Below are 72,089 nucleotides of genomic sequence, written 5' to 3'. Positions count from 1 at the left end.
GATTTTTCATTTCATCAGTCAATAGGTGAAATTCTTCTATAGCGTATTCTGCAAATGATTCTAATTCCAAACTAATATTATCAATCAAATATGCGTTATGCACTGTTCCATACCATGGAAAAACTCCTTCCAGTGTTTTAACACCGGAGGAAATACGAAGATGAGGTTTATAATTTGCCTGCTTAACTCGTTTCTTTCCAGGTTTTTGTCCAACTAAAGCTTCTCCTGTTCTGGATATAAAAGTTAAGTGGGTTTTAAGGCTTGCAATATAGCAACATCCTGACCATCGCTTAGGCAGCCACTGGTAAGCATTGCTACCACAGATCCAGTATCTATATCATAATAATGCATATCTAGTTCCGGAGGTGGGAATTATAGTATCAGAATATACTTGGAAGACTTGTGGGTCTTTATCTGTATCTAATTTATATGGGGTAGTATTCATCATGGACCACATATTTCCGGAAGACATAGAAAACCCCCAGACTGATCCTAAGTTCATATATCTATGATCACAAACAGAATGTCCCACTCATTTTCCTTTGATTCCCACGTCTTGACAAATACACATTGGAGCCTTTTGTCCAGCTTTACCCTGAATCTGAATAGATGAGGGCATAGCCTCAGGTGAAGTTAATTTTTGATGAAGTACCCAAGATACTGAAGAAGGAGAATGCATAAGATCACATAGAAAAGAACATTCGACAGTCGCGCTATCTGAACGAGTAAACTATGAAGGACAGATATCCATACATCACATGAGGATGTAGGTACTTCAAGAAACATAGCCTGAAACCACATTATACATTTTGATTCTATCTCAGACATGGGCACGGGCTGTAATTGAAAAGGTTTATCAGTTGAATGTGGAGAGTTAGCACATACATAACAATCAGACAACCCTTCCGTCTTAGCTGAATACTCAAGAAACTTCCACCACAGATTATACTGATGGGCAGGACGCACACCCGCGAGAGGATACGAGTGCTCGAACACTTGTTTCAGTCCTGGATCCGTCGCCTGTCCTGTGAAGATGACCGATCGAAGGACGACGAAGATGACTGCAGCGATATAATAACTTTTCTTCTTCAATTAATGGGAAACAAGTACATAAAAGAGTATCTGAAAATATCATCTTCCTGTTTACAACGACAATGGGGGAAGTTGCGACAAAACCAATACCGACTGTGAAAGCTGGGAACAGGACTCTCAGGAGGGAGGAGGAACAATGTGACAGTAGAGTGCCCTCTTCCTGGTATGAAACACCGATGTCTGAAGTATCAGGCTCCCGCGGTTGCGGACGAGGAATCCGGTTCGATGTCCAACAGTGAAGGAGTCGGAATAGAGCTCGCTAAGAACACAGCGATCACTCCTGGGTCACTCTGCAACGTCTGATGAACCGAATTACCCCAGTAACTGCTCCAAGGAGTCACCTTAACTACCCGCCACGTGTGGTAGAGGTATTGCCCGTACTCTGGTGACAGCATGCACTCGAACCTATTAGAGATGCAGTAGTAGCAACAAGAGATTTACGAGGAAACACAGAGAACATAAAACACACATCAAGGGGATGGGGAAACAACACATACAACAACATTTATGTAAAACATCATTTTCTCTTCCTTTAGGCTAAAATATATCAGGTCTGGTTGGACACATCATCAGAGGCCTAGAGAAAGGAGAAAGAACATAGTTATTACTATGTGTGTTTCTTGCAGCCACTTTGGAGTTTCCCACGTGCTAACACCACCTGTGGAATTAATCCAGGTTGTTGGGGTTGTTAGTATTAGCAAGCAGCGATAGAGGTTTCACTTGGGCAAGATGCATCCATCGAGTCACGCCTGGCTCGACTTCAATGAGAACAGATGTTGGAGTGGTCAGCAATACAGGATAAGGGCCCTCATATCAAGAGGACATTGGTCCTAGATTCCCTATTTTTGGGATCATTACTTCGTCCCCCACTTGTATGGGATTTTCAGTCTTTAGATTAAATGCAGCATTTTTAAGATCGCCCGCATTTTGAGCGCTGATGGCACTGAAATGGGCATCTTTTATTGCACACATGAGTACCTTGAGATACTCTCGTATGGTGTCCTTCAAAGGCCCTGTAGGACCTGCCCACAGCAGCGGAGCATCATCAGTGCCATAGGCCGTCCCATACAAATCTCAAATGGAGCTAACCCAGTGGTACGATTCGGAGTGGCCCTCATAGCCATGAGGACTGCGGGTAGGTGGCGAAACCATTCACCATCATACTCACTCAATTTTGCTCGCAACGCCATTTTGATCGATTTGTTTTGTGATTCAATACTTCCGCTTGACTGAGGCCTGTAAGGAATATGGAATTTTTGTTTCACGCCCAAAAGTTTCATACAAAATTTTAAAACTTTCCCTTTGAAATGAGTACCTTGGTCACTGTCCAGTGACTCACAAATTCCCCATCTAGGAAAAACTTCCCTGATTAACACTTCAGCCACTTTCAGCCACACACAGTGGCGGTGTGCAGAGGAAAAGCCTCCACCCATCGTGAAAATTTACAAACAATCACGAGTACATTCTTATACTCGTGATCGGAAGGCAGAGAGATAAAGTCCAATTGTAAATGTGTAAAAGGTCCTCGAGGATGAGGGCTGTGTCCAGTTGGAATTTTACCTTTCCTGAATTGTGGTTTAGTCTGTAAACAGTGGATACATCTGGACAGTCTATCTTTCACTTTGTTTAGCATTTCTGGCCAGAACCAGGTTTGGCTTTACATAGCATGAGATTTCTGATCCCCCTGATGTGCAATGCTGTGATACAGATCAATCAATTCAGTTCGATAGCCACTAGGTGGGACAACCTTTCCTTTTATGGTATAAATCCCTTCTTCCTCTAATGTGGCTCCCATCTTTTGACACATGTCTCTGTCTTCATCAGTGTACAATTTAGATAAAGTTTCTGAACCTGTACAATCGGGATGAACCGGGAATGTGGCAGCCACTTCTTCAAGTGTTAGACTTTTAGCGGCTTCTTTTGCAGCCACGTCAGCCAGCGAATTTCCCTTGGCCAGCCAATCATTGAAAGTGCTGTGACTTTACATACAGCAACGCAGTTTGGCGAAATTTTCTCACAAACCTCGAGAATTTCTTTGATAACCTGTTGGTGACTTATTGGCGTGCCAGCTGTGGTCAAATACCCGCGATGCTTCCAGACAGGGCCATAACTTTGCCCTGTATTAAGTATTTTCACTAACAGTTATGCTTAAGGCGAAATTTAAGGCATGCAGTTCAGCTATCTGAGCACTTCCTCCCCGAAATTAACCTGCAGAGAGAACCTCGCCCGTCATCCCCTCGACCACTGCCCAGCCCATATAGCGAGTCTCTTCCTCATAAAAACTACTGCCGTCTACGAACAAGTCCATAGAGTCTGTGTATGGTTCATCTCGAATGAAATGTCCCTTGTTGTAGATAAGCACCTCGGCACAGTCGTGCGGGCTCCCTTCATTTTCCATTAGGGAAGCTGGATTTGTTCGGTTGTCGGCCACGACGGTGAGTTGTGGGCTCATCAGAGCTGTTTCCCACTTTGCACATCTTTGATTCGAAATAGATTTGATGTTTGTCTCAGCGAGCAGCCGCATGAAACGATGCGGGGTGTGTAAAACCATCTGGTTGTACCCCACGATAGGTTCCGTGACTTTCAATGCCCATTCGGCACAGTCCAATGCCAATAAACAAGGCAACTGTCCATTCATTGAAGAAGGAATCAACGTGGAGTAATTGCCGACAATACCATAGTTCTGGTCGCCCTTGTGTTGTCCCAACACACAGTTGTAGGCGCTTGGCCCAACATGCGTCCATATGTGGAAGGACTTTGTCATGTCAGGGTTTTGTAAGGCAGGAGAAGAGGCTAATGCAGATTTGATGAGATTAAAAGATTCAGTCACCTCTATAGTCCACTCTAGGGGAGACGCGCCTGGAAGGCCTCCTTTCAAAGCCTCTGTTAGAGGTTTGGCCAAATCAGAAAAATCTGCAATGTATACCCGATTGAAATTGAACAGCCCCATTAAGGATCTTAAGCCTGTCACTGTAGTGGGCTTGGTTAATTTAGTTATAGCCAGAACCCTGTCTGGAAGGGGTCGCTTCCCTTCGCGGCCTATGCATTTGGCCCAAAAAGGTAACCTCGCGCAGAAATAACTGGGCTTTTCGTTTGTTGAGCAGAAAGCCCGCCTCTTGAAGAGCTCTCAACAACCTTGTGAGCACACTGAAATGTTGCCCCTTTTCTGTGGATGCTAAGAGGATATCGTCGCAATATTGAACAATCACTGACGGCGCGCATGATTTTACGATTGGGGATATTGCGCTAGCCACGACCCCATGAAAAAGGGCGGGGCTATCACAATATCCTTGGGGAAATCTTTTCCACATTAGTTGCGTGCTGTTACACGTGAAAGCGAAACGATATTGATTTTCTTGCCTAATAGGGCACGACCAAAAGCCATTGGTTATGTCGACGGCGCTAAAATAGCAATGAATTGGAGAAATGTCATTCAGAATTGTCGACGGGTTGGCTACGATAGGCGTTATTTTTGTAGTCACAGCATTCAATGCGGTGTAGTCTATAGTCAGTCTATAGCTACCATCTGGTTTCTTGACTGGCCACATTGGAGAGTTCGTTGGGGAAGTGCACCTTACCACAATTCCAGCTTCTAGGAGTTGAGTCACAATTTCTTGTGCATCTTTCTCAGCCTCCCTCCGAAGTGGATATTGAAACACCGGCGGATGTACAGGTGTAACGGGTATATTATTTTGAAAGGAGTTTATTTTTGGGATACTTTTATTTTGGCGAGCGGTCCGCTTTTTGGACGTGCTGTGAGTGCAGCAGAGAGAGACGAAGAAGAGCGCGTTGTATGAGTGTGTCACACACAGAAGTGAGTGCAGTGTCGTGATCGAGAAGCTCGTTCGATAAAGTTGCTTCAACGGAAGATTATCGGGGCTTGAGTCGAATAAAGGACGACAGCACTAAGTGAGTATGTGTTGGCTGTTAGAGTGACGCAGTAACATATCGTGAAGGCCACGGAATCTGTGAGTATGTTTAAAGTGCAAACTCTGCTTTATTTTTGTCATCAAGATATTTTTTTTACACGTCTTTTTGCTGTATTTTGCACTTCTCATGTTTTGGTTGAAAAACATCGCCAAGAGCTAACAGTTTAACGGGACTGTTCACGTGTAATTAAGTTTCCCGCACGTTTCAGACCACGTGAGACCGAGATCGCTGGATAATGCAGTTAATGCAGAGACGTAACCTTTCCGCCGATTCAATTTTGAAGACTGTGTTACTACCCTGCCATCCAAGTGACATCTCAGTTTGATTCATCTTCAGTTTGGTCCTGGTTGAGACAGTTTATCTGTGGGACATTTTATACAAAATTGAGTGAATTTTTAACTTAAACTACGTGATCTCCAGTTTATTTCAACACACCCAACGTCCAGACAATGCACTCTAATTCATCGTCTACGAACTGGTACTTTCCTAATTTTTCAGTTTTCTTCAGTGACTGACGTGATAAACAGCGAACTGTGGTAATTCAAGTGAACTAAGGAACTTGAGTAACTGTGAGTAAACATTTGAAGGGACGTTTCATACAAGTGCTCATTCTGAAATTTAATTTTGTATGCTTTGTTTTTTTGGTTGTTGTTTTCAAATGTGATTGTTTGAAGGTGATCATTTGAAAAGGAGAGAATTGGTGGGTTTACAACTTGACAAATTGCACGTGATCTCATTTTGAAGCTTCTTAAGAGATTTGTTATACCACAAGTGAAAGGTCAACTGTTGTGTTGAAAGTGTTAGTGTGAATTCAAAAGATAACACAAATACTGTAAATTATTTTATTTTATTTTATTTAATCCTTTACTCAAACAGAAGAAATAATTAATCATAAGAACAAGGAATCTAAAATAATAAACTGTTTAATTCCTTTTTGCACTTATTTACAGTGTACCTTTTTGTTGAGAGCTGCTAGGGAGTGGGGGAGTCTCGCTTACTTTATTAGATCTGAGGAAGGAGGAGCATATCACACTGTGTTCTCACATATGTAGTTTCACTTCAAGAAGCCACCGTGTATTTTATACCGAGTAAGTAATGTTTCTTATTGGCATTCGATAATGTGTTGTTGTGACAAATTGAACGCATTTACTAGGTGAACTTTTCCCAAACTATAACTCCAGAATAAAATGTGTGAAATCGAGTGCAACATTTTGAAATATGATAGGCAAACTTTCATTGCATTTAAATGTTGCACGATGTGAGGATAGTTATATGTTCTATAAACAATGATATAAAAGTAATGTCTAAGAAAGTTTAGACCAATCTTTACGTGAAGTAGCCTACTCTGTTTGCAAATACCTGCTCAAACATGTTTATAATAAGCTTAACAATAATTTAGTTTCTCAGTTATAAAATGTTGTTTTTGTATTGCATGTGTGCATCTATGTTATAAAATCACGTGGACAATATTGGTGATTGCTAATGTAATAATATAGTTGCTCCTGATAAGCCTATGAACATGCTCACTAATTTATTTATTAATTTTATTGTGGGGGTGTGGGGGGTGCTTTATTTATTTTGAATAGTAACAATATGTAGGCCTATATATTATAATAAATATAATGTACTGTTTTTGCTGTACTTTGGATCAAATAAATGCAGGCTTGGTGAGCTGAAGACACTTCTTACAAAAAAACAAAAAAAACAAAAAAAAAAACATTACAAATCTTACTGTTTGAATAATTTGACTGGTAGTGTATGTATTGTCACCATGTTTGCTTTGTCTTTGTCCGTTCATTGTGTTGCTCACTTCTGTTTTGTTTTCTCATGCAATTTCTGCTGTCTCCCGTTTTCCTGGGTTCCAGTTTCCTGCCACTGTTTTGGATATTTTGGATATTGCACCCACGATGTCTCGACTCTTCTGTTGTTTATTTGTTTGTTTGTTCCTAATAAACTGTTTAACTGCACTCGCAAGTGAATCTCAAGTTATTTCATGTGATATTTATATGTATACACATTTCTTTTTTCCTCACATTCTTTCTTGTAACTCTTCTCTCACAGTCACATAACTGACTCAATGGCTCATTATGGAGCTCATTATGCGGGCCTTTGTCTTCTCAGATGTGAGCCACAGCATTATCCAGGATAGTTCACGCCCTCTCGCATAGACCCTTTCTACTCAAAAAGTGACTTAGAAAATTTAAATCAATATATTGTTTTCTCTGAATGAGTGAGTTAGATTATTTTCAGATCATTTTGAAGCAAATATTCTGTATGTGTTTTATGGCCTTATTTCAGTTACTTTAATTTTTTTGTTTTTTTCTAACCACACATAAACGTTGTTTTCTCAAAAACACAATCACGTACATACATGCTGCTCACATATTATTGTAGTCCAGTTTGTGCTGAATACAGTGTTTTTAGACTTTAGTCATTAAAATGTTTATAAGCAACTGAAAAAAGCACAAATGTCAGGACATGTCAAAACTTCTCCAGGGCCCCAAAAGACCCTCAGACCCCAGAGGGTTAAACTGGGAACTGGCAGAGAGGAACTAGTTAATTGGCTTTTTATCAACAAAATGTCAGCTTCAATTTTGCCCAGAATGTCCATTCCCAAAACCGTGCCAACTCTGCTCTCTCCAACCCAGAATCGTACCCAGAAGGGCTTTTCAATTGGATATATTAGCAATGGGATTAATTGAGATTGAGTGAAAAGACTGAAACCAGATATACCTTGCAAATTCATTTGGTTGTCTGTTAAGGGTAAATCAATGTCAGTAACTGATACGCAGGCCCCCGTGTCCACCAAAATGTAGCTATCCTGGCCTCCAAGGTTAACATATAAAAATGGACGAGGGTCTTCGTATTCATTTTCAATTGAGGCCATTTCCCGTCAATCTGTGCCCTCAAGGGCTTTGGCGAGTTGCTCTACTCTCTTCATCAGCTGTTTAATTTGAGTCTTCATCTCAGCTTCCTGTCTCACAACAGTCGAGTTATTTTCAGAGCGCATTCGAGGAGCAGGTTTTGGTGCTTGCTGAAAAGGGGAACTAGGTTTTTTAAACTTTTGTTCGGGGCACTTGTTTGCATAGAGTCCCTCCCCTTGGCAAGTAAAACATTGAAATGTTTGGGCAGCGGATGGGCCAACTGCAGCAACCAAGACCTTTTTAGGTTGTTCCAAAATATCTTGAGCTCTTGTTCCCCATTCAACAAATGACACCCAGTTAATTATAGTTGGCAGAGAAGATCGAAACAGCTGTGCAAATTTGGTATTCATGTTTGATTGCGCGGTGTGGAGCATTATAGGAGAGTCCAAGTCAGGACCTCCATGGGCGGCAACAAATTCTTTAAAAGCTTTTGCGAAATGCTCAGTATATTCAACAAAAGGTTCATTTGCACCTTGACGAATCATCGTTACATTTGTGAAGGTCTGAACACCTCATCCAATTATGCGTTGGACCTCTGTCCGCAACGCAGTATACTGGTTAGCAAATTCGTTTGCACTTGTGGGTGCCTGTGCGGGCGGATTGAGGTTCACAATTTGTCCCGTATAGGCAGACGGGCAGACCTGTTCACACACTGAATACAAATCTTTCACTGCAAGGCGGTTAACCCTAGCCAACACCCACAGACGATCCCAAAACTCAGAATTAGTACTGTTAGACTTCATGATCGGTAAAATATTCGCAATACTGGTCAGGTCTCTAACTCCTAGAGATCTATACACCCCCACTTGACCAGTCGCTGTTACTTCAGCATTCCTGGAATCAGCTGCCCAGGGAGTGGGATGGCAATGGGTGCCATCGGGGCGGAAGGCTCAGCTTTCTTTGCCTTATCAATTTCACTGTACTGTGGTAATTTTGGATATAACTGCACATATTCGCCCCATTCAGCCTCAGCTCTCTCCAAATCACCGGGAGAAACAGACGAAACATGGATACCACTATTAGAAGAAACGCTAGTTAAATCTCTTCCAGCTTTCCCAATTGCCTTTTTTAGTTTTGAAGCATACTCCTGCCATTTCAAAATATCTTCTACTCTAGGAGCTTTCCTTGCTTCAGATCTCGGCTCTTTGGTTACAATGTCTAGCAAATCCCACATATATTGGGTGGCATCTTGGGTAGCCTGTGCCAATTGGCTGGCATTCATCACCCTGCCATTTGCATCAGTCAGAATCCCTCTAGCCTGCGTAACCCACAAACAGTTCAGGACTCGAGCATATTTCTTCTGCTTTTTGCCCTCACTCACTTCCTGCATTAACCATTCGCTTTGTCTGCGTGGACCCCATACTTCTTTAAAGCCATCTTTTATCATCTTTTGGATGACTTTGTCTTTATCACCTAAACCAATTCTTGCCACTTGAACGGTTAAAGATTCATTTGTACCCCCTTTCATCAAAGTATAAGCCATTATTCAGTAATCCAACAACTCCAACAAAAGAAAGGGTTTTTATTCGTTTCAGATTTACCCTCTATATCTGTTATAAAGAGTACTTCAGCTTACTTATCCTTAAACAATTCCTTTATTTTCAGTCATCTGTCTGACAATTTACTTGGATTTTAAATTTAGTCGCAAGGTGGGTTTTCTGACAGAGCTGAAACAGTCGAGTCCAATTCCAGAGCCTATACCCAAAAATGAGAACGACATTCAGATTCGACCCGCACACTGTAATAATCCCAAAACAGCATAAACACATTTAAGGCAGCGAATCACCGTTCCCCACACAGAGCGCTCATTTACACGGTTAACCACCGTCTGTCCCAAATTCATTCTCTTGCTGCAGACAAGAATAGTGAATGAATTGGGCCCGCAAGATATAGCTCTTAGACTCGACAGGTCATACCGCAGAAGCCCACATAGAAAATAGAAGAGATACTCACCTCTATCTATTTTGCCTTGCGAAGCATCAACAATGATTCGATGGATCGTTTGAATCCCAGCGGTGCCTCCAAAACTGATGCGAAATCGAATCCAAGTCAGACGGTTAGGTTGAAGGAATATGTACATTTATTTTTAAAGTTTCAGAAATAATAACTGTCAAACATAACTTGAAAATGAAACATGAAATTTTAACAATCATATGCAAAACAGCATATGCACCTTTTAGTACATTTTAATACAAGTCACTCATAATTCAAACCATACATATTTAAAACCATTCAAAAAGATAATTAATCTTGAGTTAACAGTAAGTATTAATAAGGAATAATTTCCTCTTGAAAAGACTACAAATATCCTAAAAAGAGATACAATCTTCATAAAAAGGTAAATCAATCTGCAATGAATAAAAGCCGTCATAAAAGTTATAAAGGTGCACCCCAAGTATTGAAAAGCAAAACCTGAAGTATTGAAGAGGAGAGGAGAAGAAAGAAGGAGAGTGTGCTGTACAGGAGGAGTGCAGTTCATCTTTTATACTCTTACAAGATCTAAATATAAAAAGGAGCTTAACAATTAACATAAAGCTGCAGTTTGCCACGCATTAAAGAACATAAATCTATCAAGTCTAAAGTCTGTCTGCTGGCTCAACCCGAATATATTGGTACTTTCACATCCTCTCTCTGGATACCAAAACGGTCTTCCCTGTTTCTGCTATACACTGGCCGTTCAAGGTCAGACAGAAATATCAACTTGACTTTAGCTGCAGACAGAGGCTAAAAAGAGCATATACAGTGGGTACGGAAAGTATTCAGACCCCCTTAAATTTTTCACTCTTTGTTATATTGCAGCCATTTTCTAAAATCATTTAAGTTCTTTTTTTTTTTCCTCATTAATGTACCCACAGCACCCCATATTGACAGAAAAACACAGAATTGTTGACATTTTTGCAAAAAAGAAAAAAAAAGATTTATTAAAAAAGAAAAACTGAAAAAACACCTGAAGGACTCCAAGATGGTGAGAAATAAGATTGTCTGGTCTGATGAGACCAAGATAGAACTTTTTGGCCTTAATTCTAAGCGGTATGTGTGGAGAAAACCAGGCACTGCTCATCACCTGTCCAATACAGTCCCAACAGTGAAGCATGTTGGTGGCAGCATCATGCTGTGGGGGTGTTTTTCAGCTGCAGGGACAGGACGACTGGTTGCAATCGAGGGAAAGATGAATGCAGCCAAGTACAGGGATATCCTGGACGAAAACCTTCTCCAGAGTGCTCAGGACCTCAGACTGGGCCGAAGGTTTACCTTCCAACAAGACAATGACCCTAAGCACACAGCTAAAATAACGAAGGAGTGGCTTCACAACAACTCCGTGACTGTTCTTGAATGGCCCAGCCAGAGCCCTGACTTAAACCCAATTGAGTATCTCTGGAGAGACCTAAAAATGGCTGTCCACCAACGTTTACCATCCAACTTAACAGAACTGGAGAGGATCTGCAAGGAGGAATGGCAGAGGATCCCCAAATCCAGGTGTGAAAAACTTGTTGCATCTTTCCCAAAAAGACTCATGGCTGTATTAGATCAAAAGGGTGCTTCTACTAAATACTGAGCAAAGGGTCTGAATACTTAGGACCATGTGATATTTCAGTTTTTCTTTTTTAATAAATCTGCAAAAATGTCAACAATTCTGTGTTTTTCTGTCAACATGGGGTGCTGTGTGTACATTAATGAGGAAAAAAAATGAACTTAAATGATTTTAGCAAATGGCTGCAATATAAAAAAGAGTGAAAAATTTAAGGGGGTCTGAATACTTTCCGTACACACTGTATGTTCTCTGCAAAAGTCATCTCACAGCACAAAGGTCTCTTACAAAAGCCATTTCATAGAGCCAAAACCTCCAGACTTTCTGGATAATTAATAATTATAGTTGATTACATTTTGATTATAAGTGAAGGTAAATATAGGATATGTAAAAAATCTGACTACTTCAGTTATTTCAAAAACAACAAGTTATACACATAAGCATACAAAAATCATACACATAAGCATAAACCATATTTGTATACGTCACTTTTCCTTATCCAACACACCACTCATCTACTCTCGGAGCTTGGCCGAACATCGCCACCACGTTGCGGAGGTCCTCCAATGACTACGACAGCATCAACTCTTCCTCAAGGCCGAGAAATGTTCTTTCCACCAATCTACAGTTCAGTTATATATTCAGTTCCAGTTGGATACCATATTGACAGTAGTGGCATCCAGATGGACGAGGGGAAGGTGGAAGCTATCCGGACCTGGCCAATTCCCTCTACTATTAAAGAACTCCAACGATTCCTGGGATTCTCTAATTTCTACCGTCGTTTCATCCAGAACTACAGTTCCCTTACCAGTCCACTAACCAATCTTCTCTGCAACAAGCCCAAGTCTCTGTCCTGGTCCCCAGCAGCCAACGCTGCCTTTGAAGGTTTGAAAGAAGCCTTCACCCAAGCTCCCATCCTCGTACATCCTGATCCCCAGAAACCGTTCATCATGGAGGTGGATGCTTCAACCACTGGAGTAGGAGCCATCCTATCCCAGCAGCAGGGGAATCCCGAGAAACTCCATCCATGTGCCTTCTTCTCCCGAAAACTCAGCCTGGCTGAACATAACTATGACATCGGCAACTTCTTGCCTTTAAACTGGCCCTGGAAGAGTGGAGGCATTGGTTGGAAGGAGCCCAACACCCATTTACCATATTCACGGATCACAAGAACCTACAGTATAGAGGAAGCTAAAAGGCTCAATCCCCGGCAGGCGCGTTGGGCATTGTTCTTCACACCCAAGAACACCAAAGCGGATGCCCTGTCGCACCTGCATGGCCCTGAAGTAGGAGATGACCTACAAGAACCCATCATCCCTGACAAGGTGTTTGTCTGTCCTATCCAATGGAATCCCGAATCCGCTCCTTCCTCCAATGACTCCACGACCACTCCGCCGGGCTGTCCACCAGGTGTACAGTATGTCACACGGACCCAACGCACTCCTCTCATCCACTCTGTACACTCGTCACTGGGCACTGGCCACCCTGGGGCCAACGCTACCCTCTCGCTGCTGAAAGACCGCTACTGGTGGCCGAACATGGTAAGGGAGGTCAGAAGGTTCGTCCAGGGTTGTGAGGAGTGTGAAATCTCCAAAAGTCCTCGCCATCTTCCAGCCGGAAAACTCCTCCCGCTGCCCGTTCCCAACCGGCCATGGTCGCACCTAGGAGTAGATTTTGTCACAGACTTACCGATCTCCAATGGAAATACCTGTATTCTGGTTATTGTGGATCGATTCTCCAAGTCCTGCCGGTTAATTCCTCTCACCAACCTAGCCACGGCCATGGAATCAGCCGAGCGTATGTTTAACCATGTCTTCAGATATTTCGGTCTTCCAGAGGATATCGTTTCCGACCGGAGTCCTCAGTTTATCTCCCATGTCCGGAAAAACTTCTTCAAGCTCCTAGGTGTGACCGTAAGTCTGTTGTCTGGCTACCATCCTCAGACCAACGGGCAGACGGAGAGGAAAATCCAGGAAATAGGATGATTCCTACGAACCTTCTGTCACGGCCACCAGCACTCTTGAACCAGTTCCTAGGCTGGGCCGATACGCCCAGAACTCCCTTCGTCAGTCATCTACTGGACTCACTCCCTTCCAGTGCGTACTCGGTTTCCAGCCACCCATGTTCCCCTGGACCGGGGAACCGTCTGACATTCCTGCAGTGGATTACTGGTTCCAAGAGAGCAAGAGGGTCTGGGATGAAGCACATCACCATCTCTAACGAGCTATCCGCAGGCTCAAAATAACAGCAGACCTTCGAAGATCCGACGCCCCTACTTACCAACCGGGACAGAAGGTCTGGCTATCAACGAGGGACATCCGATTGCACCTGCCCTGCAGGAAGCTCTCTCCCAGATACGTTGGCCCCTTCACCATCCAGAAACAAATCAACCCGGTCACTTTCCAATTAAACCTCCCCCCACAATACAGGATTCACCCCACTTTCCATGTGTTCTTACTAAAACCTTACCACTCTCCTATTCCTCCCTCCACAGAGCCTGGCCCGAACACGGAACCCCCTCTCCCGCAGATTCTGGAGGATGGTACCATCTTTAAGGTTCACACGATCCTGGATTCCCGACGTCATGGTGGTCGTCTAGAGTACCTCGTAGATTGGGAGGATTACGGCCCCGAGGAGAGATCATGGGTTCCCAAGAATGACATTCTGGATCCAACGCTCATTGAGGAATTACATTCCAACTTTCCAGACCGACCAGCACCCAGAGCCAGAGGATACAAACCCGATTCCAAAAAAGTTGGGACACTGTACAAATTGTGAATAAAAACAGAATGCAATGATATGGAAGTTTCAAATTTCAATATTTTATTCAGAATACAACATAGATGACATATCAAATGTTTAAACTGAGAAAATGTATCATTTTAAGGGAAAAATAAGTTGATTTTAAATTTCATGGCATCAACACATCTCAAAAAAGTTGGGACAAGGCCATGTTTACCACTGTGTGGCATCCCCTCTTCTTTTATAACAGTCTGCAAACGTCTGGGGACTGAGGAGACAAGTTGCTCAAGTTTAGGAATAGGAATGTTGTCCCATTCTTGTCTAATACAGGCTTCTAGTTGCTCAACTGTCTTAGGTCTTCTTTGTCGCATCTTCCTCTTTATGATGCACCAAATGTTTTCTATGGGTGAAAGATCTGGACTGCAGGCTGGCCATTTCAGTACCCGGATCCTCCTTCTACACAACCATGATGTTGTAATTGATGCAGTATGTGGTCTGGCATTGTCATGTTGGAAAATGCAAGGTCTTCCCAGAAAGAGACGACGTCTGGATGGGAGCATATGTTGTTCTAGAATGTATCTTGGATATGTATCTAGAATGTATCTTGGATATACCTTTCAGCATTGATGGTGCCTTTCCAGATGTGTAAGCTGCCCATGCCACACGCACTCATGCAACCCCATACCATCAGAGATGCATGCTTCTGAACTGAGCGCTGATAACAACTTGGGTTGTCCTTGTCCTCTTTAGTCCGGATGACATGGCGTTCCAGTTTTCCAAAAAGAACTTCAAATTTTGATTCGTCTGACCACAGAACAGTTTTCCACTTTGCCACAGTCCATTTTAAATGAGCCTTGGCCCAGAGAAAACGCCTGCGCTTCTGGATCATGTTTAGATACGGCTTCTTTTTTGACCTATAGAGTTTTAGCCGGCAACGGTGAATTGTGGATTGTGTTCACCGGCAATGTTTTCTGGAAGTATTCCTGAGCCCATGTTGTGATTTCCATTACAGTGGCATTCCTGTATGTGATGCAGTGCCGTCTAAGTGCCCGAAGATCACGGGCATCCAGTATGGTTTTCCGGCCTTGACCCTTACGCACAGAGATTGTTCCAGATTCTCTGAATCTTTGGATGATATTATGCACTGTAGATGATGATAACTTCAAACTCTTTGCAATTTTTCTCTGACAACCTTTCTGATATTGCTCCACTATTTTTCGCCGCAGCATTGGGGGAATTGGTGATCCTCTTCCCATCTTGACTTCTGAGAGACACTGCCACTCTGAGAGGCTCTTTTTATACCCAATCATGTTGCCAATTGACCTAATAAGTTGCAAATTGGTCCTCCAACTGTTCCTTATATGTACATTTAACTTTTCTGGCCTCTTATTGCTACCTGTCCCAACTTTTTTGGAATGTGTAGCTCTCATGAAATCCAAAATGAGCCAATATTTGGCATGACATTTCAAAATGTCTCACTTTCAACATTTGATATGTTATCTATATTCTATTGTGAATAAAATATAAGTTTATGAGATTTGTAAATTATTGCATTCCTTTTTTATTCACAATTTGTACAGTGTCCCAACTTTTTTGGAATTGGGTTTGTAGACCACCACACCGTCGGGCCCCTCGGCCCTCAGGAGCGGGCCGTGGCGAGGGGGGTAATGTTACAGATCAGCCAGGCTCCATCACCAATCCATCACAGAGATCCAAATCACCTGAGTACTAATTCAGAGCACCTGCACCTCATTGGCATCCAATCACCCAGCACTATTTAAGCACACACCCAACTCCAGTCATTTGTCCAATCTTGTCAAGACGAAGTGGACTCTCTCTACTCTTCGCCTACTACTCTATTACTAACCTGTTTGTAAACTTACCTCCAGTTATCTCCACCGCTGTTTCCCTGGACCCCTCTCATCTGCTCCTCTCCATGGATCATCCTCTCTCTCGTCCTCTGGCATCTGGGGTGTGTGCTTCTCCTCCGCGTCCACGAGTTCCTGGCAAGATACTTACCAAGTCTGCTTACCCTTCCTCCATAACCGCCAGTATTCCTGAACGCCACTCAACTCCTTTCACTCCTTACCCTCTGCTGAATCTAATAAACATCACATTGTTTGCTAATCCTCTGTGTCCAGTCTACTTCCCTAACACAATAGAGAATGAGTGGAATTGTTCCTCAGGGGATCTATAGTGCACTATCTGATGCGATACTGTAGCTGATAGCTGCATGGTTACAATTTTATCTCTGATAGTATCGATCTTGGAAGTAAAGTAGTTCATAAAGTCATTACTGCTGTGCTCTTGGGAAATGCCAACACCTGCTGATGCTTTATTTTTTTGTTAATTTAGTCACTGTATTGAATAAATATGTTTGTTTTCTTCTAGAAGAGACGAAAAGTAATCAGATCTAGCTGTTTTTAATGCTTTTCTGTAGGATAGGGTACTTTCCCGCCAAGCTATACGAAATACCTCTTTCGTTTTCCTCCAGCTGCGCTCCATTTTCCGGGCTGCTCTCTTTAGGGCGCGAGTGTGCTCATTATACCATGGTGTTGGACTCTTATCCTTAATCTTCCTCAAGCGTAAAGGAGCAACCGTATCTAAAGTGCTAGAGAGGAGAGAGTCCATAGTTTCTGTTACATCATCAAGTTGTTCTGAGCTATTGGATATGCTGAGGAACTGAGAAAAGTCAGGAAGATTATTTATAAAGCAGTCTTTTGTGGTAGAAGTGATGGTTCTAACATATTTGTAACAAGGAGATGGCTTTACAGTTTTAGCTATATGGAATATACAGGAGACTAGATAATGATCTGAGATATCATCGCTCCGCTGCAAAATTTCAATGCCACTGACATCAATTCCATGTGACAGTATTAACTCTCTGGGGTCAACAGTATCGCCGGCGATACCAGATCGTTTTTTTTTTAAGATCAGTGCAAAAGACACTAGAAATACTCTGTTGATTTTGGTCTCACAAATAAGTGTTATACATCAATCAAAACTGTTAAGTGTCTACTTTTCTTTGTGTACACTCACAATAACAACAAAACTTTGTGCTTTTGGAAAAAAAAGAAAACAAACAGGGTGCGCTCTCTGTCTTCTCCGTCTCCCCGAACTGCTTTTAGAAACGTGTCACTAAAATGAACTGTAACTCAGCAAATACTCAACACAGAGACATGGGAGTTAGAGCTATAGAAAGCTTGAAGTGTCATTCTGTGATGATGTAATCCGTATGAAACCAACACGATGTTCAGTCTTTCCTGTCTAACTCATTATCTCTAATGAAATCCTGCCCCCGCACGGCTTGCTGCACACGCACGTGCCAATGCCCAACACAAACAAAGAGACGAGATCCTTATTGCGGCTACTGTTCATTTCGGGAAGAAGACGCGCTGTGTAAAGGCAGGATTTCCATCAAAAGAAGAACACGATTTCATCCAGTAGAGGAGATAAATATGATGAGTAAATAATGTTTATTTTTTGCATTAGTTAACGTTTTATTGTGACATAAACTTGAACAGATTTACTAACAGTTAGTTGGGTTTTTCCCAAACTGCAACATGATGAATGCTATGCATGTAAGAATGTTTAGACCACGTTTATTATTAATACTCTGTTCACAAATAGATTTTAATAGCATGCTAAACAATAATAATTAGTTTCTCAGATATAAAATATAATTTTTTTATAGTACAAAGTACATCCTTTTATTTTACAAAGCATGCTTGAGTCTGTGGCTACAGAATCATATCATAGGCTACTATAAAATCATACATACTAGTCTATATGACTCAGAGGTTGCGTTAGACTTTAATATTATCCATCATTTTGACGGACAGGGTCGTAAAAATTCCGTCATAATCTATTATTACCCGTCATTTTAATTTTCGTATTTTAATTATAATAACCCATTTAATTGCTTTTATTTTTGTTCACGTTTTCATTTTTAATAATGAACTTAAAGGACGAGCATATTGGCTTATGCATTTATTTATTTATGAAGAGAACAGATGAACAGAGACAGCGTATGACACTTAAAACAACAAAATTTGCTAGTGCTGGATAAAATAAAATAAAACCAATTTCTTTGTTTTAATAGATTCTTATTTTTATGAACCTTAACTCCCAATCGATGCTGTTTTCATCTTATGAATGCACAGTAACGTTAGACAATCGGCTAAACTTTGTTCGTTGTTACTTTTGATATGAAATGCAGTCTCAGGTTTCAAATTCTGTCCATTTTATTAGGAAATTCAAGCAATAAATACTGTTTTGGCGCTCTTTAATGTGGCGTGATAGATCGCTGTAGACACCTCAGATCAAGCGATTCGCTTTACTATACTCGCCTGTGAGTAATCAAAGACAGAAAAATACCTTTATTTTTGTTCTGGAGACTCTCACGCACTCTGCTGCCTCACTGGAGCACACTCGCCACCAACTGGACAGGGGTGGGAATTACAGTTATAAATTACAATAGATCACCCTCAGTGTGTGTAATCTGCCAAAGTGACGGACAGCCTTCAGATTTTTCCGTCACTGCTAAATAAATTCTGTCAATGACGGAGAATTTTTGGTTAACGCGACCTCTGATATGACTACAAAATCATAGTTGGGTTTTTTCCACACTATAATTCCTGACTACAATGTTTGAAATCGTGTAAAACATTTTGAATATGATAGGTAATTCATTGTATTTAAATTTCTTACGGTGCGATGATGTTTTCATGCTCTATATAAAACAATAAAAGTAATATGAGTGTACACTGTAACATGATGAATGCTACGAGTCTAAGTATGTTTAGTACATGTTTATTATTAATAGCCTACTCTGTTCAGAAATAGATTTTAATATCGTGCTAAACAATAATAATTAGTTTCTCAGATATAAGATTTCTTTCTCTTTTTTTTATGATAGTACAAAGCATGTGTGAGTCCATGGCTACAAAACCTATTTATATATACAGGTGCTGGTCATATAATTAGAATATCATCAAAAACTTGATTTATTTCACTAATTCCATTCAAAAAGTGAAACTTGTATATTATATTCATTCATTACACACAGACTGATATATTTCAAATGTTTATTTCTTTTAATTTTGATGATTAGAGCTTACAGCTCATGAATGTCAAAAATCAGTATCTCAAAATATTAGAATATTACTTAAGACCAATACAAAGAAAGGATTTTTAGAAATCTTGGCCAACTGAAAAGTATGAAAATAAAAAGTATGAGCATGTACAGCACTCAATACTTAGTTGGGGCTCCTTTTGCCTGAATTACTGCAGCAAGGGTTCAGGTCAGGCGAGTTTGCTGGCCAGTCAAGCACAGTAACACTATGGTCATTGAACCAGCTTTTGGTACCTTTGGCAGTGTGGGCAGGTGCCAAGTCCTGCTGCAAAATGAAATCTGCATCTCCATAAAGCTTGTCAACAGAAGGAAGCATGAAGTGCTCTAAAATTTCCTGGTAGATGGCTGCGTTGACTGTGGACTTCAGAAAACACAGTGGACCAACACCAGCAGATGACATGGCAGCCCAAATCATCACTGACTGTGGAAACTTAACACTGGACTTCAAGCAACATGGATTCTGTGCCTCTCCACTCTTCCTCCAGACTCTGGGACCTTGATTTTCAAATGAAATGTAAAATTTACTTTCATCTGAAAAGAGGACTTTGGACCACTGAGCAACAGTCCAGTTCTTTTTCTCCACAGCCCAGTTAAGATGCTTCTGACGTTGTCTCTGGTTCAGAAGTGGCTTGGTAGCCCTTTTCCTGAAGACGTCTGAGCGTGGTGACTCTTGATGCACTGACTCCAGCTTCAGTTCTCTCCTTGTGAAGCTCTCACAAGTGTTTGAATCGGCTTTGCTTGACTGTATTCTCAAGCTTGCGGTCATCCCTGTTGCTTGTGCACCTTTTCCTACCCAAATTCTTCCTTCCAGTCAACTTTGCATTTAATATGCTTTGATACAGCACTCTGTAAACAGCCACACCTTTCAGTAATGACCGTCTGTGACTTACCCTCTTTGTGGAGGGTGTCAATGTTCGTCTTCTGGATCATTGCCAAGTCAGCAGTCTTCTCCAGTATTGTGGTTTCAAAGAACAAGAGATACCCGGAATTTATACTGTAGGGATGGTCATTTATTCAAACTCAAATGTAAATATTCTAATATTTTGAGATACTGATTTTTGACTTTCATGAGCTGTAAGCTCTAATCATCAAAATTAAAAGAAATAAACATTTGAAATATATCAGTCTGTGTGTAATGAATGAATATGATATACAAGTTTCACCATTTGAATGGAATTAGTGAAATAAATCAAGTTTTTGATGATATTCTAATTATATGACCAGCACCTGTATATATATATGTGTATCTATATATATATATATATATATATATATATATATATATATATATACAGATGTTCCTGATATTAACATGCTCACAAATGTTTTTTTTTTTTTTTTTGGTTGTTTGTATTTTATTGAATCAGATACCTGCACCACAGATGTATCCTGATGTCTCTTCAAACTGTTTTCCTCTGAGTGCTCTGTGCCAACATCAGATGTTCAACTACACTGATATTCTATGTTAAAACAAGCTAATTTTCTACTGATTATGTTTTTTTCTTCTTGAATCCATGGAAAGAAGTAGAAACACTTAAATGACACACGTAAATATCAGGTATGATTTACTTGTTGAACAGAATCTGTTGCAGGAATGACTCAAAGTCTGTTCACATCTCTGTGGTTAGATCAGTGTGCACAATAATGTGTCTTTGACCTTCATTATGTATGTTTTGATTATACTGTGTTGTAAATAAAATACAAATAATTAAAAAAAAAAAAAAACTTTTTTTCAATCTCCTCACATTCTCTCTTACCTGCCTCAAAGTCACAGTCACACTGATGGGCCATCAGGGGCCATTAGGGGAGGGGCCTTTGTCTCTCAGGTGAGACTCACTTAATATTCAAGGCCATTGCCACTCCCTCGCATATAGACCCTTCATCACAAAACATGTCTTGAAAAATTTAAATCAATATATTGTTTTCTGTGAATGAGTAAGCAGAATGATTTTCACATAATTTTGAAGTAAATATTGTAGCCTACAAGACTGATTACTCAAAAGTCTTATTCAGAACTATTTAGTGTGGGTTTTAAGGCCTTATTTCAGCTACATTTTTTCTCCCAAAATTTACTAACCTCGCATATTTTTTTTCTAAAATATGCAAACATGTACATCCATCTTGGTCACATATTATTGTAGCACAGTTTGTGCTGAATACAAAAAAAAAAAAAATTACATGTTGATCAATAGTATGTTTTAAGTTGCTGAAATAAGCACAAATATCAGGGCATGTCAAAACATCTCAAGGGCCCCAAAATGACCTCAAACCCCAGAGGGTTAAATCTAGAGTATGATTTCGACAATGAGTAGGTCCTGACACGTGTTGTTTAACACCAATAGAGTTTAGAATGTCTATAAATGCTGATTCCAACAAATCTTTTTCATTATCAACATGGATGTTAAAATCACCAACAATTAGGACTTTATCTGCAGCCAGCACTAACTCCGATAGAAAATCAGTAAATTCTTTAATAAAGTCTGTATGGTGCCCTGGTGGCCTGTATAAAGTAGCCAGTACAAACATCACAGGGGATTTATCATTAACACTTGTTTCTTTGGATAACGTTATATGAAGCAATTCTGAGAAATACTGAAAATATTGCTATAAATTGTAGCAACACCTCCCCCTTTACCTTTTGGATGCAGTTCATGTTTGTAACAGTAATCTTGGGGTGTAGACTTGTTTAAAGTAATGTAATCATCTGGTTTTAGCCAGGTTTCTGTCAAACAAAGCACATCTAGTTTATGGTCAGTGAACACATCATTTACAAAAAGTGCTTTTGTAGAAAGGGATCTAATATTCAATAAGCCAAGCTTTATCATGTGTTTATCTGTATTATATCTGTTTTTTATTTGTTGAACATCAATTAAATTGTTACTATTACTTTGGTTTGGATGTTTTCTGTATTTTCTAGTACGGGGAACAGATACAGACTCTATAGTGTGATATCTAGGTGAAGGAGTCTCTATGTGCTGAGAATTAACTGACTTCTGTGGCGTGAGGCGGCTAGCAGACGGTCGGTTTAGCCAGTCTGTCTGCTTCCTGACCTGGGCCCCAGTTAGTCAAATACGAACTCTAAGACTATGTGCCATATTTCTAGAGAGAAGAGCGGCACCACCCCAGGAGGTGTGAATCCAGCCATTGAGTGACAACAGTCTGCTATGAATCTCATCGCCATGGTAAGCAGGGAGCGGACCAAAGCATATTACAGTGTCTGACATCGTACTTGCAAGTTCACACACCTCTTTAACATTATTTTTAGTGATCTCCGACTGTCGAAGTCAAACATCATTAGCACCGACGTGGATAACAATCTTAGTGAATTTACGTTTAGCATTAGCCAGCACTTTTAAATTTGTCAAGATGTCAGGCGTTCTGGCTCCCGGGAAACAATGGACTATGGTGGCTGGTGTCTCTATTTTCACATTCCGTACAATAGAATCGCCAATAACTAGAACACTGAGTGGGGAGAACTTGTTTGATGTTCTAATCGGAACAGAAGAGCGGTGTTTTGAGCCGCAACTAGGCCGCCTCACAGTCATCCAGTTGCCCTGCTGCACGGGCTCAACCGGAACCGAACAATGTTCAGGACTCCCTGAGCTAGTCGCATCCAAAGCAGTATCTACAGCCCTCACATTCTTACTATCCTCAACTAAAGTTTGGATGCGTGTCTCTAGTTCTAAAACCTTCGCTGTCAGCCTAACTATTTCCCTGCATTCATCACATGTGAATCCTCGCTGCTGACAGAGACAGATAAACTGTACATGTGGCAAAGAGTGCATACAACAGTAGCAGGAGAAGAAGCAATTACTCACCATGATTGATGAATGATACCAACTTACCACTTACCACTGTTGTTTGATGAACTCGTGAAAAACAGAGCGAGAGAGAAATGAAAACGGAGTGAGAAAAAAAAGAAAAGAAAACAAGAGTAGGCGCGAATAGAAATGCAAATGGAACCATGAGTGACAAGCTAACTGGCTAACGAATGCTAACATGCTGCACTTGCGGTTTTAAAAGTGAACGATCAAATTAGTTAGATTAGTTTGAAAGATAACACCAGAGATATGGAAATTAAGTTATATATTATCACTTTAAACAACAGGGAGTGAAAGTAAGGTAGAGATTCAATAAAAAGTGAAGCTACACGGAGCTACAATAGCAAACCTCTCAGCAGCACAACAGACAGGAACAGACTGAAGCAATCCTATTAAAGCAAATGTTCTACTAATGTTAAACAAATAGATCACCTATAAATGAAAATTACTGGCCCGAGCATCATTGCACTTTCAAGGTATGGACAAAAACAAATAAAGATACAAACAAAACATTTTGTTCTACAAAATCAAAAGTCATACAGGTTTGGAACACAGTGGTAAATGATGACAAAATTTTCCTTTTAGGGTAAACTATCATTTTAACATGATGATTCTCAGGTAACAATAAGCTATAGTGGATGTGTTTATTTCAGAAATATCTTACTGGGGCAAAGATGTTCATATGATTGTAGTTAATAAAGCACTAGATGATTAACAATCCAAAGGTTAGAAGATATAAAAGTGTTTATTGTTTTGTTTTTGTTTTTTTCTTCAAAAAATGAGCAAGTCTAATGAATAAGTTTGTACAATATGTGTTTATGGTTGGCCATGTCGTTTTCCTGTGGGTTTCTTGTGGAACTATACTTTGGGGGAAGTTTGCCGTTTTTAACATTCCTTATAGCTAGTATCTGCTTGGCTCATAACTCAACCCTGCAGTACAAAGTTAACCCATGCCAGATGAGGGAGTGTCTATAAGTTGACACTATTGATTTGCAGAGGGTAGTTTCATGTTTGTTCATTTTGAACAGGACGTTAAAACACCATAATTTATTAGATTTTGTCTTTGTATTCAGTTAACATTCCTTATTAGCCCTGTGTGTCTCATTGTAGCAGCATTGTTTTAATATTGCAGCTGTGCATAATGCAAAAGGGAAATTATGTGAACTCCTGCATAGATAGATAGATAGATAGAAAGAAACTCACCACATTTTATTTGAATATTAACTACTTAGTTCCACATACACAGAGTTTTCTAAATGGTCACATAAATCAAGTATTATGAAATAATGGTCGTGCTGAACTAATTTAGGCACTTCTTACTAAGTTTAACTGATTCTGAGTTGGTAACCTTTTCCATTTAAAATGATACTTCTCAGACACTCCCTTGAACTTAAGATAGCATTGCTGAAAGTTTGGAATTCAGCCCCGGCTGTCCATGAGTTACATAAGTGCCCTGGACCTCAGGAACTCATTACAGTAATGCCCAAAGCAGAGTAGATAGAAATATAGGGACACAGTTAGAAAAAGTCTGAGAGAGAACACTAAAAATCACAAGGATACTGATAATGAGAATGCTGAAAGTCTAGTAGCAAGAAACTTTGGAAAGCAAACAGAACCTGATAACACCTCAGGGAGGTTAAACAAACAACATCTAACTTTAAGACTGAAGTGGTAAAAGCTCAATTAAGAAAATTTATATAAGTGACATTTCAAAAGCAGAGCCTAATTATAAAGGAACAAGACAGGAACACACACTCAGTATCCTTTTAAGAATACTAAAAAGAAAGATTTCAACGAGTGAAAAGGGTGGAAAACCTAAGAAAGCAGGACTGAAAAGAATAAGAGGATATTCCAGAGGACGTTTGTGTGGTGATGGAAAAGGAACAGCTGAGCTATGAAGAAGCCATTTGGAGGGCAGGTGATGCTATTCATCGTTTTCCTCTAATAGATGTCCAGGGTGTCCCTCTCATGAGCACCATTGCTGAATACTGGAAATCAATTTCGGAATTCTGTCCTGACCCATCAGACCTACTCATCTCTACTTACCCCAAAGCAGGTAAAATACAGATAAAAATTTACTTGCTAATCAACCTAAAGTCAAGTGTTTTTTTTTTAATTTTTTTATGTGCAATTATTGTATGACCAGACTACAATGTATAATAAAATGTTTACTTTGCACTCCCTCTTGACAGTGTTTGAGCAATAGATTTAAAGGAACAGTCCAACCCAAATTAAAATTCTGTCATTATTTACACACTCTCATTGTAAATTACTATCATCTCTTATTGAAATACAAATGAAAGATTAAGACAAATTAAAGAATCTGTTTTAGATTGGCTGATTCTATGTCCTGACATAGCATCCCATAAAAAAAACTTTAAAAAAAACTAATGTGAAGTATGTTGTGTTGAGCATTTAATGTGAACTTGATGGCATTAATTTAATGATTAGAATAGTTTACAGTGAGGGGGTTCTGCCAGTCTCTGATCTTATGATCTTAATACTGAGGGTAAAACTATGTCTAACTATGTTAATGTTTAAACCATTTGGGGGTAATGTTATCTATAGGAACCAGGTCTGCTGGAGCTCTCAGATAGGGGTTATTCCCTGTGTCGTCTTTAGACGCTTTGGTTAAGCAGTCATCTCTGAGTCTGTGTGTAAGGGCAACACCTATAAGGACTTACCACTGAATGCCTAAAATTCTTTCATAGCAAAACTATTCTTTATTGGGCAGACAATTAGGTCACCTAAGCAAAATCATCTTTTATACTAAACATTACAGCGCTTCTAATATTGAATCACAGAGTCATCCAGGTCTGCATTTCCCAAAAGCATCGTAAGCTTAAGTACATCGTAGACCCATTGAAACTGGAACTACGATCAATTTAGGCTTACGATGCTTTTGGGAAATGCAGCCCTGAACAGTTCAACAAAATAAAAATTAAAAATTAAACTGAGATGGTTTGACAAAGAAGATGTGTCTTAACATGTTAATATGCGGTGGAGGCTGAAGCGTCTGTGACTTATTCCTGCATAAAGAAATAAGTCTTTTATTTAATCATAAATAAATCACATTTATTTATGTAGCACTATTTAGTTCAGATTGTCAACATTATTAAAAACATGTTAATATTGCACAATTAATCAGTTTCTCCCTTGTCAGGAAGGAGTGCATGCAATTTCACCACTTTTTTTAAATTTGAAATTTGAGCCAGGGTCTCAGAACAATATGAGAGTCTGCCGGACCAAACTCCAGGCATGCTTTCCTAACAAAGTGCTTCCCAGATCAGGCCCACACCTGACACTTTCATCTGGCCTACATACCGCGTGGAATGGCACTTGGGCAGTCCGCTCCTGTTTGCCAGATTTGGGCCACAAGCACAGCCATGAAAATAAATAAAATGATCCAGAACTGGCCCAATCTGGGCAACACTGATTTTAATTCTGGCCCAGATCCAACATCTTGCTTCGGCCCACATACTGTGTAGAATGATGGCAGTTGGGTGGACCACTCCTATTGGCCAGATTTGGACCACAAGCAAGCCATAGGAAGGCCGCATGTCAGCCATGAAAATAAAATAAATCAGAAATGGCCCAGTCTGGGCAATATTGATTTTTAATTCGTGCCCAGATCCAACACCTTGCTCCAACCCACATACCATGTGGAATAAAGGCATTTGGGCAGTCCTGTCCTGTTTGCCAGATTTGAGCCTCAAATAAGTCTTAGCATTGCAATACTCAACATAGCAATACTCAACTTAGCAATACTCAACTTAGCAATACTCAACATATTGTAAAGAGAAATTTCAAAATGTCAAAATGTTCAAATAAGTTCCAGAAATGTTTTCTAATTGGTAAAATCATCCCGACCCAAGTTTTGCACAAGCAGCAATTCAAATGTCATAGATAAATATTCATAGACACATTTCAAGACTTAAAAAAAAAAGTTCTTCACAAGTTTGAACCTAAATGTTTCTCACTCAGACTCTACCTACACAGAAAGTGTGTAAGTGTCACGGCTAACACTGTGTTAAAGAGCGCACGACAAAGATGGGAGGTTATATATCATAAGTCTTTAATCCAACAAGGGTAAAACCAAACACAATGTAGCACAGCAACATTAAATACATGCAGACATAAGACCAGGCAAACTCAAAGTGAACATACAGGAACTTAAGTACTCAGACCAAACAAGGATAATTAACTAGGCACACCTGAACAGAGTAATACAATCAACACAACAAGGGAACCTTGTTACAAAAGGAAAACAAAGCCCAAATTAACAGAAACCGTGACAGGAAGCGCTATCATTATAGTGTACTTTTGTTTTTATGCTGCACAGTACACACATAAAAAAAAAAAAAACGCCATTAAAAGCATGTTTCAAAAATAAATGGCTGAGTTTGTAGCCTCCTTAAGACTCATATCCAGATCACCCTGCATCAGTTAACTGTTGCATCCTACTAAAAGTAGCCAAATTCTATAAGGCCATATTTACAATTTCAAACTTCCATTTCAATTAGCCAGTGTCAAGTGCTACATCCAAACTAGAAGTGGCCCTCATCTCTTTTATAATTTATGGGGCATATTTGCCATGTCAAATGTGGGACAAGTTAGGCTTACACACTGATTAGCTAATGCTGACTGTGCTATATATTTGCCAAAAGTGGCCCAAATTGTTATGAAATATTTGAGCAATATTTTTCATTTTATATGCGAGCCACTTTAGGCTCACAGCCACATTAGCGAGTGCTTACTGTGCCATATCTTTGCCAAAAGTGGCCCAGATACGTTTTAGGATAACTGTGCCACATTTGTGGCATCATATGTGTTGCGTTTTCACTCTTTTAACAGAACACACTCCATTCGGTGTATAATTAACTCTTAATTCTTGTTCACTGCATCACTCAATGCAACCCAGTAATCGCATATAGAGCCCCTAGTGGTGCAGTTTTGCATTACATTTTTTTATAGTAAGCAAGTATTGTATACTTCTCAACACATTTTCCCCCTTACTCAAAGGAATTAAATCCCTTATAAGATCATTACCGTAGTCTGATTTACTCAAACAAAACTTCTCAAATAGCATATTCAAATGAACTCTTATGCATTCAAACAAGTCTATTTCAAATAGACATTTCAAAGGAGCATAATGAAATCTAGCACTTTTATCCTTTTTAACATAACACAGAATAACATTTATCAAACATTTCAGGATTCAGTGTACATTTAAGTTATTTTATTTTATTTTTTAATAACATGGTCAGGACTGCAGATTTCCAGGGTTTACGAGTCATCTCAGCTGCTTGAAGACATTCTTTAAGCACCCTGTTGAATCGTTCAATGGCCCCATTGGCCTGAGGGCGATAAAGACTTGTCTTTATGTGCTTTATTCCTATGGAATGACTTTCCGGACTATTTTCAAAAGCAATTGCAAATTGTATTTTCAATTGCATTTTCCACATGTGGGCGCATAAATTGTGACATAATCAAAAAAGGATTGGAAATCTTGCATTACCGTTTGCATTTTCACTTTCGCGAACGCACAGTGACTGCCACATTTCAAATGAAAAGGCAATGTCTTAAGAGTTATGAGCCTGTCATATTTAAATAGCAATATTAATTACCACATTTGGTTTTTCACTTTCTCTGCGTCGCGCAGGTAACCTGCCAAAACTCAAATGAAATCGCTATTCCTTTTGCATTTGAATTTCCGATGTCTACACGGAAAGCTGTCAATCAATGTGAGGGGGTGGGACTATACTAGGGGGCGTGTTTGTATTGGGAAGTGATGTCACTCACAGACGACCGTGCTGAACGTTTTGATTAATGGAGGTAATCGATGAAAGCTCCGCTAAAGCCAGCTGTCAATCAGGTTGTGCCTGTGTGAACAAACAGACAACCTTCTTGGCACAATACATAATTCTGTCTTTTTTACCCCAAATGCAGGGATTATACCCTGCTAACAGCGGGAGCCACAACGGTACACACAATAGGTCAATATTCACTATTAACAAAACACTTTTCACCTCTCTCAACATCTCTCACTGCTTCTCTCATTCCGATTGACGCAAATGAGTAAACAGACAGTGCAATTCTACACTTATTACAGTACATTTTATTCCTTTCTACACCTGCCTCAATAGTTTGAAAAAAAAAAAAAAAAAGTGCCAATCTATATTTATTTACCCATTTCCACCTATATATATATACTGTGTATATATATATATATATATTTCATATTTTAATCCGTTATGGAGCACATGTCCCGTGGCACCAAAGCGTCGTGCAAGTCTCAAGATCTCTCACTGTTTACAGCCACCCGACACTGCGATTGATGCACATGACTTTTAATATTAACTCACTTTGGCTGTGGCATGTTTTGTGTGAAGACTCATCTAGGGCAGGCAGAGCAGGAGTAGCAGCATTTTCTGTTTTGTTACGTGCATCAATTGGAGTGTAAACAGACTGAGAGATCTTGAGGCAGGTGCTCTATTATAAGATAGGAATAAGATATAGGTGGCAAATAGGTAAATATGTGCAGATTTGCACTGTCTGTTTGTTTATGTGCCTCGATCGGAGTGCAAACAGTAAAAAATCTTGAGGCAGGTGATGCGCTGTCTATTACTACGGAAGTTCTAAGCGGCCATGCATTTTTTTCCCCTTCTTGTTTTCTCCTGATCTCGACATAACAAAAGTTGTTTTCTAGTTATCACGACTTATTTTTCTCACGAACTCAACATAACAAAACTTGTTCTCTAAGTTACTCAACTGCACCAGCAGGCGGCAGTATAGAACTATGGGGAGTTGATACTATATCAACTAAATCTTACTGTACGCGTTTGGGAAAGAGGACCTTTGTGATCGCTATAATTTATGCAGTTCATTACTGACATTTAATTAAACTTATAAATGTTAAATGCTTGAATAAATATGATCATTTTGCTTGGAATTTTATATGTTTTTGTTACGTTATTACTGCTGCACGACTCATCACAGTTTCTCATTTGTGACCCTGGACCACAAAACCAGTCATAATTTTTTTTTTTAAATTGAGATTTATACATCATTGATGTATGGTTTGTTAGGATAGGACAATATTTGGCAGATATACAAAGTTTTGATGTATTTACAGTAGGAAATTTACAAAATATCTTCATGGAACATGATCTCTACTTAATGTCCTAATGATTTTTGGCATGAAATAAAAATCAATAATTTTGACCCATACAATGTATTTTTGGCTATTGCTATAAATATACCCCAGCAACTTAAGAGTGGTTTTGTGATCCAGGGTCACATTTACAACAACGTATTTGTAATGTGCATCTTTCTTATTTTTAATCTTTATTGTTAATAAATATATAAATAAGAAATGTGATTTGCACATGGGTATAATTTAGTTCAGTGATGTTGTAGCCTAATGTTTTGTATTTTCTACATGTGCAGGAAACCATAAGTCTAGAACTGTCTGTTTACTCATTTGTGTCAATCGGAGTGAGAGAAGCAGCGAGAGATGTTGAGACATGTGTAAAGCATTTCGTTAATAGTGAATATTGACCTATTGTGCGTACCGTTGTGGCTCCCACTGTTAGCAGGGGATAATCGCTGCATTTGGAGTAAAAAAGACAGAATTATGCATTGCCAAGAAGGTTGTCTGTTCGTTCACACAGGCACGAACTGATTGGCAGCTGCCTTTAGTGGAGCCTTCACCGATTACCTCCATTAGTGATGTTTTATTAACAAATTTCGGGAGGAGCACGCGCAGATAATTAACACAGCCAATTCATCATCAGCAATCACACCGTCTATCCAATCAGCTCGAGAGAGAACCCCTATAAATAATCAAAGCAGTCTTGCCTCCGTCAGTTCTAGTCTTTCAGCGTTTGGTTTGCTCCTTTGCCATTATATCACAGACCCAATTTTTTATTTTTTTCCTCATCCAAACAACGTGACCCATACTCTAGATTTTGGATCCTCTGCAGCAAATCCGCCGGCCCCAGGATCACTCCTCCTCCGCCAGTCATCGCCGCCGAGCCCCAGGCTCCATCGCAGCCGCCGCTCTGCTCGACCAGCCACAAGAGACAAACGCTGATGAATTCCGACGCTCCGTTCTCGCAGAGAATAAACAAACGGATGTGTACGATCTATTCGTCACCCCGCAAATCAGCCAACCTCACTCCTAAATCCACTCCAGCTGCCAAGTCGGCCAATAGATCGAGGAAAGCCCCGAACTCGTCTCGCTTGACACCACCATTGTCCTGCACAAGACCCGGTTCTCCGCGAGTGTCGGGTCGCAGAAGCAGGCCTTCAATGAGCCTGGGCCGCACCCAGTTCTTACCGCAGCAAAGCCTCACTCACTTCCCGCTCGGTTCTTCCGGCCGCAGCGCCGCATGCAGCTGGGCCCCTAACTTCTGTTTCCAGACGCAAGCGCGTGGCTGCCTCCGCTAGTGGCGCAGGCCACCAGTCTTGCCAAACAATTTTCAGGTAAAATCGCTAAAGGCAGATCATTTGTTGTTAAAGTTGTTAAATGATGTCGCAACATCATCGGATGTTGATGTCATTACGCAATCATGACGCAAGTGCTTAGAATACACACTGAAATTACTCTTATTTTACACCAGCATTTTACCTGTATTTAATTTATTCATTTCATTTTGATAAATGGATAGATAAGTCAGATAATCAACAGTGAAACTTCTCTTTCACTGTTGATCTTAACCAGAAACAAAATGAATCTCAGTGGACCAACAGTAATGATTAACAATCATAAGTACAAACGAAAAAATTAAGGCATACCATAAATAAACAATTATTGAACAATGCAACCTATATGAAGTGCATACTGCTAGGCACCTCCCTCAAAGTGTCTACGTTACCAGCCGATGTGCTGTTTGGCTGGCTAGCTGTTTTCCTTTTGTGTGGTTAAGAGAAAAACGCATGCCTTTTACCATTTTTAAAGGTTTCCAAATAAAAATTTTCAAAATGTATTTTCCTCCCGTTACTCCTAACCCCTTTCCTTTTCAGTTGCCTCCAGCTCTTTTAGCAGACGCTAGCGTGAGGCTGCCTCCGCTAGTGGTACAGACCACAGGCTCTTCAGGATGTCTCAAACTCCACTCCCTCCCCATGAGCTACAGCAGCCGAAGCAAGCGCGTGGCCGCCTCCGCTGGCAACTCAGGCCCACATATCTCACTATTTTCCTGCCACCACTAATAACCCCTTTTTCCTTTTCAGTGACCTCCAGCTTCCATAGCAGACGCTAGTGTGAGGCTGCCTCCGCTAGTGGTGAAGACCCATCCATATCAAAGAAGCTCACCAAACCCTCATCAGCAGGCCCCTTCAACGCCAGTCCATCCCTGTTCACTCGAACCTCGGACCCGCCATAGCCATCCTCTCTAACACCACCAAATCCACCCATAGTGGCTCATCTCCACTTCAACCATCCCAGCAACACCCCGCTCCTGCAGGAGACTTATCTGATTTTTCTCCACTGCAGCAGCAGTACTCGATTCCACAGAAGTCTTCTCTTTTCGGATGCTGTAGCAGTGACCGCTTCCACAGAAGCCTCCTTCTCTTTTCAGATGCCGTAGCAGTGACTGCTCCCGCAGGAGCCTTTTCTATATTCCTCCACTGCCGCAGCAGTGTCTGCTCTCACTGGAGCCCTGTCTGTATTTACCCACTGCTGCAGCAGTGACTGCTCCCACAGAAGCCTCCTTCTCTTTCCAGATGCCGTAGCAGTGACCGCTTCCTCAGAAGCCTCCTTCTCTTTTCAGATGCCGTAGCAGTGACCGCTTCCTCAGAAGCCTCCTTCTCTTTTCAGATGCCGTAGCAGTGACTGCTTCCGCAGGAGCCTTTTCTATATTCCTCCACTGCCGCAGCAGTGTCTGCTCTCACTGGAGCCCTGTCTGTATTTACCCACTGCCGCAGCAGTGACTGCTCCCACAGAAGCCTCCTTCTCTTTCCAGATGTCGCAGCAGTGACCGCTTCCTCAGGAGCCTCCTTCTCTTTTCAGATGTCGCAGCAGTGCTCACTCCCGCAGGACCCTCTATCCCTACTTCCCACTCATCTCTACTTCCCACTGCCGCAGCAGTGCCTGCTCCCGCAGGAGCCTGTATCTCTACTGCCCACTCATCTCTATTTCCCACTGCCGCAGCAGTGCCTGCTCCCGCCGGAGCCCGTATCTCTACTGCCCACTCATCTCTATTTCCCACTGCCGCAGCAGTGCTTGCTCCCGCTGGAGCCTGTATCTCTACTTCCCACTGCCACAGCAGTGCCCACTTCTGCAGAAGCCACATTCTCTTTTCAGATGTTGCAGCAGTGCCCGCTTCCACAGAAGCCACATTCTCTTTTCAGATGTCGCAGCAGTGCCCGCTTCCACAGAAGCCACATTCTCTTTTCAGATGTTGCAGCAGTGTCTGCTCCCGCAGTAGCTAAACTCTCTTCTCTAAAGGCCACAGCAGTGCTGTTACTCAAAGCGACGTCCAGCACCCCACCAACATTAAGCCCTGCCGATTTTGGGGTGTATCAACATGCCAGTTAAAACTGGCCCAGATACGTTTTAGGATAACTAGGCCACATTTGCTGAAACATATGTGGACCACATTTGGTTTACACCCTGATTAGCCTTTGTTGATTGTGCCACATTTTTTCCAAAGGTGGCCTACATTTGGTTGGCACTACTTGGACCATGTTCACTATTTACTACATGGGTCACTTTAGGGTCACATTCAGATTACACATTGCCGTGAACACCGCATCTTTGCCCACTTGGGATGGGAAGATTCCCCGATTCGCTCGGTGGATCGGCATAAAAATTAACAATGCGATGCATCGGTTTAAAAAGTGTTCATCGTTTACAAGTTGCCATTTATATCGCGATGCATCTTTTGAACATATTTGGTTATTATCGGTAAAAACTGATTTATTTATATATAATTACTAGTGGATGAACTATACTTCAGTTATTTAAAAAGTGACCAATAATCTGTGACCAATATTTTATATGCAGATGATTTATATGATTTCTCCTCTCTAAACTCTTTCTCAAGCACGTTCTTTCATCACCGCTGCTGCGTGACTATGACGCATCACAACACCATGGAGACCTGAGGAAAAACTGGGATTAATGTCCAAAACCTGACTTGAAATAACCAGACAAATCAATCGAGGCTAAAGCGGTTCCATAAACGACAAATTAAATTCAAACTAGCTCACTCATTTGTGCACGTTTATTCTAAAGCAGACCTTAATGTCGATCATGAATCAAATCGATCCACCATGGCAAACAGCGAATATATCTGTGCTGTTTAATGCGTTTGAGACGTTGTGTTTTCCTCAGTGCATAACTGACATGTCACAGGTATATTTTTCATCTGTAAATGTTAGAAAGTCATGCTAACATATCTATTTTACTGTCAGGAGTGGGCGAGGCACGCAAGTGAACAAGAGTGTAAAGATCTCATCTCTGCATTGCTGTTCCACTCCTGACCTGCAGGGATGCTCTCCTTAAGCTTATTGGTTATGCTCCCTCCAGACCTGCAGATGGCACTATTGTACCTAATCTTGCTCAGTACTCCCCTCATTCCCTTCACATGTGTTCTATCCTTTATAAGTGTGCTTGTTCCCTGCTATTGTGTTCAGTCTTGAGTCTACGTACTCCAGTCACCAGCTCTCAAGTTAAGTGAACTGTGGCCCTTTATCCGTTGTGATGGTGAAGGGGTCTCGAGCAAAGGTCGTGGTCAGAAATTTCAGGACAGTCTCTATTGTTACTGATGAAGCAAAACCAACTTCTGGCCATTTGCTGAAATAGTCAATCAGGGTTATTGCAAACTTACAGTCAGTAGCTCCCTTCTCGAATTGTCCTACTATATCAATAGCAACATGTTGAAATGGGCCTTTCAGAAACTCCACCAGCTGCATTGGAGCTTTGAACGTTTTGGCCGATTTATCACTGGCCTGGCAGGTCACACACTCAGAAAGGATTGTGTGAACAAGACCATCCATTCGAGGCCACCAATACAGCTCTCTCAGACACTGTTTGGTTTGCACCAGCCCCTGATGTCCCTTGTGTGCCAAGTGGATGAGACGTTCCCGCAGTGCAACAGGAACAATCAAACAATTTCCTCTGAAAATTAATGTAGATTCAACAGCCAGTTCATGTCTAACAGGAAAGTATAGACTTAAGTCACTGGAGACAGACTTTTGCAGTTTAGGAATCAACGGGGAAATCGCGTGGCGGTGGGACATGCTTTTACATCAATGAAAGGTGGTATACAGATGTAACAGTGTTAAAGAAGATGTGCTGTCCCAATCTAGAAGCGCTTTTCAGTAACTGTAAGCCTTTCTACTCGCCGCGGGAGTTTTGCTCGTTCATTCTCGTGAGTGTTTACACTCCACCGCAAGCTCACGTGAGCTCAGCTTTACAGAAACTCGCTGATCAGATCATAGAGACAGAACAACAACACCCAGACTCTGTTTTAATCATTCTCTGGGACTTTAATAAAGCAAATCTCTCCTGTGAACTGCCAAAATACAGACAGCATGTTACAGGTCCCACCAGAGAATGGCCTCATTTAGGACAGTGACGAGTCTGCTTACAGACTGGAGGTTGAGCAGCTGGCATCACATCCAGCACACTCCCTCTTTGAACTGTTGCTGTCTGCTTGACGCTACAGAGCTCTGAGTAGCAGAACGACCAGGCACAGGAACAGTTTCTTCCCTCAGGCAATCCATCTCATGGACACTTGACAATAATTGTGGAACACAGACTATTTATACACTTATACACTTATTTATCTAACACACATACTTAGTCTACATTTCAGTTTGCACATAATATACTTGTACATACAATTGTCAATTTGTATATTGTTATTCCCTATTTACTTGTTCTATTTTTAATTATTTTTATTATCTGTGTTTTTGTACGGTCACTGTCATTCTGTTGCACTGAGGAAGCTTCTGTCACGAAAACAAATTCCTCGTATGTGTAAACATACCTGGCAATAAAGCTCATTCTGATTCTGATTAATTGAACATCAAGTATTGTATACTTCTCAACACAAAAATATGCCAGCCACTTTTTGCTCTCAGCCACATTAGCTAGTGCTTACTGTGCCATATTTTTGTTAAAACTGGCCCAGATACGTTTTAGGATAACTAGGCCACATTTGCTGAAACATATGTGGACCACATTTGGTTTACACCCTGATTAGCCTTTGTCGATTGTGCCACATTTTTTCCAAAGGTGGCCTACATTTGGTTGGCACTACTTGGACCATGTTCACTATTTACTACATGGGTCACTTTAGGGTCACATTCAGATTACACATTGCCGTGAACACCGCATCTTTGCCCACTTGGGATGGGAAGATTCCCCGATTCGCTCGGTGGATCGGCATAAAAATTAACAATGCGATGCATCGGTTTAAAAAGTGTTCATCGTTTACAAGTTGCCATTTATATCGCGATGCATCTTTCGAACATATTTGGTTATTATCGGTAAAAACTGATTTATTTATATATAATTACTAGTGGATGAACTATACTTCAGTTATTTAAAAAGTGACCAATAATCTGTGACCAATATTTTATATGCAGATGATTTATATGATTTCTCCTCTCTAAACTCTTTCTCAAGCACGTTCTTTCATCACCGCTGCTGCGTGACTATGACGCATCACAACACCATGGAGACCTGAGGAAAAACTGGGATTAAAGTCCAAAACCTGACTTGAAATAACCAAACAAATCAATCGAGGCTAAAGCGGTTCCATAAACGACAAATTAAATTCAAACTAGCTCACTCATTTGTGCACGTTTATTCTAAAGCAGACCTTAATGTCGATCATGAATCAAATCGATCCACCATGGCAAACAGCGAATATATCTGTGCTGTTTAATGCGTTTGAGACGTTGTGTTTTCCTCAGTGCATAACTGACATGTCACAGGTATATTTTTCATCTGTAAATGTTAGAAAGTCATGCTAACATATCTATTTTACTGTCAGGAGTGGGCGAGGCACGCAAGTGAACAAGAGTGTAAAGATCTCATCTCTGCACTGCTGTTCCACTCCTGACCTGCAGGGGATGCTCTCCTTAAGCTTATTGGTTATGCTCCCTCCAGACCTGCAGATGGCACTATTGTACCTAATCTTGCTCAGTACTCTCCTCATTAGCCCTCATTCCCTTCACCTGTGTTCTATCCTTTATAAGTGTGCTTGTTCCCTGCTATTGTGTTCAGTCTTGAGTCTACGTACTCCAGTCACCAGCTCTCAAGTTAAGGCTGTGCCTTATTGTACCTTTTTGACCCATTTTTATTTCCCTGTTTGTGGAAGCTCGGCTATCCTGGTTTATTTGTACTTTGTTACCTTGGTTTCTCAAGTAAAGATTATATTTTTATTTTTGGAACACTCAAGTTTCCTGACTTGTTACTCTTCTGCTCTTGGGTTTCAATACTTGGAAGTTAGCTCAGTAGGAAACACAACCCACTTTGAACACCAGAGACCTGGGTTTGAGTCCCGCCTAAGGCAACCTCGTTACAGCAAGACTGAACCATGGAAGGAAACCCAGCAGAAGGAGCTTCACCACCTTCTAAAGTGGACCGTATTTTGGCAGCCTTCACGGATCAAGCAGTAACCATACAGAGTTGTCGGGAAAAGTCAACTCTCGTCCAGGAGGAGGGGGACCAGGGCGAGAATAGGAACCATCCCCTGCTCAGCAACCTCAGGTTTAACGATCCTAGCTACCATCGTCCAGGGCAACCAACTTCAAGTATTTGCCTTTGACTCTGGGAGTTTTATGGACTATGAGATGGCCAAGAAACTTGACATTCAGCCAGTTACCCTCCGGAAACCCCTAAATATCACGGCAGTTGATGGCAGGCCTCTGGGAACAGGAGAAGTCCATGTACTCCACCTTTCCAGCTACAGGTCGGGCAACACCAGGAACAGATACAGTTCTTTCTGATTCATTCTAAGCTTCCTCTAATCCTCGGCTTTCCTTGGCTGACTTTACACAACCCACATATTGATTGGTCCCGAGGGGTTGTTAGAACCTGGGGAACAAACTGCCAAGTTTCTGATAATACCTTCTGCCATTCTTCCAAGCTATTAGAGACTCTTCCAAAACCCTCAGTTGACATCTCCAGGTGGAGATCTGCATCTTTTTCTGAGACCCAATCCAGTCATGGCCATTCCTGAAATGGAGCCAGTCACAACCAAGTCTCTAGCTCATTGTCCCGAGTTATCCCGAGTTCCCCAGGAGTATGCGGACCTCCATGAAGTCTTTAGTAAAGCCCAAGCTGCCACATTACTACCTCATAGATCTTATGACTGTACTATTGAATTGGTTCCTGGTACTTACCCACCACGTGGAAAGCTCTATTCCCTCTCCGGCCCTGAGAGATTGGCAATGGATGAATATCTTAAAGAAGCCCTGTACAATGGATTCATACGTCCATCCACTTCACCTGCGGGGGTGGGTTTTTTCTTTGTTGAAAAGAAGGATGGGGGTCTCCGACCCTGCATGGACTATCGAGGTTTAAACCATATTACCATCAAGAACCGATACCCTCTCCTCGTATGACCACGGCTTTCGAGATCCTGCAAGGGGCTACTGTCTTCACTAAACTTGATTTGCGGAACACTTACTATTTAGTTAGAATCCGTGAGGGGGATGAGTAGAAAACGGCCTTCAACACCCCAACAGGCCACTATGAATACCAGGTAATGCCATTTGGCCTAGTCAATGCCCCAGCTTTCTTCCAAGCCTTTAGTAATGTTCTCAGAGAAATGTTAAATACATTTGTGTTTGTTTATCTGGACAACATTTTGATATTCTCTCGCAATTACCCAGAGCATGTTCAGCATGTCTGGCAGGTCCTGGCCCGGCTACTGAAACAGACTTTATGTGACGTTGGAAAAGAGCGAGTTTCATGTTCCAGAAGTTTCCTTCCTTGGTTTCAGTGAATCAAAGGGCAGCCTTCAGATGGATCCTGGCAAGATACAAGCAGTCTTGGACTGGCCTCGAACAACTTTAGTAAAACGGGTACAGTGCTTTCTGGGCTTTTCCAATTTTTATAGAAGATTCATAAGAAACTTCAGTTCTGTTGCCGAGTCTCTTTCTGCATTGACCAGGAAGTCAGCTAAGCCATTTGTGTGGACCTGCAGAGCAAGCCTTCAACAAACTAAAGTGACTCTTTACGTCTGCCCCAATCCTAAGCCTCCCTGATTCAGAGCTGCCTTTTGTGTTGGAGGTGGATGCCTCAGACGTGGGAGTGGGAGCTGTCTTGTCACAGAAGTAAGAGCAATAAGCTTCACCCATGTGCTTTCTTCTCCTGTCAGCTTACCCCAAAGCAGAGGAATTATGATATTGGAAACGGGAGCTGCTGGCTGTTAAGATGGCTTTGGAGGAGTGGAGGCACTGGCTGGAGGGGGCCAAACACCCATTCCTCATCTGGACAGACCGCAAGAATCTCACTTAGATCCAGGAGGCAAAGAGACTGAATGCCCGACAAGCCCTTTGGGCCCTCTTTATTTTATTTTTTTTAACCGGTTTAACTTTACTCTCTCCTATCGCCCAGGTTCTAAGAATCTCAAGTCAGATGCACTCTCGAGGCAGTTTGAGCCACCAGAAGTGGAGTCCTGTCCAGAACCCATTCTCTCCACTTCTAGAGTGGTTGTTCCCATTCAATGGGATGTTGAAACGGCTGTTAAGAGGGCCCAACTGCAGCAGCCAGGTCCAGGTAATGGCCCTCCAGGGCGCCTCTTCGTTCCTAACCCTCTATGTTCTGAGGTTTTGCAGTGTGCTCCTGCTTCTCTCCCTTCTGGACACCCTGGAACTACGAAAACATGCAAGCTCATCCAGAGGAAGTTCTGGTAGCCTAGATTGCAGAGGGACGTCCGGGACTTTGTTACCGCTTGCTCGGTCTGTGCCCAGAACAAGGAGCCAAGGACCCACCCTCATGGCCTGCTGCACCCGCTGCCCATTCCAAGACGCCCTTGGTCCCACATTTCCATGGACTTCATCACAGGCTTGCCACAGTCTCAAGGAAGTACAGTAATCCTAGTAGTGGTAGACAGATTTTCAAAGGCTTGTCACCTCCTACCTTTGTCCAAGCTCCCCACAGCCAGCCAAACTGCGGAACTATTGATGAGGCATGTGTTCAGGATCCATGGTTTTCCACCGGATATGGTTTCTGATCGGGGTCCACAGTTTACTTCCCGGTTCTGGAATGCATTTGGCAGACTCATTGGATCCTCCATCAGCCTGTCCTCCGGCTTCCACCCCCAGTTAAATGGCCAAACTGAGAGGGTAAATCAAGAGATTGAGAAGACGCTAAGGTGTCTGGTTGCAGACAACCAATCAACATGGAGCTCTCATTTAATATGGGCCGAATTTGCACGTAACACCCTTTACCATTCATCCATAGGCATGTCCCCTTTTGAATGTCAGTATGGTTTCCCTCCCCCTCTATTTCCTGGACAAGAGTCAGAGGTGGATGTTTCAGCTGCCACAAAGCTGTTCCAACAGTGCCGACGTTCCTGGCAAAGAGCTCGTGTTGCCTTGTTGAGGGCTGCCCGACAACAGCGAAGGCAGGCAAACCGTCACCCCCCCCCCACACACACACACACACACACACTACCTTGCATCGTTGATGGCCAGCCAGCTTACACTGTCCGAAGGCTGCTGGATTCTCGACGGGTCCGTGGCAGGGTTCAATATCTTGTGGATTGGGAGGGTTTTGGCCCAGAGGAGCAGTCCTGGGTTCCTGCTCGATATATTTTAGATCCAACTCTCATCTCAGTGTTTCACCGAGCCAAAGGGAACAGTCAGAAGAACGTCAGGGGCCGTTCCTAGGGGAGGGGCTCCTGTAAAGATCTCATCTCTGCACTGCTGTTCCACTCCTGACCTGCAGGGGACGCTCCCCTTAAGCTTATTATATACTGCCTCCAGACCTGCAGATGGCACTATTGTACCTAATCTTGCTCAGTACTCTCCTCATTAGCCCTGATTCCCTACACCAGTGTTCTATCCTTTTATAAGTGTGCTTGTTCCCTGCTTTTGTGTACAGTCTTGAGCCTATGTACTCCAGTCACCAGCTATTTGTACTTTGTTACTTTGGTTTCTCAAGTAAAGATTACAAGATTTGATCTGGGTTCAAGTACCGCCTAAAGGCGACCTCTTTACAGAGAGAGTGCAAACAGACAGTGCAATCGAATAGGAGCGCAATAATTGAGTAAAATACACATTTTGCTAAAATATTTGTTGTTGGACTTTAAATGTGTTAGCATTTTAAACCTACATAGAAGTTTATTTTTATGATAGCAGTGACTGTAAAGGGACTATTGTAATGGGTAAATCAAATGTAAGCTAATACAGTACTAATTACTAAGCTCAAATGAGTTATTTGTGTTTCTTATAGCAGTTAAAATAGTCATTTTCTTTATTTTCATCTTTAATTTAGTTATTTTAATGCTTTAAAGAGCAATTTTAGATTGTAATGTTCTGCAAACTATAAAATGTACAGCTGTCATAAAACCAGAGAGAAAGGCTGCATGGCAAGAAACTTAAAAAAAAAAAGTCAAATAATAGTATGTGAGACAGTGGTAATATCATTGTGTTCCTATTGGTCAGTGTTAGAGGAATTCAGCTTAGCCTGACAGTTAGCCTGCTTTAGACCAGGTTAGTTTCCCAGTAAAATTTGCCGCAGTGACTAAGCTTGATCTAGGCCTGTTTATTTTATTTTTTAACCGGTTTAACTTTACTCTCTCCTATCGCCCAGGTTCTAAGAATCTCAAGTCAGATGCACTCTCGAGGCAGTTTGAGCCACCAGAAGTGGAGTCCTGTCCAGAACCCATTCTCTCCACTTCTAGAGTGGTTGTTCCCATTCAATGGGATGTTGAAACGGCTGTTAAGAGGGCCCAACTGCAGCAGCCAGGTCCAGGTAATGGCCCTCCAGGGCGCCTCTTCGTTCCTAACCCTCTATGTTCTGAGGTTTTGCAGTGTGCTCCTGCTTCTCTCCCTTCTGGACACCCTGGAACTACGAAAACATGCAAGCTCATCCAGAGGAAGTTCTGGTAGCCTAGATTGCAGAGGGACGTCCGGGACTTTGTTACCGCTTGCTCGGTCTGTGCCCAGAACAAGGAGCCAAGGACCCACCCTCATGGCCTGCTGCACCCGCTGCCCATTCCAAGACGCCCTTGGTCCCACATTTCCATGGACTTCATCACAGGCTTGCCACAGTCTCAAGGAAGTACAGTAATCCTAGTAGTGGTAGACAGATTTTCAAAGGCTTGTCACCTCCTACCTTTGTCCAAGCTCCCCACAGCCAGCCAAACTGCGGAACTATTGATGAGGCATGTGTTCAGGATCCATGGTTTTCCACGGATATGGTTTCTGATCGGGGCCCACAGTTTACTTCCGGTTCTGGAATGCATTTGGCAGACTCATTGGATCCTCCATCAGCCTGTCCTCCGGCTTCCACCCCCAGTTAAATGGCCAAACTGAGAGGGTAAATCAAGAGATTGAGAAGACGCTAAGGTGTCTGGTTGCAGACAACCAATCAACATGGAGCTCTCATTTAATATGGGCCGAATTTGCACGTAACACCCTTTACCATTCATCCATAGGCATGTCCCCTTTTGAATGTCAGTATGGTTTCCCTCCCCCTCTATTTCCTGGACAAGAGTCAGAGGTGGATGTTTCAGCTGCCACAAAGCTGTTCCAACAGTGCCGACGTTCCTGGCAAAGAGCTCGTGTTGCCTTGTTGAGGGCTGCCCGACAACAGCGAAGGCAGGCAAACCGTCACCCCCCCCCCACACACACACACACACACACACACACACACTACCTTGCATCGTTGATGGCCAGCCAGCTTACACTGTCCGAAGGCTGCTGGATTCTCGACGGGTCCGTGGCAGGGTTCAATATCTTGTGGATTGGGAGGGTTTTGGCCCAGAGGAGCAGTCCTGGGTTCCTGCTCGATATATTTTAGATCCAACTCTCATCTCAGTGTTTCACCGAGCCAAAGGGAACAGTCAGAAGAACGTCAGGGGCCGTTCCTAGGGGAGGGGCTCCTGTAAAGATCTCATCTCTGCACTGCTGTTCCACTCCTGACCTGCAGGGGACGCTCCCCTTAAGCTTATTATATACTGCCTCCAGACCTGCAGATGGCACTATTGTACCTAATCTTGCTCAGTACTCTCCTCATTAGCCCTGATTCCCTACACCAGTGTTCTATCCTTTTATAAGTGTGCTTGTTCCCTGCTTTTGTGTACAGTCTTGAGCCTATGTACTCCAGTCACCAGCTATTTGTACTTTGTTACTTTGGTTTCTCAAGTAAAGATTACAAGATTTGATCTGGGTTCAAGTACCGCCTAAGGCGACCTCTTTACAGAGAGAGTGCAAACAGACAGTGCAATCGAATAGGAGCGCAATAATTGAGTAAAATACACATTTTGCTAAAATATTTGTTGTTGGACTTTAAATGTGTTAGCATTTTAAACCTACATAGAAGTTTATTTTTATGATAGCAGTGACTGTAAAGGGACTATTGTAATGGGTAAATCAAATGTAAGCTAATACAGTACTAATTACTAAGCTCAAATGAGTTATTTGTGTTTCTTATAGCAGTTAAAATAGTCATTTTCTTTATTTTCATCTTTAATTTAGTTATTTTAATGCTTTAAAGAGCAATTTTAGATTGTAATGTTCTGCAAACTATAAAATGTACAGCTGTCATAAAACCAGAGAGAAAGGCTGCATGGCAAGAAACTTAAAAAAAAAAAAAAGTCAAATAATAGTATGTGAGACAGTGGTAATATCATTGTGTTCCTATTGGTCAGTGTTAGAGGAATTCAGCTTAGCCTGACAGTTAGCCTGCTTTAGACCAGGTTAGTTTCCCAGTAAAATTTGCCGCAGTGACTAAGCTTGATCTAGGCCTGTGTTAAATTTGCTTTATTGCGTCGGTACTACCGAGTATCGATTCACATTAAATCTTTCGGTACCTGAGAACGCATTTGTGTGCATACGAGAGAGAGAGAGAGAGAGAGAGAGAGAGAGACCCTGTGACTTGTCACCCCTGCAACTCTTTAAAACACAACACACAGGGCAAACCGAAATGTCTTGAAGTGTGCTTACATTTCTAGGATCATATGGTTTCCGCGAAAATGCGGACAGGATGGCGGAGTCCATTCATAAAAACGGAATTTACTCTATAGCGCGGAATGCCACGGAATTCGTCAAGTTTTGGATGAATAAAAGAATGTCTGTTACTTAATTCGAATTGCGATATGAACTAGTGTATGTGAATATTAAAATGCAAAAAGACAGTTTAAATATGAATCCTGCATGCTCCTCTAGTTTCCAAGGTATAAGGGTCTCTTTGTGTCACCATTGACTTCCTTTAATAGACTTCCGGTATCATGGGGATCACCATTTAACAATGGAGGCAGAGAATAGGCAGTATTCCCAAAGAGAGTGAGAAAAAGTTTCGGGACCATGTTACTGAATATTTTGATCTGGGCAGAGCCAAAAGTGATGTGGAAGACCAGATTAAATGCGCTCAAGTTTTCTGAGATTCTTTCCATGTCATTTGTGATTTTGTGGAACTATGAGCCGAGAGGCCATATATTCCTTAACTTAAAACTTAAACTTTAAACTTGAAGATAACAACAGGGACAAACTCCCCGAGTACTGACCTGCCACTGATACTGTATCATGTGATGCAGTCTTTGCGGAATCACCACTGAATCCGCAGCCATGAGACGTAACAAAGATAGGGAACATCCTTGCATTATGTGAAAGTGTGAAATGCCAAGACCAGGGCAAATGGAAGCACAAAATTGCTAAGCTTTGCCCCCAAAAGTAAATCAGAGGAACTTCCTGTGCTTTGAAAAGATCTGAATATGAAAATATGCTTACTTCAGATAACAGTATATAGAACATGTTAGTTCTTCATCATGGTACCAATGCAACTCGTTCCTATACATCTTTATAATTGTCTTGTACTGTATCTCTAGTTAATAATCATACTATGTGTGCCTCTGCTCTCCCTTAACAGCGCCCTACATTTTTCTAATGTAAATCAGTGGTGAAAATCGGCACACAAATCAAGAGTCATGCAGGAAGAAATTAATTTGCCCTGCTTGTTTTCGTTACTTTACCTAAACATTGTTTTGGGCCAAACATGCATAAGTTTAGCAAAGTTAGTCATATTGTGAATATGTCCTTTATTTTTTAACTAGGGCAGGGGATGTGTGGATTGGTGAACTTAATTTGAAACAGTTTATATTTTTCATTTTAAACATGAAAAGCTGTAAATAGTTCATTTTCTTTCTTTTTTTTTACTTTGAGAATCTACATGGCTTTTTTTCTCTCCTAAATTCCTTAACGACTCATAACTTTCTAAATGAACTCTGAGAATAAATATTAAGATACGCATTCTAAGATAACATTCTATGAATTGTTTGTCACTGGTGAGGCCAGAAATTGTACTGTAAGTGTAGTTACCCTTCGAGGGGACTCGCACTGCTTCGGTAACAACATTTTGGGGAACCCCCTCAGCGTAGTGCGTCAGAGAGATCATAGTGTGCTATGTGTCCAAAATTTGATTTATTGCCATAAAATTCCATAGAGTTGACTTATCTTACCATCTTATAAAACAAAAAAGCATCAGAAGCGAACGTTAAGTAAGATACTTTACAACGTTCTAACATTACAAGTTAAAGAAAATAGAGCTGACTTATCTTACCGTGGTGTAAAAGAAAAAATATCAGACCCTTAAGTAAAAGTATAAGCTACTCGGCAAAATCTTGTAACATTACAATTTAAAAGCTAGCGTTTGTTACAAGTTAGAAAAGAAAAGAAGAGAAAAAAATCACTGTGATCTTAAATAAATAAAAAGAGCAGACTATCTTACACAACGTTATTTTTAATAAATCTTTTAGCATTACTTAATTAATTAACCAATTCAGCACTCATCCTAAAGCTTTTCACTTTAAAATTAGGTTAGCCTAGTTTTTCCTTTTAAACAATCACATCTAATCCGCAGGAAAAAATGTTGCTTATTTTATTTTATTTACTTTAGTTATTCACACTTAATTTAGTAATTCCTTTATTTACACTTCTATTTTTTGTCAATCTTAAAACTTGCGGTGGGGCATATCAGTTTGAAGACGTGTACACCATAGTTACAATATCAAGATGACTCAGAATGGTAACATCAAACCACACCTACAACCGCCCCTACACCGGAGGAGAGACCGCAAAGACTTATTTTTAATAAATCTTTTAAATTTCTTAATTAATGAAACCATTCAGCATTCATCCTAAAACTTTTCACTTTAGAAAATAGGTTATCCTATACAAATGTTCTTCTAAACAATCACATCTAAGGCACAGGCTAGTTATTCACACTTAATTTGCCTATTCCTTTAACCGGTCTTTGATTTTTGTCAAGTTTAAGACTTCTGGCGTGCTATACAACCCAGACTTTTTTTTCAATTTAAAAATTGTTACACATCTTTTTCTTATAAAAATCACCTCTAAGCCACAGGAAAATTTTTGTTTGTTTTGTTTTATTTAATTTTATTTAGTTATTCACACTTAATACGGTTATTCCTTTAATCGGTCTTTTGGTTTTTTATCAATCTTAAAACTTGTGATTTGGTATAACAGTTAAAATTCACGTATGCACGTACAAATATCTAACAGGAATGAAATCAAATGTTTTTGTTTCATACCGCGTAATAAAATCAACACAGTATTCCTCTTTGATTTCTCTTCGTAACACTTGTGGTGTGTTATCTATAAGTTGAAACAGACTCACAACGTCTAAACTTTTACAACATACTACGAAATGCAAATATCTCATCTCTCGCGCAGTGCAATGAAACGAGAACACGATGGGTGTCTGGGATGAATGATTATGCGTTCATACCGCCGTACTGTTTTTCAAAAGATTGTAAAAATATTTAAAGATGTTTTATGGGGTTGTTTTATAATTGTAATCTAGTGAGTTTGGAGGGATCTGGCGATTGGAACGGTGGTGTCCCAGATAGCACACGTACGTCTGCAAGATGTCTGTTTAAGATCTCTTGATCTGGAAAGCATCTGCTGTCTATAAACGTCTGACAGATGTCTGTAATATGTCAGTTTTACATACATTCTAAATCATAAACATCTTAAAGACATCTAATAGACATCTATTTGACATCTAAAAGGAGACGTCCTATAGACGTATTGCAGATGAGCAAACAACCTAAAAAATACGTCTTGCAGATGTAAATGCAGACGTCAAATAGACATCTCCTAGATGTACGTGTGCTATCAGGGGTTGTGTCAGACAAAGTTCAGCGATCAAAACAGATATTTCTTCTAAGATGTTCAGTGATCAAAGTATGTCCATTGTACCCTTTTTTTACAACATGCACCTGCGAGTGTGGCGGGGTCTTCCGGGATCCTTCCGGTGAACTTTTTGCCTAAAGATCAGTGATCAAAGGACATCCATGTTAACCATTTTATGGCATGCACCTGCAAAGTTCAGAGACTGGTCAAAGGATGTGTGGCCTTTTGAACCCGTTTATGACACATATCTGGTGAAGTTAAAACAAGATGACGAAAAGCAGCATGAAGTTAAGTTTTGTAGATTTTAGATATTTCAAACCTAAAACCGTGATGCTCTAAAGTAAGGATTAGAAGTCAAATGATCCTCTGATGAACCCAAAGGCGGTTACAGAAATTTTTCTTTATGAAGTAGACCTAAATTAGACTAAAAATTAGATATTAGACATAAGGTTGTTTGCAACAAACGGACATCCTAAACAAGGTGCTACAAATGTCTCACAGAATCTTTACAGCAGATTAGACTTTCTTTCTCACTTTAAAAACGGTATTATTAAACGTGGGGGGGGGTTTAAATGCAGCATTTTTTTTTTTCACAGTATAATGTTTTATTTTATTAAAATAAAAACAGCTGTGTCTTTATAGGTTTATTTTACTTTTTTTACTTTATTTGATCAAATAGTTGACAGAGGAAATAATTCAAATAGTTGATAAGTCCAATTTATCAACCCGCCTGATGTGTCTGACGGTTTGTGACAAATATCTTACTGATACAGATGTGTTATGAGTTTAAGTATGTGTAAAACACATGTAAAGTTCAATATTACTGTTAAAAATGGTATAATAAAACAAACATACACACACACACACACACATGCACTAAAACAACGTCTATACAGTTAAACATTTAGACTTTTATGACGTCTCATACAAACCTTTTACAAATAAAAAACTTCTTAGAATCACACTGGGTATCTCTACAAGATGATGAAAAGCAGTATGATTAAATAACGATAGAACTTTTGTTTTAACAAATAAGTTTTTAGATCTTTCAAACCTAAAACCGTGATGCTCTAGAGTGAGGGCTAGAAGCAGTCAAACGATCCTCTGATGAATGCAAGACACTTACAGAGATTTTTCTTTATGAATTAGTTGTCATAAGGTTGTTTGCAACAAAAGTACTTCTTATTCAAGGCGCTATAAATGTCTCTCAGAATCTTTCCAACAGATTAGACTTTCTCACTTTTAAAAATGGTATCATTAACCATGCTGTTTAAATGCAATTTTTTTTCACACCATAATGTTTTATTTTATTAAAATAAAAACAACTGTGTCTATATAATAATTCAATAATTCCATCTAATCACCCCAAGCTGATATGTCTGACGGTTTAAGATGACATAAATATCTTACTGATACAGATGTGTTAAGATGTTAAGTATCTGTAAAAATACTTTAAAAAGTAATCTTTTTTAGCTTTCATGTAGGATTCGTGTCTACACTCAAGTGGTTTTTGTGTAACAGTCCTGAGACAAATGAAAATAAAATGCATGAAAGATGTGTATGCATTTCTCTTGAATATGTATACAGTAACCAGCGAGTACATGAACCAGTATAAATACATAACCTCATGAATTCAGCGTCATTCTATCATATTAATCAATAATAAAAAAAATAATAATAAAAATTATTTATATACCATATCTGACATTCTCTGCGAAACACAATAAACTTTCTTACGACTTTTTAAATATGTTGAACAGTCGGTTTTGGAGGGAAAACCATATAGTGTTGTGTTTCTAAGTTAGGATGCTTGTAGTTTGTAGTTATCACATCTTTAACCTAAAACATTTTTCATTCAAACTCTCTCACGCACGCACTCTGCTTTCTCAGACACCCCACAAATTGACAACAACATTCTTAAGTTTGTTTTATCATTCAGCTGTAGCTGAAACCCTATAATGGAGTTATGTTTTGCATTATTACAACTATAGATGCTGAAAGAGGTCATTAACCTGTTTAACCTGTTTAACTCTAAAAAAGTGAACAATATCACTTAAGACTAGTTTGACAAACAAGGGTACGATTTGAAGCATTCTAACAACAAATACAACCGTTGCAGAAAATGTATTTCCTATATTTGATAAGCCCGCAATAATCTCATTTCTAGAAGCATTAAGCCAACAGATAAAACTATACATAAGATTTCGTAACAGTATTTTAAAAGTGATTACTCTTGCACTCACAAACATTTCACTTGCACTATGACATCTAGGCCTCCGTAGTAAGATTCTCATTGCATCATTATAAGCTACTTGCAGCTTCTGTAAACTAGATGCTCTGTAGTTACACCGCAAATGAGTATAAAGTGTTGTACAGTATGCTTTGAAAAGTGACACCTTTACCTCATCTGAACAAAAACTAAACTTACGTAAAGTAAAGCATATTCGCCTGCATGTACATCATATGGCGTTGCCTTTCAATATCCTCATCATCTGTCACGTGTTCAGTGATAAAATGTCCATGGTATTTTACTTTCGCACACACAGTGAGACTCTTGTTAGACAACTTAAAAACTGCATTAAATAACGCAACAACGGGTGCTCAATTTCAACATATACACGTCAAGTCTGTTTTACCATAAGTATATCGTATTCTTCTTATATATATATTTGTTTAGGCTAAATACGTTTTAACAATTCTTTTTGTTTTTGTTTTTACAAAGATGTTAAATTGAACACGTGTAACTAATACCTCATTCAAATGTTGTGGTCTTTCAGGTCAACGAACTACAATACCCAGCATACACCTCAGACTACAAACATGGCCGTCGGGGATACATATTCCAAAATGGTCATACGTGACAGATCTCTAAATCGTCGGACTGCTGATTATACGCACGCTCAGATAACCTATATAAAAAGATTCGCATTTCCACACTTTTTGCGAAGTATAAGCTTCTTCCGCGTTGTGATGTTACAAACCCTTTTTGTGTTCTCTATTAGTGATGCAAAGCCCGATTCATTTCTGCTTTAAAATTTTAGTTTTTTTCTAACCACGCATAAACGTTGTTTTCTCAAAAACACAATCACGTACGTACATGCTGCTCACATATTAGTGTAGCCCAGTTTGTGCTGAATACAGTGTTTTTAGACTTTAGCCATTAAAATGTTTATAAGCAACTGAAAAAATCACAAATGTCAGGGCATGTCAAAACTTCTCCGGGGCCCCAAAACACCCTCAGACCCCAGAGGGTTAATATCTTCCTGGCCTGTTTTATACTTTTTAACATGTTTTCTCCTTCTTTTTTAAACATAGCTAACACTTCTGTTTCTTTTTCTCTTTTAGTTTCTCTTTTTTCCCTTTTTTTACTGACGCTTTTAGTTTTGTAGTTTTTTTATCAGAGTTTCCATTTCCTCACACAATGCCACATCAAATGTCCCTTCCTTTGGCCATTTTGTCACTTTTTTCTTTGTTCTCTTTTGTCATTTGTCTGAGATTTTGTTTATCATCTCTTTACACAGAGGATATTTCAATCCTAATATCTCTACCGGAGTAGCTGCCATATTTTCTACTACAATCCTTCTGTTTAATTTTTTATTCTATTTTATCTTATAATAAAAAATTGTCACTATTTATTCCAATTAATTTTATTTTATTTTAATTTTTTTAACCAATTTTCCCTATTTTTATTCTTTATTTAGTGACTTGCTTCTTTTAACCTAGTTTTTTATTCTGTCTGATGCATGTACACTTTCTATATTAATTTTTCAACCTTATTTTATGATCACTTAGTATGCATAAAATCTTCAACAATAATTCTTTATTTATTTTTCAATTATCTATAATTTCTTCTTTTTTATTTAGTGCGCACTTATTATTATCTTTAATGTACTTCTTCAACTTACTATCTTAATCACCTTTCTACAGCACTGCTCTCAGAAAATTTTCTCTTTCACTTTCACACAAACATCAAAAAATAAAATCTTATAATACATCTGGATTCAATCTTTATTGACCCTATTTTCCTAAAAACATTCACCCTTCTAGTCCCTTTATTTATTTAAGGCTCATTCTTTCTTTCAGCATCCCTTTATTTAGAGGGCTTATCTTTCATTCATCCCTCTTGGGTGTAACAAGAACTGCGGCCGTCTCTACTAGAGAAGGGCACGCTTTTCCTATTCACCCAACAGGAATTTATTTATTTTCTCATACAACCTCAGTCTTTCACACAGACATGTACTCAGACACAGACACAGTTTCAAACATTCCTCAAAACAAAACACTACACTCCTCCCGAGTGACCTGCAGCAGTGCTCTGGTCCTTTTACTGTTATCCCCTTTCTCTCTCTCTCTCTCTCTCTCTTAGTAAAAGAACAAGGCTTAGCCAGGAATTTTTTGCATACCCGTGCAGACCCCTGTACTCTTAAAACTTTTTTTATCTTTTTTTATTTTAATCAGGCCGCTATCCGTAGGTCTTGCGCGCTTCCTATACTATATCTGCTTCACATTTATTTCTGTCACTTCAGGCCCAGTCTAAATAAACACAGATCATTGCTAGCAATGTATATCTGCTTACACCATCCAGTTTCAATTCAGGCTACCTATCAAGGCCATAAACAGTAAACTAGACAAATGCATGCAGTTATTTCTTCTGGAATAAAACTCCCTCTTTTGGTCTTTTCTTTAAATTTGGAAATTTGGAAGAGCAAAATTTTAAGTGACCTTACCGCTAAGAGCAGACTGGCAAACAACACAAAATTATATAAGCAAAAATGCTTACCTAATTGGTGGCCACCATTTGTGTGCTGCTTGTCAAATTCTGCTCAAAGCAGTCATCCAGTCTGTTGCTCTTTTCCAGTCCTGCCGACTACGCCAATTTGTAGTGTCTTCCGCCGCTCATTCGAAGAATCACGCACAATCTTGGAGTTTGATACCAGAAGGATAGACTTTATTATCTATTTAACAAGAATAAAGCCGAGTCCCCTTCTGCAGAAGAGTCTCCCGAATGTCTCTCGGCTCTGGTATATATACAAGTTTTTAAGGCGGGTTCCTATACATTAGGAATTTCTCTTATGTATACAATTCTACATTTCACTTACATATGCAATTCTATCTCTCCCTTAGGAGAAGAGACCTCCTAGACTTGTTATGGTAAAGGGAAAAGCCCCCCTATTTCTCCAGATGTTTTCTTGTCTGTACATTTTGGCCACATAGACATTTTTAACACAGAGGCCTTAGAACATAATGGAAGATTAAATAGATATATTAATGGCAAGATTTACCTTGATTATACTTGATTAATTCAGATCTTTAACAATAAAAATCTTCTTCAGAATGCTGCTTTAGAACATTGATTTTGAAACTTGTGAATCCATTAGAATCGTTAGAAGACAGAATCACGATTCATATATGAATAGATTTTTTCGTGCACCCCTAGTTTTGACGGCATGGCAACAACTCTTCCTCTTCTCTAAAGCAGTGCAACATGGCCTTTTTTTGCTGCATGTTCCCGTGGGGCGGGGTTTATCAGGGTTTGTGACACCACAAACCCCGGAAGTAGCTCGATGTCCCTACGAGCCGGTTTTGTAGGCATTAAGCTGCCATAAATGTAAAAGACGATATCTCCGTTAAAACTTTAAAAAGCTTTTTAAAAAATCAATTAAAACACAAATTAACGTTAAAAAAGTAAATCGCAATCAACCACCCACTTTTGGCTCTGCTCAATATGTTGGGTATTTAGAAAGTTAGTGAACATTTATGTACAGACTTCTATGTTTCTGTTATTGAGATTTATAATAAGAGTTGGCATGATCTGAAAAGTGACTTTCTGGGAAGAGTGTTTAAATGAGAAAATGGAGGTGTAGTGTATTTTGTTGTACACTAATAGTGTTATTGCTTAATAGCAACAGTAGCAACTGGGTAATTAGTAATGGGAGTGAGCAGCCTTTCTGTGCTGTGCTCTAGTTGAGTCAAGTCAAGTCACCTTTATTTATATAGCGCTTTTAACAATACAGATTGTCTCAAAGCACTTAACAGTATCAAATTGGAGGATAGAGTGTCAGTAATGTATAATGATAAGATTAAACACTCATTTTTCAGTTAAAGGCATTTCATTATTGAATTCAGAAATATCATTATCTAGCTCAGTTTAGTTTAAATAGTATCTGTGCAATCAAATCGACGATAATCGCTAGAAATTAAGTGTACCCAACTGAGCAAGCCAGAGGTGACAGCGGCAAGGAACCAAAACTCCCTCTGTGACAGAATGGAGAAAAAAAAAACCTTGAAAGAAACCAGGCTCAGTCGGGGGCCAGTACTCCTCTGGCCAGATGAAACTCGCAGTTCAATTCCAACCACAGCCATGTCAGATTGTGTAAAGGGCTTATCTGATTCCCGTGGTCTTGTCCCGATGGAGCATTTAATTAATTTATAATTTAATGTATGTGTTATATTTGTGTTTAATTCATTATTTGAAGTTTTTCATTTATATGATTTATTCATTTGCTATAATTGTAATGTATAGTTTAATGCATTTATTGTTTCTCTGTCTATTTTTATAACATATATTTGTTTGTTTTTTATAATTAAAATTTATAGTTTCATTCATTTAATATATTTATGTTGTGTGTGTATATATATATATATATATATACTATTTATTATTTTTAGAATGTATTTATTCATTTTTTCATAATTGTTTATTATTATGTTTTAATTCATTTTAAATGTATAAATGTATTATATTTCTATTTTTATATTGTTGCAATTTCTAACAATAATAGTATTATATAGTTAGGTATTTTATTATATTTTTAGTTATTTTGTTATATTTTTAGTTTTATTGTATTTTAATCGAGGTTTTCGCTGGGGATATGTCTCTGGGGCTCATCTGGGTGTCCTGGTCTCCACTGACGATCAGGGCTGTAGACATCATCTCTTGGTGCTGATCCACCATCTGATCGGATACGGACTGAGAAACAGAATAAGAAAGAAACAGACAAATATTAGCGTAGATGCCATTCTTCTTATGTAACATAACATCGTGTGCACTTCTCCTTTGCCGAGATAATCCATCCACCTCACAGGTGTGACATATCAAGATGCTGATTAGACAGCATGATTATTGCACAGGTGTGCCTTAGGCTGGCCACTCTAAAATGTGCAGTTTTATCACACAGCACAATGCCACAGATGTCGCAAGTTTTGAGGGAGCGTGCAATTGGCATGCTGACTGCAGCAATGTCCACCAGAGCTGTTGCCCATGAATTGAACGTTCATTTCTCTACCATAAGCCGTCTCCAAAGGCGTTTCAGAGAATTTGGCAGTGCATCCAACTGGCCTCACAACCGCAGACCACGTGTAACCACACCAGCCCAGGACCTCCACATTCAGCATCTTCACCTCCAAGATCGTCTGAGTCCAGCCACCCGGACAGCTGCTGCAACAATCGGTTTGCATAACCAAAGAATTTCTGCACAAACTGTCAGAAACCGTCTCAGGGAAGCTCATCTGCATGCTCGTCGTCTTCATCGGAGTCCCGACCGGACTGCAGTTCGTCATCGTAACCAACTTGAGTGAGCATATGCTCACATTCGATGGCATCTGGCACTTTGGAGAGGTGCTCTCTTCACGGATGAATCCCGGTTTTCACTGTACAGGGCAGATGGCAGACAGCGTGTATGGCGTCGTGTGGGTGAGCAGTTTGCTGATGTTAACGTTGTGGATCGAGTGGCCCATGGTGGCGGTGGGGTTATGGTATGGGCAGGCGTATGTTATGGACAACGAACACAGGTGCATTTTATTGATGGCATTTTGAATGCACAGAGATGCCGTGACGGGATCCTGAGGCCCATTGTTGTGCCATTCATCCACGACCATCACCTCATGTTGCAGCATGATAATGCACGGCCCCATGTTGCAAGGATCTGTACACAATTCCTGGAAGCTGAAAACATTCCAGTTCTTGCATGGCCAGCATACTCACCGGACATGTCACCGATTGAGCATGTTTGGGATGCTCTGGATCGGCGTATACGACAGCGTGTTCCAGTTCCTGCCAATATCCAGCAACTTCGCACAGCCATTGAAGAGGAGTGGACCAACATTCCACAGGCCACAATCAACAACCTGATCAACTCTATGCAAAGGAGATGTGTTGCACAGCGTGAGGCAAATGGTGGTCACACCAGATACTGACTGGTTTTCGGACCCCCCCAATACAGTAAAACTGCACATTTTAGAGTGGCCTTTTATTGTGGCCAGCCTAAGGCACACCTGTGCAATAATCATGCTGTCTAATCAGCATCTTGATATGCCACACCTGTGAGGTGGATGGAGTATCTCGGCAAAGGAGAAGTGCTCACTAACACAGGTTTAGACAGATTTGTGAACAATATTTGAGGGAAATTGGCCTTTTGTGTACATAGAAAAAGTCTTAGATCTTTGAGTTCAGCTCATGAAAAATGGGAGTAAAAACAAAAGTGTTGCATTTATAATTTTGTTCAGTGTATATGCAAGTGATTTCATTTGTGGATGTGCGTGAACTTTTCAGTGCAAACAGAAGGCATTTCAGTGTAAAAGGAAGCAGCGGCACATTTTAAAATGCTTAGCGTGGCTTAATGTGGCTTTAACGATGTACAGACAAGCAGATGAGTCCAGAATAAGAACGCAACGCGTTTACAGTGTTTCCTCCCATAAGGAATACGCTTAATGTGGCTTAATGCTTAAGAGTTTTTAAAATGCCAAACTCAGTAAACACATTATTAATAAATCAAACTATGTACAGTACACTGTAAAAAAAAAATCTGTAGTTTTTACAAAATAATTCTGGCAGCGGTGGTTGCCAGAATAATTTTGTAAAAAATACGGAAAAACTGTAAACACATTTGCAGAACAAAACTGTAAAATTTACAGTATAAAACTATAATTTACAAACAGGGAAATTTGAATGTAAACCACTACATTTAACAACACACACTGCTATTAAAATCTGTTTTGTACCTTTAACATACTGACAACCACCATAATAATGCCTGTGGTAAAAGAGAAAGCCACATGAAGAATCAAAGCTCATCACAGGTAGCTTCACCACAAGCAGAAGTATATATTAATGTATAGAAGGTGCACAGAGTCATTCATGCAAACACAAAACACCATCGTGGTAATTTAAACTTCTAAAAACTGTACAATTAACAGCATTTTGCTGTAAAATTACATGAAATGTCTGGTTAGATCTTTTACAGTTTTTCCCTGTATATAGTACAGGAACTCACTGTTAACATATTAACAGTTTTTTTCAGTAGCGTTTTTACAAAATTTTACAGTTAAAATTACACTTATTTTTTACAGTGTAGCCTATAGTATGATTTATTAATAATTATGTTTATTGAGTTTGGTCTTTTAAAAACACTGTTTTAATGCATTAAACTCACTGTAGTAAATCATAAGAGTAATACAAACTTTACAGTTTGATAATGTGTTATTTTAAAAGTAATTTTAATTAAAGTACTTCGGACATATTAACCCTGTTGGTGGAAATGTACAGGCAGTTTTGAAAAAAACATTCATGTATAAATATAAATATCGACATGAAAAAAAATATTCAAAAACGGCTATTGTAGCAGTAAATTTAAATCAGAGAAAGTAAGGAGCCATCTGACAATTCCACCGACTGGAATAAAACATCCAAAGTATTTTAATTAAAATTACTTTTAACATTCAAAATGACTAATTGTCAAACTGTAAAGCATGTATTACTCATGTAATGATTTAATACAGTGAGTTTTTGCCAATACATCCCTTCATATATGTACAGTACACAATTATTTAAATAAAAATTACAATAAGTCTCATTTTTCATTTAAAATTATTGTGTACTGTACGTACAGTAAGGCAAATATTGGAAGTATTGTCTAAAGCGAGATATTGGCAAAATGTAATAGGCATTTACTATAGCCCTGTAAACATTAATTTGAATGAATTATTGGCCTTCATTTTGTACTGTGAAGTAAATTTGCAGACGGTCCCTAAAGCAGCCTATAGGCGAAAATGCAGCGAATATCAAACATAAAAATAAACTTTATGATAAATGCTTTATATTTTGTTGAAATGTAGTTTTTAAAATAAAAAAAGTATTACATTGAATTGTGTAATTGGCCAGCAAAGAAAGTCCATGGCTGTTGGAGATGCCCAGTCATGCCAGAGACAGACTGTGGCATCTACAGCGGCATCTACAGATGCTGGGACATTTTAAAACGCTTATCATGGCTTAATGCATTGAAACAGTGTTTTTAAAAGATACTCAATAAACTCAAGCATAATTATTAATAAATCATACTATAGGCTACTGTACATAGTTTGATTTATTAATAATGCGTTTACTGAGTTTTAAAAACCCTGTCTTAATGCATTAGGCAGACACACTCTGTCAATTTAAATCTAGATTAAAGACAAATCTCTTTAACCTGGCTTACACATAACACACTAATACGCATCTATTATTCAAATCCGTTAAAGGTTAGACTGCATTAATTAGATCAACTGGAACCGGGAACACTCCGCATAAAACACGATGTACTCATTACATCGTAAGAAGAATGGCATTTACGCTAATATTACGCTAATAGTTTCTTTCTTATTCTGTTTCTCAGTCCAATAACAAACTATAACAATAGCAGAACCCTTTTTATAGGGTTCTGCCATAAAGAACCATGCTTTGAAAATGCTATATAGGACCTTAATGGTCTTTTTAATGTTATTTTCATTAATATTAGTACATTAGTATATTTATACATTTAATAGTATTATTAATATTATTTCTATATATGATTTATTAATATAGTTTTTACCCCTCTATCTGCCTGGTCTTATATTATCTTGTAGCCTCTATAAAGGGTTTTTACATCATAAAACAACAACAATAGCATGTCAATTAGGTACTTTTATTTATTTATTTTTAATGACATGCAAAATTGTAACAAAAATGACAGTGCTCTAACAACAGTTATTAGCAGAATACATTAATAAATGACACCTGACATTGAACACTTAAAGTAAAACAAAATAGAAACAGAAAATAGTGTGATGAAGACCAAGTTCCAGTGAAATACTGTATTTTCATAATCCTCTATGATGCCTGAAAGTCTGGTGTGTTTTGGTGTGATTGAGTGGCAGTTTCTCTCTGCAGATGATGAGGTTGTAGGATGTGACAGCATCTGAAATGCACAATTTAGTTTACAGTTACAATGTGTCTCCTTCCATTCGTTTAAAACAACTGTTTATGAAGGTCAAAAGTAGTATGTTAAAAGGAAAAAATGATATAAAGTCATGGGATAGCTGTGACTGGGTATGTTTATGCATAAACCCAAGTAATAATAATAGTAATAATCATTTTCTCACATAAATTCTATTTTTGTTACTTACATGGTGGTGAAGAGGAAATAAGTATATTTAACTGAACAGGGCTGATTACACTTACATATTCTGTTAAACTAAAAAGAGACATTGTTAGGAAACCAGTTACAATTTGAAAGTTAAATTATAGACATTTAAAGAAAGAAATTATTTACCTGTTGAATGTGTTGACAGTCTGTGTAGCTGAATGGCTGAGCTCCAGAAAAGCAGTATTGAAGTGTAGCCTATTAGGGTTTTACATTAAAACAACAACAAGAACAATGTTGTATGGATTGGGTACTTTTTTATTGACATGCAATATTGTAGCAAAAATGTCAGTGCTCTTAACAACAGTTATTAGCCGAATACATTTAAAAATGACAATTGACAATGAACATGAATAAATACACAAAGAAGTAAAACAAAATAAAAACAAAAAATAGATGTGATGAAGACCAAGTTCCAGTGAAATATCTTCATATGCCTTTAAGTCCATCATTATGGTGTGACTGAGTGACAGTTTATCTGCAGATGATGAGGTTGTGGGATGTGATGCATCTGAATTACAGTGTGTCCATTTGTTTATGTAAAAACAATTATGTTCATGAAGGCCAAAAGTAGCAAAAAATGGACAGTATGTGAGCCCTTCACAATCTTAAAAGAAACAAAGTTATATAAAGTCATGGGATAGCTTTATAAAACCAAGTAATAATTACAAAAATTCTAACAGTATGGAATATAATTCAATATCTCTGTTACCTACTTAGTGAAGAAGAGGAGAGAAGTATCCTCAGCTTAAAAGAGCTGCTCACTTACATGTGACCAAAAAACTAAAAATAGAAAAGAACATGTTTGTTTGGAAACCAGTTAAAATTTTAAACTTAAATTTGTATTTAAATTTAAGAATGAAATCATTTACCTGTTGAGAGTGTGTTGACAGTCTGTGTAGTTGTATCACTGAACTCCAGAAAATCAGTAATGAGGTGCTTTGACAGTTACAGATTTGAAAAACAAAAGGGTGGGAAGAACCCTAAACTCTAACACAAAGAACCATTTCAGCATAAAAGGGTTCTTCAGGATGCTATGGTTCTAAATATAACTGTTACTACATGTAAAGAACCTTTAAAGAACCATCTTTTTTTGGAGTGTATGGCTATTATTAGATACAGACAGAAAGACAAACGTTGTGCGGAAAGATGCACAATCTTCCAGCCTAGGATAAAGTCACTATGAAAATTAACAATAATTTGGGACAAATATAATGTGTATTTTATGGTGACCTATGTAAGTGGCACTCTGTGGTGCAGCAGGATTTGGAACATGCATCCTGAATCGCCGCAGACAGTCTTTAACTTTAAATTAATGTTGTTCAACTGAATGTACAAATCAAACTGGTAGCTGAAATATCCACATAATAAAAAAACAACACTGAAATAAGAGCGTGCAGTTTATCTGGCAATCAAATGTGCATGAAAGTTTTCTTTTTAGAATCTGGATCTATTAATATTAAAGTGATACGTGATAAAGACACCCATCGCTTGTGTAATTGTTTGTTAAAAATATTAATAAAAAATAAAAATAAAAAACTCTGTATATGAATTATGAATATGTTGGGTTTATGTCCCCACCAATGTCAAAAGCAAACCTATGCCCTTGCGAGTATGTATAGGTGTGTCTGCATGCAGCGAGTTTATATGTATGTGCGTGTGGTGTTGTAGGTGTATATGCATGGATCGAGTTTATACGTATAAGCGAGTGTCTATAGGTGTATGCATGCGTTAAGTTTATATGTAACGTATATGCAAGTTATTCACAAGTGTATTCATTACTAACGTAAGATGTATTGGTATGGATTTCATATTAGTGTGCACGTGTATTTCATGAACATCCAATAGTATACAAGTATATGCGAGTAATTTATAGGTGTATACGCACGTGTTTTATGTATGTATTGATAAGCGAAGTTTGATTTAAATCCTAAATCAAGCCTCATACAAATCATCCACTCTTAGTGGAGTATAAAAAAGTATAAAAACTGCTGTCAGTTAGTTAATACAAAGAATCAATGGTAATGTTGTTGAATCAATGTTTCAGTGACAGTGTTAAAGTGACGTTCAATATCATGTTTGCACCCTGAATTAATGCATTTTTTTAAATATAATTATTTAAAATATTTAAATAATATTTAAAAAATAAATAAATAAATGATAAAATCAATAGGGTCATTCCTTGTCAAATCAACCGAATTTCAGAAATTTCCCCTGCTCAAATTTTTGTTTTTCTAATATTTTTACTGAAGAAGATGAACATGTATAGTGAGGAATGCCAAAATATTAAATGTCACAGATGTATATTTATGGAGTAATCCACTATTTTATATAGGATGGTCGAAATTACAGTTTTCACCTGAGATTCAGAGCCAAATTACAAGTGGGTAAAATTACTTTAGAAAGATGGCAGTATTACTTTTAATTTTTGGAAAACCTACTTATTCTAATTCTTCTTAGACAGTTCACCAAAATGAGTTTAAATCATCTTCAGACTGTGGTGGAAAAATACATTACATTTTCTGATAGACTGAACTGTCTTTAGCGCATTCAGACTAAACGTGGTATGTGTCACACCAAGCATGACCTCAGGGTACATGTGCAATTCTGGCACAGAACCATCTACTGATCTTTTCCTATTCTCTGAGTTGTACAGAATCCAGTGGTATATGCTTTTCAGCAGTAGTCCATTTTGTCTTTTGGTCAAAAACCTATCTTCATTAAACTGAACCAGATCATGCTGGAAAAAAAGTTACTAAAAGCTTTTTTTATTTCTCAAACCATTTTCGCATAACTCAAAGTTGACTGCATAATACCACAATGGATCTGAGACTAAAACACTTTGGCATATCGACACCAAACTGTGTGTGTGTCATCATCACACCACACTAACCACACTGCATTAATTTGGGAGCAGCATCACCTACTGGGGAAATTTAATATGCATTAACATCACATTACACGTGATTGTACATATACATTTACATTACATTTATTAATTAAGCAGACACTTTTATCCAAAGCAACTTCCAAATGACGACAATAGAAGCAATCAATACCAACAAAAGAGCAACAACATGCAAGTGCTATGACAAGTCTCGGTTAGCCTAACGCAGTACACGTAGCAAGGTTTTTTGTATGTTTGTTTTTTTTAGGTTCCAATACTGGGATGGGATTTTCCAGCATTCTGGTTTACTGACTTACCCTTGTTGTTCTTTAATCTTTACACCATTCTGCATTTCAGTACATATGTTCATTATGTCCAATGCAGTGGTTACACTATATTGCAGTCTGTTTCTTATGATTCTTAATGAATATTTAGATTTAGATTTTGTTTTTTAACATTATTTATAATAATTGTTTAGCATAATTTGGATTAGAAAAACATATTACTCTCTTATAACATATTATTATTTATAATATATATTGTAACATATTATTAATTTAAATTAAGTCATTTCTTAGAGGTTTTCTGAGTCCCCTAGGCCGGTTGAGAAACATTGGTCTAATATTTGTCTCTGTGTTAAGGCACAACCTGGACTCAAGAGATAGTAGATCTTCTGCAGCACAATGGAGATGCCGAGGTGTGCAAGAGAGCGCCAACAGCTGTTCGTATTCCATTTCTGGAGATTTGCGCTCCTCCACCCATACCATCAGGTACACATTAACACATCAGTTCATGTTTAATCTGTTCTCATACAAGGTTTTTGTTATACGAAGAATAAGTCATTGCACCTTGTGTATACACAATTAATTTATCTTTATCCTTCATTTAGGGCTTGACTTACTTAAACAGATGAAACCACCGAGAGTCATCAAAACTCATCTGCCCATTCAGCTAGTGCCTAAAGGATTCTGGGAAAATAAATGCAAGGTTATAATTCAATTAAAACAACTTTTTTTAAAAATCTATTAGAAATTTTTTTGATTAATTTCAAACAAAAGGTCAAATTTGGGTTTTCACTTCTCCTCCCCAACACAGAAGATACAACAAAATGACTTCTCTCTAGAATGTATTGGTCATAAAAGGCACTCAGCATTGTGACGTTAAAATGCCTTGAACTGTATCTTACCACTGAGTACTGCAAATCATGTCCACTAGTCTTCCTGTTTTTCCAGGTCATTTATATGGCCCGGAATGCTAAGGATAACCTTGTAAGCTACTTCCACTTTGATCGCATGAACTTTACCCAGCCAGAGCCAGGACCTTGGGATGGATACATTCACAAGTTCATGAAGGGACAATGTGAGACAAAACTATATATTTAAATGTAATTCACAAAAATAATAATAATAATAATGATAATTTAATCACCCTCAAGTCATTCCAAACCTGTGTGACTGACTTTTTTCTTAAAAAAAAAGCAAATATTAAGCAAATATTTTTTAAACTGTTTTTGTCCACGCAATGTAAATATATTCAACCCACTGACATTCATTGTATGGACAAAAAGTAAGACAGTCTTCCATTTTTGGGTGAACTTTACCTCTACTAAACACACATAAATAATCTTCTAACTTTTCAGGTTACTTGTTTTCACTAACATAGAATGAAATGTTTAATCTGGAATCTTTTGTTACTCTGTCTGTCTTCTAATGTTTTTACAGTAGGTTGGGGTTCTTGGTATGACCATGTAAAAGGTTACTGGAAGGAACGCAAGGAAAGGAATATTCTCTACATACTCTATGAGGACATGAAGGAGGTAGTTTTAGTACCATACATCTTCAGTTGTGCCAATTTAATAAAATTTGATTTAATTTATTTTATTTTGTTGTGTATGCTTCTCTGAGTTTCTTGTATTATATTTTCCTTTTTTCCAAGAATCCTTTTAGAGAGATTAAGAGGATCATGCACTATCTGGACCTGTCTGTTTCTGAAGAAATCATAGAGAGGATAGTGCAGCTGTCATCTTTCCAAGTCATGAAAGACAATCCAATGGCTAACTACTCCTACATCCCAAAACCTGTGTTTGATCAGTCAATTTCTGCCTTCATGAGAAAAGGTTCATATAAAAACCATACTAAATATCCCATATTAGATTAAAAGATTCATGAACTGTATCTGTTTTTAATTTGTATCTTTTTTTTATTTTGTACTGTTCTCTGAGGTCCACTTATCATCATAATCATATCATAATTTAGAAGTACCCTCCTCATCGGAACACTCTTTTTGAATAGGCGTAACGGATTGTATACTCGGAAGTAAATGCCCACTGCTATGATTGGCTAACACTTGTGTATGTTTGACAACCTATGTCCTTCACAGATAGACGCTGCTGTGATTTAGGTAAAACCGCATAAATTTCCATATCAAATGATCTATTTAACAGCAATAGTGATCACGTAATAAAAACAGTTACTCACACACTCACACTCATTACTGTCAGATCCAATATTGTCAGCACAGCATCATCTTTTAGATTCAATCTTTCTGAAAATTCTGCATCGAATTGACCATATGCACGGAGCACTATTTAGAACTTCCAGATAAAGATAAACCAGCTCGTAATCTTCTGGCGAAGCTCATTTTATATGTGCTATATATACAGTGGGGCAAAAAAGTATTTAGTCAGCCACCAATTGTGCAAGTTCTCCCACTTAAAAAGATGGGAGAGGCCTGTAATTTTCATCATAGGTATACCTCAACTATGAGAGACAATATGAGGAAAAAAAATCCAGAAAATCACATTGTAGGATTTTTAAAGAATTAATTGGTAAATTCCTCGGTAAAATAAGTATTTGGTCACCTACAAACAAGCAAGATTTTTGGCTCTCACAGACCTGTAACTTCTTCTTTAAGAGGCTCCTCTGTCCTCCACTCGTTACCTGTATTAATGGCATCTGTTTGAACTCGTTATCAGTATAAAAGAGACCTGTCCACAACCTCAAACAGTCCAACTCCAAACTCCACCATGGCCAAGACCAAAGAGCTGTCAAAGGACACCAGAAACAAAATTGTAGACCTGCACCAGGCTGGGAATACTGAATCTGCAATAGGTAAGCAGCTTGGTGTGAAGAAATCAACTGTGGGAGCAATTATTAGAAAATGGAAGACATACAAGACCACTGATAATCTCCCTAGATCTGGGGCTCCACACAAGATCTCACCCCATGGGGTCAAAATGATCACAAGAACTGTGAGCAAAAATCCCAGAACCACACGGGGGGACCTAGTGAATGACCTGCAGAGAGCTGGGACCAAAGTAACAAAGGCCTCAAATCCTGCAGTGCCAGACGTGTCCCCCTGCTTAAGCCAGTACATGTCCGGGCCCGTCTGAAGTTTGCTAGAGAGAATTTGGATGATCCAGAAGAGGATTGGGAGAATGTCATATGGTCAGATGAAACCAAAATAGAACTTTTTGGTAAAAACTCAACTTGTTGTGTTTGGAGGAGAAATAAGTTGGTATAACAATTAAATAATGCATTCAATATTTTGACATGTTTAGATTTAATTTAATAATTTCATCGTTTAAGTTTCATCCAACACAGACTTGCTGCTGCTCCTGTAGTTTTGTTAGTCTGCATTTAGTCTGAATCACTTAACACAGCACAGCTCTATTTTGACATTGGCTTGCCAGATGATTCATTCCGTTGCCACTGTCAATAATAGCAATGATTCGCGGCATGATTTAACAGATTTCCTTGTGTAAATTTAACATTCGCGTTTGTCATTCCTGAAACAGTATACGTGGAGGTTTGTTCCTCTTAGACAAACAAAACTTTTCTCCAAATTGTGAATGGATTATGTAGAGAAACCGAGCAAAGTGAGCTCCCCTTACGGCACAGTACAGTTGACTAAATCCTTTTTAGATGACTGAGCTGGCTTATCTAAAACCAGGAAGTAATCGTGCATAAGGTCAATTGTGCCTTGTTTGTAAACGAATCCGTGGTAAAAATGAAGTGAACAAAGGACCAAGTTCTTACAATCTGGAAATCCATTAAAAATATAGTTCATCCACTCTTTGCTAATGTTGGGATCAGAAGGAAGCCAATGCAAAGACAGTTTTTTTCACAACTTGTTCAGCATACAAGAACTATTGATCTGTTGTAAAATTATTACAGAATTAGCTAAAACAAGTTGTCTATTGCGGCATAGAAAAACAGCCTATAAATGAATATTTCAACAATATTACACTTTTAATTCATTGTTTGCTAACATATTTAGCTAGAATGTTAACATGTCATCCTATGTTTAATGTTGTCTCTAGTCTGTTGTTAAGGACAACACTAAAATATACACTGAACAAAATTATAAACGCAACGCTTTTGTTTTTGTACACAAAAGGCCTATTTCTCTCAAATATTGTTCACAAATCTGTCTAAATCTGTGTTGGTGAGCACTTCTCCTTTGCCGAGATACTCCATCCACCTCACAGGTGTGGCATATCAAGATGCTGATTAGACAGCATGATTATTGCACAGGTGTGCCTTAGGCTGCCTCAATAAAAGGCCACTCTAAAATGTGCAGTTTTACTGTATTGGGGGGTCCGGGGAGGGGGGATGGTGGTCCGAAAACCAGTCAATATCTGGCGTGACCACCATTTGCCTCACGCAGTGCAGCACATCTCCTTCGCATAGAGTTGATCAGGTTGTTGATTGTGGCCTGTGGAATGTTGGTCCACTCCTCGTCAATGGCTGTGCGAAGTTGCTGGATATTGGCAGGAACTGGAACACGCTGTCGTATACGCCGATCCAGAGCATCCTAAACATGCTCAATGGGTGACATGTCCAGTGAGTATGCTGGCCATGCAAGAACTGGGATGTTTTCAGCTTCCAGAAATTATGTACAGATCCTTGCAACATGGGGCCGTGCATTATCATGCTGCAACATGAGGTGATGGTCATGGATGAATGGCACAACAATGGGCCTCAGAATCTCGTCACGGTATCTCTGTGCATTCAAAATGCCATCAATAAAATGCACCTGTGTTCGTTTTCCATAACATATGCCTGCCCATACCATAACCCCACCGCCACCATGGGCCACTCAATCCACAACGTTGACATCAGCAAACCGCTCACCCACACGCTGTATGCCATCTGCCCTGTACAGTGAAAACCAGGATTCATCCGTGAAGGGAACACCTCTCCAAAGTGCCAGATGCCATCAAATGTGAGAATTTGCCCACTCAAGTCGGTCACCTCAGCTTCCCTGAGACGGTTTCTGACAGTTTGTGCAGAAATTCTTTGGTTATGCAAACCGATTGTTGCAGCAGCTGTCCGGGTGGCTGGTCTCAGACGATCTTGGAGGTGAAGATGCTGGATGTGGAGGTCCTGGGCTGGTGTGGTTACACGCGGTTGTGAGGCCAGTTGGATGTACTGCCAAATTCTCTGAAACACCTTTGGAGACGGCTTATGGTAGAGAAATGAACATTCAATTCACGGGCAACAGCTCTGGTGGACATTCCTGCAGTCAGCATGCCAATTGCACACTCCCTCAAAACTTGCGACATCTGTGGAATTGTGCTGTGTGATAAAACTGCACATTTTAGAGTGGCCTTTTATTGTGGCCAGTAGGGGTGGCACGGTACATGTATTCGTACCGAACCGTCACGGTACGGACATCTCGGTTCAGTGCATGAGGCCTTTCGACGAATACAGGCAATTCACCCCCAATCCAGAAGGGGGCGCCCGCAGTAATGCAACACTGTTTGATAACCGTCAGCGGCAGCAGAAGAACAGCAAATGCCATGAGTTGCGCACTTGAAAACAAAGCCCACTAGACAGTGACCATGTGCTGATTCTGAATGAGTCTCTCACATAGACTGACAAAGGAGTATACTTTAAAGACTTGCGCACTCAACTGTTTGTGAAATGGAGCTTTGTGCTCGTGTATCTTACCGCTCTCATTCGGCACAAATCCAAATATTGCATAATATTTCCATATTTGCGATGTAACGTATCTGAATACTAAACTATTATTTATTATGTAAATTATAGCCTTTGTACTTAAGTCACGTTCCAATGGTGACACAGAGGCGGGCACGCTGATGTTTGGCTCACTGTATTTTATTTTGATAAACTACCAACTGCGCTGTCAAGTTAGCAATGATGGAACTGATGTGTGTTTTGTGTGTGTGTGTGTGTGTGTGTGTGCGCGCGCACACTCCGGCGCGATCACTTCAACTGTTTCCTTATACCAGCAGAATCAACTTTAAACACTTATTGTCTTATTAATAATCACTGTATAAAGGTCTGTTTTATTTGTGTACACCGTGCCACCCCTAGTGGCCAGCCTAAGGCACACCTGTGCAATAATCATGCTGTCTAATCTGCATCTTGATATGCCACACCTGTAAGGTGGATGGAGTATCTCAGCAAAGGAGGGATGTTTCTCAAACGGAAGGCTGGATCCTACCGAGGCTGCGTCCTTCCTAGTTCAGTCCTTCAGAGTCTTGTAGGCTAGAGTCCTCATCGGCATATGAACGCTAGAATGAGACGCTCTAGTAAGTGCGCGTGGCTATGTCACATATGTTCCCGCCCTTACCGTCACGGCACAAAAACACTAATAAAACTTAGTTTTGGAAAAAAAACCTTTGTATTACAAATCTTTATATTATTTGGCTTTCTATTAATGCAATACAATGAAAAACTGCCATCTATGATCTCCCTGTGGCATAAATTATTCGCAATTTAGTGTTTAGTAAGTAATTTACACCAAAACAAAAGATAACATCTATCCTTTCATGTCCGAAAACATTATTTTTGTCTCAGATTTCATAATAAATTCAGACAAGCTCAGTACTGACTCGTTTTTCGTCAGTTTATTTTCATGAAATGAAATGAGTACAAAGGATTGTGGGTGATTGAAGGTCACGGAGGATACATCCCATGCATCCTTCAAATTCAGCTGAAAGAAGGACGCGAAACGAAGGCTGTCTTCCAAGGATCCTTCTGATTGAGATGGCCTTCAGCGACGTTTGATGACGTGGCAGCCGAGATATGTAACCTTTGTAGGATGCAGCCTTCCGTTTGAGAAACGGCCGAGAAGTGCTCACTAACACAGATTTTGACAGATTTGTGAACAACATTTGAGAGAAATAGGCCTTTTGTGTACATAGAAAAAGTCTTAGATCTTTGAGTTCAGCTCATGAAAAATGGGGGCAAAAACAAAAGTGTTCCGTTTATAATTTTGTTCAGTGTAGTTTAGCTGTCATTATGCAAAAATTTTGACCCCTCAATATGGCAACTAAGCAATTAGAATTAAGTATTCCAAAGACCGTATAATAAGAAATGACATACAAAATACTGTGTTCATTATGAATGACTAAGTGTGCTTGTTTACACAGGAGAGGTTGGTGACTGGGTTAACCATTTCACCTTAGCTCAATCCCAGATGTTTGATGAAGACTACGCAAACCAGATGAAAGATGTGGACATTCCGTTCCGTTTTAGCATTTGATCCCTAAATATCCCTAAATACCTGATCTCACTCATTGCAAAAATATGTATGATTTTTTTTTATTTTATTATTATTTCATTATTTCTATAAAAGGTTACATCAGACTTCAAGCTATATGCTTATTAATTATAGCTTGATTATTTGCAACAAGACATTTAACAGATGGAACCTAAAATCATGGAAATAAAGACTTGAAGTTAGACATTGATCAGTGAGGGAATGAGAATTAGAGTACTTTTTTAAAACCACTCTGAAATGGTATTATCATGCAGCTGATATTACACAGTTGATACAAACCAATAATAAACTAATAACACAAAAGAAAACAGAATTCATCAAATTGATTAGTAAAAAAAAAAAAAAAAGAAAGAAAAGAAAAAAAGAAAATGAAATGGCTTCTCTCCTTTTCTTTCTTTCTTTTTCATTTTATGAAGGATATATAAATACAAATATACCAGTATCTATAGTTTTACATTAACTAAATGTGACAGCAAAAGCCATTAAAGAACTAATAAAGAGTAACCTTAGCAAATGGTCATATACATTAAGGCATTATAGACATAGCATATGACTTTCTGTAAAGCTGCTTTGAAATATGTATTGTGAAATGTGCTACACAAATAAATTTGACTTAACTTGATTCATTTTCATGTGTCAGTAATGCCCACCTTAACTACATGTTAGTCCAGGTATCAACACTTAAGGTAAACTTAATTAAATGGACTGTTTAATAAAGAACGAGGAGTAGCAGCCCGTACTGTGATTTGAATGACCTTGATCTGAATCAACATTCAAAATTTTAACATTCAATTTTTGTCATTTTTGCCAAAGCTTATAGCTCTAATGATGCTGAATAAGGGGTGGTCCTGGCCAGGGAGGCTGCTAGGGTTTCTGGACACCCAGAACAGGTTTAGCCTCTGCCGCTCTTAAAATCACATTCGGGGAGGGGCAATATGACTTACTTTAGCTTTGCCACTCACTTCACTGCTTTTCTGTCTATACTCTTTTGCTTACTCTATTCCATCATTGTAAAAGCAAAAAGATCAACATAGAGCAAATCTTGAGTATTATTATTAAAATATGAGTAATAAATAACTGTCCATATATCTGTAACAGTATTACAATATTTCAGACTTCTTACCTTAAATGTGAAGCCCAATCTTCTTTCTTTCATTAAAATTAAACTTCTCTCATACCCGTTCATACCACTATGAGTCTCTTTCTTTCAAGTCTTTCATGAGGGCTTTTTCAATGAACAACAGTGCCTCCACAGGCAGTCCTTGATTTGTTTTACCACACCTGCAGATGTAGCCCCAACAGGAGCATAGAGACAAACGAGTGTAAAAAGCTCAGGCATAGCCTTGTCCAAATAATTTGACTTGAATTCTCTAAGGAGGTCACACAAACTGCCACTTTCTCCAAGCATGTCTCTTACACAATAAAAAACTTGTAACTCAGACTTGAGCCTGTCTGTATCAAAATGGTGACCATGGATAGTGATCAGAGAACGAAATGCTTTAATAGGAAATTCATTGTGAATCTGCTCACACATTGCATTTTTTTCAGCAACTGAAGAAAATAAGTTGTCCAAATCAGCAAATCTCTGATTTGTATCATATGGTTGTCAGTGTCAGACTCGTAAAGCAGTCGATAGCACTCTTTCACATCCACTCCTTGAAGGTTTACATTCAGCATCCGGCCCTGATACCTCTGATACAAACTGATTATCCTACTTCAAAGCAGGAAGATCCTTGCCAAAAAAAAAAAGTCACTTTCTGTGCTTAGCACTTGAATGTGATGAGGACACCAAGCTTGTGCGTGTTGGTGGGTGTCTCCTTAGAACACTGACATACTCACCAGCATGGACACAGATTCTTTCTTGATGACTTTACATCAGTTAATTTCAAGACATGGTAAACACTTTGAACTCTCAGCCAACAGATACAATTTATCTTTAATCCACCTAGTGTACCCCATATCAGTGGATGTTGGGAGACAAAAATTGGCTAGAGGGAATTTTCAACTCCAAATCCACTGGCTACACCTCTTCGGAAATTGCCAAATCCAAATCCAGTGACTCTGAACATCTTGTTCATGGGGTGGCAAGATGCCTCATTACCACAAATGGTAGGCTATACCAAAACTCTAAACTCCTGGGCCTGTATTCATGAAAAATCTTAGTGCTAAGAGTTGCTCCTAGTAACAATATTCTAAGAAAAGTCTTAGAAATGTGGGTGTTTCCTCTTAAAATTAAAGAAAAGATCCTAGTAAAGAAAAAAGTAATTCAGAAAGCATCTTAACACTTAAAAGAGGTCTTAAGGTCCAAAATTGTTAGGAGTACGAACGAGGACTTTTAAGAGGCTTAAGAGTTTCTTTAGCAGTGGAGAAAATGGACTAAACATGAAGAGGGAGAAGAGACGTGTTGCACACAATGCATGACAGTGAGTTAATAAGACGCTACACATTAGATGGTGCAGGGATCATGTTTGTGACCGATCTTATTAGAGACACGCTAACATCCGACACCGCGCAGAAATGCCATAACGCCAGAAATGTATGTAATCACTACATTAACATGCAACTGGAAAAATGCAACTCTGCAGCAGCGGTGATTTGGGTCTGTTACAGCACTTTCAGAACCTCATTGTGTAGCTGTTCATTTCCTATAAAATACGTTAAGTATGACAGCATGGTAAATAAAAAAAAAAAGAATATACATATATAATGTG

The 72,089-nt window shown here is 39.4% G+C and overlaps 1 protein-coding gene across 1 annotated transcript; it reads left to right on the top strand.

The window, feature by feature from the left end:
• Positions 1-24,617: 24,617 nt before the first annotated feature.
• sult1st6 (sulfotransferase family 1, cytosolic sulfotransferase 6) lies at positions 24,618-70,565 on the top strand. The gene is made up of 7 exons (XM_058793455.1): positions 24,618-25,228; positions 62,487-62,615; positions 62,735-62,832; positions 63,078-63,204; positions 63,567-63,661; positions 63,781-63,961; positions 69,248-70,565. The coding sequence occupies exons 1-7, from the start codon at positions 25,045-25,047 to the stop codon at positions 69,358-69,360; spliced, it is 927 nt and encodes a 308-aa protein (XP_058649438.1). The 5' UTR covers positions 24,618-25,044; the 3' UTR covers positions 69,361-70,565.
• The last annotated feature ends 1,524 nt before the right edge of the window (positions 70,566-72,089 follow it).

The sequence above is a fragment of the Onychostoma macrolepis genome, chromosome 12, assembly GCF_012432095.1.
Source record: "Onychostoma macrolepis isolate SWU-2019 chromosome 12, ASM1243209v1, whole genome shotgun sequence".
Taxonomy (NCBI): domain Eukaryota; kingdom Metazoa; phylum Chordata; class Actinopteri; order Cypriniformes; family Cyprinidae; genus Onychostoma; species Onychostoma macrolepis.
This window is presented reverse-complemented; position numbering and strand designations above follow the sequence as displayed.

Coding starts and splice junctions, on each gene's coding strand:
- sult1st6 (XM_058793455.1), top strand. CDS start 25,045: ATGGAAAAGGAACAGCTGAGCTATGAAGAAGCCATTTGGAGGGCAGGT. Junction 62,616..62,734: donor TCCTCCACCCATACCATCAG/GTACACATTAAC, acceptor TCCTTCATTTAG/GGCTTGACTTACTTAAACAG. Junction 63,662..63,780: donor TCTATGAGGACATGAAGGAG/GTAGTTTTAGTA, acceptor CTTTTTTCCAAG/AATCCTTTTAGAGAGATTAA.